The following is a 72,089-nucleotide window of genomic DNA, read 5'->3' on the forward strand; positions in this document are numbered from 1 at the left end:
ACTCAAGGCTGCCTCTCCAGTGCTTACCATGGCACCTGGCACGGAGCTGATCCAATAAATATTTGATGGTATTTATTGCCATCAATAGTGTAGCTGGTATTTATCGCAAAAAGCAAACTGAGAATACCTGGCTCCTCCCCTTTTTTACAAATGAGCAGACTGGTATTAGAGGCTGTATTTACATGGGCTATAGATGAATGGACATATAGATGAATGTGAATTCCAAACACTCAGCACCTGCTTTCTGCCTTTTACCCACCGCATACGTGCAGACACTCTTCAGTCACGTACTACACTTTGTGCGCCTCACATGACAACTTAAAAGACAAAAACGTGGTGTGTAACATAAAGTTCCACCTCTGGAACTAGAAAACAGTTATTCGGATGTTTAAAGTAACTGTTTTCTAGGTGAGTAACCTTGAACACATCATTCAAATTTTCCATCTTCTCGTGTATAAACTGAGATCAGATTACCTTGAATCTACTTTTTTCTAGCGCCAAGAACCTACGATTGGGGGAATAAGCAAGATGACGCTAACCACAGCTTTCTTTTCCAACATTTTTTATGTCCAGCGGCTAGGATTCTATGGCGATCAAATACGTAGATGGAAGAAGCCATGCTAAGATCAAGAAGAGTTTGTGGGGTTTTTTTTCTAATAAACAACAAACTCTGCAAATATAAAAGAATGTCAGTAAGTTGATTACTCAGGCTGTCTTTTGCATGAGGAGACTAGAATTTGGCACACGGTTCTCCGTCCTCCACAGATACTGTAGGGTGGACTGCCTTGTACACAGTGCGCTCGTCCCAAATCTGCCTTGATGCTGAGGAAATGTATATTAACTGACAGACATGTCTTTAGTGAGGTCCAGGAAGAAAGCTTGCCTCTAGGACCGATTTTGTATTAGAAAAAATAGGAAGTGAAGCACCAAATATGACACTCAGATTTTAAGCAAGGGTGACGGAGGAAATGATGGTGACATGAGCAAATAAAGGAGCACTTTTGGTTTCAGTTATTTTAGAGTCACTGGCCAGAAGATCATCCTGGAGGGATCTTAAGCAGCTGAAGGTCAAGATCAAGTACTGAGGGTCCATCCGTGTATGTATAAAGATGTAAAAACTCTGTTACAACTCACTGTCTTTAGTTCACAGTCGCAAGCCAATAAAAGTAGGTTTTGAACAAATGAAGTGGGTTCCAGAATGGAAGCCAAGCTGTGTCCTCTATAAACCCAGGTATATCAAAGCATAGGTATATATTTGTCCTCACTCTGATTGACTCATTCTCCTCCCTCAACTCCTAATCCCTAGATCGAGAAAGGGAGAAGTCAAGCTGCACAAGGCTTATAGTTTTCCGGGTTTACTCAAATCAAGTGACTGTTCAGCTTATTATTATTTTCAGATGATCTCCCAGCCTGGTGACTTTTAGGCAAACAGCATTAACCTGGAACAAGAGAAGCAGCAGGTAAAAGACTGCACCACCAGATTTTCAGAACAAAACTAAGGGTACAAAGCAATGTGAGGGTCTGGCCAGATTACATCACCCTTGCAGGCATAGGGTATTTCTTTTTTTTTTTTTTACTTAATTTTTAGTGGAGTATAGTTGATTTACAATGTTGTGTTAGTTTTTGCAGTACAGCAAAGTGAATCGGTTATATGTATACATATATCCACTCTCTTTTTTAGGCATAGGGTATTTCTACCCACCTACCTCAGCACAGAGACTGTAGAAGTGAAAAGGCAAAATGACCTCATCGAAAAACAAATGCCGGATGCTAACGCACATATATGGAATCTAAAAAAACAGTATTGATAAACCTAGCGTCAGGGCAGGAATAAAGACGCAGACATAGAGAACAGACTTGAGGACACACTGGGGGAAGGGAAAGCTGGGATGAAGTGAGAGAATAGCATTGACATATATACTCTACCAAACGTAAAATAGATAGCTAGTGGGAAGCAGCCGCATAGCACAGGGAGATCAGCTAGGTGCTTTGTGACCACCTAGAGGGGTGGGATAGGGAGGGTGGGAGGGAGGCTCAAGAGGGAGAGGATATGGGGATATATGTGTACATATAGCTGATTCACTTTGTTGTACAGCAGAAACTAACACAACATTGTAAACAATTATACTCCAATAAAGATATAAAAATTTAATTAATTTTTTAAAAACCTACACTCCAAACGATAAAAATTTGCCACCTCTCCACAATGTAACTCATCTCAACTAACAAAATTGGTTTGCCTTAGTAAAATTTGACATTTCAATGAAAAAAAAAATGACCTCATCAGAAGAGGAAAGGACATTCTCCAATATATGAACAACTGAAGGTAGCAGTTCACAAACCAGGTAGAATCCCCACACACTTCTTCCCAGCCCACCCCACATCCACTCCCCCAAACACGTACTCCCACATTTGATAACATCATTTGATTCAGATAGAAGGACTTAGAAAGAGGCTGCGGCTCCAGCCACATAAGAACGCACCTGGAAAATACCACCTTTATTTTATTTCTGCCGTACTAATTCTATGGCACTACCCAGATTGGTGTGACCTGAGGAATCAGTATGAAAAACCATGTTTTCTGGAAAGAACATATTTTTCAATTCCAGCTCTTTGGTTTACTAGCTGGAACACGCTTTTTGGAACCTCATTTTTTTAATCTATAAAATGAGAACGGGGTAGGGAGGTGGGATGAATTGGGAGATTGGGATTAACATAGATACACTATTGATACAATGTATAAAATAGATAACTAATGAAAACCTACTGTATAGCACAGGGAACTCTACTCAGCGCTCTGTGGTGACCTAAATGGGAAGGAAATCCAAAAAAGAGGGGATATATGTATACATATGGCTGACTCACTTTGCTGTACAGTAGAAACTAACACAACACTGTAAAGCAAATATACGCCAACAAAAATTTTAAAGTTAAAAAAGTAAAATGAGAACAATGCTGAGCTTACAGTGTCATTTGGGGGATTGAAACTAATGTACATAATAGAATTGACCTTCCTGTATGATTGCTCCCAGCTGCAGAATCTTCCACGTGCCATTATTTTAATGTCTGTCTCCAATGTGGTTTCTCCAGACACAAGCCTGGTCTTGTTTGTTTCTGATTTTCCAAGGAAGACCACAGAGTCTGGCACATTGTAAGTGGAAATGGGATAACAGTTGCTTTGAACTGTAGCAGGCTCTGTACCTAGTCACTTTTACACTCTGAGGCCTGTGGAGAAAGCTCACAGCTCTTAGCCCAGCATTTTAATCATTGTAGAACCCTAAGAAAGATAACGAGCTAGTTGAATGAATGAATGAATGGATGGATGGGTGAAGACATCTCTGTGAGGCAGTTTATGAAAATGAAATTGATAAAATCATCTAAGAAATTGTATAAGCAGTAATGTGGCTCAACTTACCAATAATCAAAGATTGGTGATGTGATTCTTCTTTATTTTAGGACCTAATCAGTACCAGGCAAAGAAAGAGTCTAGGGCACTGGAAGAATTGAGGAAATTTTTAACTGTGAGAACTACAGGTTATCCCAGATTATGGTAAACAATTACCAAAGCGGAACCGGAAGAACAGTACACTAAAGAAAATATTTATCTTATAAGAGAATTATTATTATAAGCTGTGTGGGAAATAGTGGGATAAATAACAAACAACTCATAATATTTCTGGACCTTTCATTCGATTCTGGAAAGAAAGGTATCAGTATTTCTGGGCATGACTTTTCTACATTGTGATTTTTAATGAGGTATGTAGCGTCACCCCAAGAGATACTCCTGCATTTTTAGTAGCTTTTTATTCATCCACTTAAGGAAATACTTCATTTTAACTCAATGTGGATTCTCCCCTTGGTAGGGCTTTTTAGAGCAAGCTAATTTCCATCTACTTAAAATCATTTTGTCGCACTTATGCCTAGATTCAATTAATCTCTCAAAGAACTTTTCAAGTTCAGACTTTACCATTTAGTTCCATCAGTGAGATGGACCACTACAAATCAGGGGCTAACAAAAAGTAGGGTCTTAAAAAAATTTTTTTTTAATTAAAAAAAAAATGAAGCGTCTAGGAATGGATTCCAATTCCTTATTCACTAACACTTTAAAATACTGTTTAAAAATTCCCTGTCTCACTTTCCCAAAGTAGAGTTAAAATACTTTCACAAATACGGCTCATAAAAGCATTGTTGCTGACAAGGAATTTGAGTGCTTCCAAATCACTTTGGAAATATAAAATGTGACATAAATGCTTACTTGAAAAGTGACATGTGACACAGTTGCTATTTTTACTACCTGTCTAACAAGAACCCACGCAGACTTTTCTAAAATAGCTGAGTTAGAAGCCAAGAAGGAATTCAAGCCAAGATATCGAATGCTGCACTTTGATTTCAGAGGCAATGCATATTCGGACCCATTGCAATTGTTCTTGCCATCCAAGAATGGAGCAGATTCCTTGGGGGAAAAAAAAAAAAAAGCTCACTAATCTGGAAGACCTCTCCCCTTAGACCTCCTTCGAAAATAGAGGTTCCAACTCCAGACAGCTATCTCCAACAAGCATCATCACCAAAGGGCCTTTCTTCCCTTTTCTCCCCTGCTATGCAAATTCACTTAAAGTAGATATAATGCATGACTAACAAGTTCAGCAGCAAGCAAAAATCAAAAGGGCAATTGATGACATTAATGAGCACCTGTAGTGCCCTGCATGTGGTATAGACATCACCTCAGAGTAAGGATTTTTCCTTTGGGATCCCAAACAGTTCCAACAGTTTCTACATATTGATTAGAAGAGATCAACGGGAAAAAATTCTCTCACTTTTTCTCCCCTCACTTTTCCCCAAGTTTACCATCTGATCACCAAACATCAATTGGCCATTGACTCTGGATATAAAATGCTGGCACACATAATCATCCCTGTCACTATTCCCAATTAAAATTTACTTTATACAGTTGTAGCTGTATACTGTCTTCATAAATATGGGAGATAAGCGGAAGTGTGGAGAGAAGCCAGGAGTTCCACTGCTGCCGGTTGTCATTAGTGCAATCCAGACACCTGAGATGACCATGATTCCTGGTTGTTGGTTTTGACTTTGCTTGACCTACACTCTGGACCTGAGGAAGACACTCCCAAGTGAATGTCACAGAAGGATTCTCCCCAGAAGATCAGGGGGCTAAAACCTAAACTAAAGAAACCTAACCAAGTTGCCAATCAAAAGGCAAGGAAAAGACAAGGGTCAAAACCCTGTTTCCTCTGAGTTTAGGAAATCATAACTCTGATGCTTTCTTTGATTTCGTTTAAATCAATGTGTCTACTTATAAAGCACATACTGTTACTTGCTATTGTTCTACACACTGAGTGGCTGGAAATGGGGGAAGATAAAGTGGCATTAAGAAGTAGTCTTTGACTTTAGAAGCTGAAAGTTTCCCTGCAGGAACAAGATTTATCCACGTGTTTGATATAAAACGATAGGAGCCAGGATAATCACTAAATCCCGCCATACCAACTGTAGTGCTGGAGGAACTTAGAGAAGAGGGGAGGAATCAAAGTCTTCACAAGGAGGTAGAGACTGCACTGTGGTCCAGCAGATAGAACTTGGATAGGAGCTGAGTCATGGATGAAACATTCAGGAAGAACAGAATGCCATCCCAGGAGAATTCTAAGCATGGTGCCCTCTGGTTCCACCCTCACCCCCAGCACCAGTTCATTAAAATCTCACTTTTGGAACCATGATGTGGTAGAGAGCACCTTGCTTTGGCATCAGATAGGTGTATTTCCAACCCCAGCTCTGCCACTATGAGCCCTTTGAACTCTGCTAAATTGTGAAACATCTATGAAGCTCTATTTTCTTATGTGCGATAATGGTATCTATCTTGCAGAGCTATTGAGATCATAAAACAAAGTGGGTACCAAGCTAGCTCTTAGACGTTCAAATAGCACTAGTTTACTTTCACCGTCGGAGCACACGAACAGTCATATCTGTGGTAGAGAGTGTTATTTATCCACCAAAGTCTCTCCTTCTTCCATAGTAACAGAGTGGTGGCTGAGCCTGTGCATACCCAGCCAGAGACTGCACTTGCCAGCAACCCTGGCAGCTACCTGATCTGTGTGACTTTGTTCCTGCCAGTGGCACAGAGGCAGAAGGGATGTGCATCTCTTCCAGGCCTGGGCTTGAAAAGAGCCTGTCACTTTGTCCTCTTCCTGTGAGTTAGAAGATGGATTTGCCTTGAAACCCAATTCTGACCATGCAGATGAGTAGTACCTTATCATGCAGCAAAGAAACAAGTTGCAAGGAACCTAGAACCATTCTCCCACTCCCCACAAAGTGACTATGCAGAGAACAGTCCACCTACCCTCCAGGATCAGTACAGAAAAGAGAAATAAACTTCTTCGCTCTTTTAGTCACTCTCCTCTTGGGTCTCCTGATATCTCCACTTAGACTTTTCACCTAACTAGTACAAGATCTCATTTATCCTTTAAAAAGTAGTCTCTTTTTAGGTAAGTCAGATATTATCCCCCATTTGACAGATGAACAACCTAAAGACAAGGGAAGTCTAAGTCTATCTGCCATGTCAATGCTATCCTGTCACTGATTCCCAGAGCCCCAGTTTTCGCACGTGACAACTTTGTCCCTTCTTATGCCTGAGACTGCGAACAGAAGAAGCATTTAGATTTAGGTGTTGATGAAAGTTTGACAGGGTTGAATATTACATTTCAAATATAGAATCAGGAGACTAGATTTTAAATTAAGTAGCACATTGCAAATGGTTTCGTAATTATTGCTATTATACATGTGTTGCTACTGCAAAATTTTAAGAAGCACCGGAAGATGTAATTGCAACACAGAGTTCTGGAAGCCAGGGCAGAAATGTTTGGCATTGGGGGTAATTTACACCCGTAATGTAATTAAATAGGAGACAATTTGCATTCAGATTTGCATGTTACAGTATTTTTTTCTGATTACAAATTTTTTTTAAAAAAAAAAGCTTTGGCAAGCTAGGAGGTTTCTGAGTGTTCTGACAATTAGTATTTTAGACAAATGACATTGGGAAAAAGGACTTTCTAATCCTTTTCTGGAGTCTTAGAGTTTGCCAAGGAAATAAGCTGTCTGTCAGATATTTTAATATGAAACATGCTGTGATAAATAACTGTTTTCACTCCCACATTATTTTTCTTCAAATGTATTTATAAAGATTTCTCGAGGCTTCCGGGAAGATGGCAGAAGAGTAAGACACGGAGATCACCTTCCTCCCCACAGATACATCAGAAATACATCTACACGTGGAACAACTCCTACAGAACACCTACTGAACGCTGGCAGAAGACCTCAGACCTCCCAAAACGCAAGAAACCCCCCACGTACCTAAGTAGGGCAAAAGAAAAAAGAATAAACACAGACAAAAGGATAGGGACGGCACCTGCACCAGTGGGAGGGAGCTGTGAAGGAGGAAAGGTTTCTACACACTAGAAGCCCCTTCGCGGGCGGAGACTACGGGTGGCGGAGGGGGAAAGCTTCGGAGCCGCGGAGGAGAGCACAGCAACAGGGGTGCGGGGGGCAAAGCGGAGAGAGTCCCGCACAGAGGATCAGGGCCTACCAGCACTCACCAGCTCGAGAGGCTTGTCGGCTCACCCGCCGGGGCGGGCGGGGCCTGGAGTTGAAGCTCGGGCTTCAGTCGGAGCGCAGGGAGAGGACTGGGGTTGGCGGCGTGAACACAGCCTGAAGGGGCTAGTGCGCCACGGCTGGCCGGGAGGGAGTCCGGGGAAAAGTCTGGACCTGCCGAAGAGGCAAGAGACTTTTTCTTCCCTCTTTGTTTCCTGGTGCGCGAGGAGAGGGGATTAAGAACGCTGCTTAAAGGAGCTCCAGAGACGGGCGCGAGCCACGGCTAAAAGCGCGGACCCCAGAGTCGGGCATAGCTAAGGCTGTTGCTGCTGACACCAAAAAGCCTGTGTGCGAGCACAGGTCACTCTCCACACACCCCTTCCGGGGACCTTGTGCAGCCCGCCACTGCCAGAGTCCCGGGATCCAGGGACAACTTCCCCGGAAGAACGCGCGGCGCACCTCAGGCTAGTGCAACGTCACGCCGGCCTCTGCCGTCGCAGGCTCGCCCCGCCCTCCGTGCCCCGCCCTCCACCCCCCCTCCGCCAGAGTGAGCCAGAGCCCACGAATCAGCGGCTCCTTTAACCCCGTCCTGTCTGAGCGAAGAACAGACGCCCTCCGGCGACCTACATGCAGAGGCGGGGCCCAATCCAAAGCTGAGCCCCTGGGAGTTGTGAGAACAAAGAAGAGAAAGGGAAATCTCTCCCAGCAGCCTCAGGAGCAGCGGATTAAAGCTCCACAATCAACTTGCTGTACCCTGCGTCTGTGGAACACCTGAATAGTCAACGAATCATCCCAAATTGAGGAGGTGGACTTTCAGAGAAAGATTTATTATTTTTTTCCTGTTTTTGTGAGTGTGTATGTGTATGCCTCTGTTGTGAGATTTTGTCTGTATTGCTTTGCTTCCACCATTTGTCCTAGGGTTCTAGCCTTCCTTTTTTTTTTTTTAATTTTTTTCTTAATAATTATTTTTTATTTTGATAAATTTATTTTATTTTACTTTATATTCTTTCTTTCTTTCCTTCTTTCCTTCCTCCCTCCCTTCTTTCTTTCTTTCTTTTTTTCTTTCTTTCTTTCTTCTACTAATTCTTTCTTTCTACTTTTTCTCCCTTTTATTCTGAGCCGTGTGGATGAAAGGCTCTTGGTGCTGCAGCCAGGAGTCAGTGCTGTGCCTCTGAGGTGGGAGAGCCAACTTCAGGACAATGGTCCACAAGAAACCTCTCAGCTCCACGTAATATCAAACGGCGAAAATCTCCCAGAGATCTCCATCTCAACACCGGCAACCAGCTTCACTCAACGACCAGCAAGCTACAGTGCTGGACATCCTATGCCAAACAACTAGTAAGACAGGAACACAACCCCACACATTAGCAGAGAGGCTGCCTAAAATCATAATAAGTCCACAGACACCCCAAAACACACCACCAGACGTGGACCTGCCCACCAGAAAGACAAGATCCAGCCTCATCCACCAGAACACAGGCACTAGTCCCCTCCACCAGGAAGCTTACACAACCCACTGAACCAAACTTAGCCACTGGAGACAGACACCAAAAACAATGGGAACTACAAACCTGCAGCCTGCAAAAAGGAGACCCCAAACACAGTAAGATAAGCAAAATGAGAAGACAGAAAAACACACAGCAAATGAAGGAGCAAAATAAAAACTCACCAGACCTAATGAATGAAGAGGAAATAGGCAGTCTACCTGAAAAAAAATTCAGAATAATGATACTAAAGATGATCCAAAATCTTGGAAATAGAATGGACAAAATGCAAGAAACATTTAACAAGACCTAGAATAACTAAAGGTGAAACAAACAATGATGAACAATACAATAAATGAAATTAAAAATACTCTAGATGGGATCAATAGCAGAATAACTGAGGTAGAAGAACAGATAAGTGACCTGGAAGATAAAATAGTGGAAATAACTACTGCAGAGCAGAATAAAGAAAAAAGAGTGAAAAGAACTGAGGACAGTCTCAGAGACCTCTGGGACAACATTAAATGCACCAACATTCGAATTATAGGGGTTCCAGAAGAAGAAGAGAAAAAGAAAGGGACTGAGAAAATATTTGAAGAGATTATAGTTGAAAACTTCCCTAATATGGGAAAGGAAATAGTTAACCAAATCCAGGAAGCACAGAAAGTCCCATACAGGATAAATCCAAGGAGAAATACGCCAAGACACATATTAATCAAACTGTCAAAAATTAAATACAAAGAAAACATATTAAAAGCAGCAAGTGAAAAACAACAAATAACACACAAGGGAATCCCCATAAGGTTAACAGCTGATCTTTCAGCAGAAACTCTGCAAGCCAGAAGGGACTGGCAGGACATATTTAAAGTGATGAAGGAGAAAAACCTGCCACCAAGATTACTCTACCCAGCAAGGATCTCATTCAGATTTGATGGAGAAATTAAAACCTTTACAGACAAGCAAAAGCTGAGAGAGTTCAGCACCACCAAACCAGCTTTACAACAAATGCTAAACGAACTTCTCTAGGCAAGAAACACAAGAGAAGGAAAAGACCTACAACAACAAACCCAAAACAATTAAGAAAATGGGAATAGGAAGATACATATTGATAATTACCTTAAATGTAAATGGACTAAATGCTCCCACCAAAAGACACAGATTGGCTGAATGGGTACAAAAACAAGACCCATATATTTGCTGTCTACAAGAGACCCACTTCAGACCTAGGGACACATACAGCCTGAAAGTAAGGGGATGGAAAAAATATTCCGTGCAAATGCAAACCAAAAGAAAGCTGGACTAGCAATTCTCATATCAGACAAAATAGACTTAAAAATAAAGACTATTAGAAGAGACAAAGAAGGACACTACATAATGATCAAGGGATCGATCCAAGAAGATATAACAATTGTAAATATTTATGCACCCAACATGGGAGCACCTCAATACATAAGGCAAATACTAACAGCCATAAAAGGGGAAATCGACAGTAACACATCCATAGTAGGGGACTTTAACACGCCACTTTCACCAATGGACAGATCATCCAAAATGAAAATAAATCAGGAAACACAAGCTTTAAATGACACATTAAACAAGATGGACTTAATTGATATTTATACGACATTCCATCCAAAAACAACAGAATACACATTTTTCTCAAGTGCTCATGGAACATTCTCCAGGACAGATCATATCTTGGGTCACAAGTCAAGCCTTGGTAAATTTAAGAAAATTGAAATTGTTTCAAGTATCTTTTCCAACCACAAAGCTATGAGATGAGATATCAATTACAGGAAAAGATCTGTAAAAATACAAACACATGGAGGATAAACAATACACAATAACAAAGCGATCACTAAAGAAATCAAAGAGGAAATTAAAAAAATACCTAGAAACAAATGACAATGGAGACATGACGACCCAAAATCTATGGGATGCAGCAAAAGCAGTTCTAAGAGGGAAGTTTATAGCAATACAATCCTACCTTAAGAAACAGGAAACATCTCGAATAAAGAACCTAACCTTGCACCTAAAGCAATTAGAGAAAGAAGAACAAAAAACCCCAAAGTTAGCAGAAGGAAAGAAATCATAAAAATCAGATCAGAAATAAATGAAAAAGAAATGAAGGAAATGATAGCAAAGATCAATAAAACTAAAAGCTGGTTCTTTGAGAAGATAAACAAAATTTGATAAACCATTATCAAGAAAAAAAGGGAGAAGACTCAAAAAAAGGGAGAAGACTCAAATCAATAGAATTAGAAATGAAAAAGGAGAAGTAAAAACTGACACTGCAGAAATACGAAAGATCATGAGAGATTACTACAAGCAACTCTATGCCAATAAAATGGACAACCTGGAAGAAATGGACAAATTCTTAGACATGCACAACCTGCCAAGACTGAATCAGGAAGAAATAGAAAATATGAGCAGACCAATCACAAGCACTGAAATTGAAACTGTGATAAAAATTTTCCAACAAACAAAAGCCCAGGACCAGATGGCTTCACAGGCGAATTCTACCAAACATTTAGAGAAGAGCTAACACCTATCCTTCTCAAAGTCTTCCAAAATATAGCAGAGGGAGGAACACTCCGAAACTCATTCTATGAGGCCATCATCACCCTGATACCAAAACCAGACAAGGATGTCACAAAGAAAGAAAACTACAGGCCAATATCACTGATGAACATAGATGCAAAAATCCTCAACAAAATACTAGCAAACAGAATCCAAAAGCACATTAAAAGGATCATACACCATGATCAAGTGGGGTTTATTCCAGGAATGCAAGGATTCTTCAATATATGCAAAACCATCAATGTGATAAACCATATTAACAAATTGAAGGAGAAAAATCATATGATCATCTCAACAGATGCAGAGAAAGCTTTCGACAAAATTCAACACCCATTTATGATAAAAACCCTGCAGAAAGTAGGCATAGAGGGAACTTTCCTCAACATAATAAAGGCCATATATGACAAACCCACAGCCAACATCATCCTCAATGGTGAAAAACTGAAAGCATTTCCACTAAGATCAGGAACAAGACAAGGTTGCCCACTCTCACCACTCTTATTCCACATGGTTTTGGAAGTTTTAGCCACAGCAATCAGAGAAGAAAAGGAAATAAAAGGAATCCAAATTGGAAAAGAAGAAGTAAAGCTGTCACTGTTTGCAGATGACATGATACTATACATAGAGAATCCTAAAGATGCTACCAGAAAAATACTAGAGCTAATCAATGAATTTGGTAAAGTAGCAGGATACAAAATTAATGCACAGAAATCTCTGACATTCCTATACACTAATGATGAAAAATCTGAAAGTGAAATCAAGAAAACATTCCCATTTACCATTGCGACAAAAAGAATAAAATATCTAGGAATAAACCTACCTAAGGAGACAAAAGACCTGTATGCAGAAAATTATAAGACACTGATGAAAGAAATTAAAGATGATACAAATAGATGGAGAGATATACCCTGTTCTTGGATTGGAAGAATCAGCATTGTGAAAATGACTCTACTACCCAAAGCAATCTACAGATTCAATGCAATCCCTATCAAACTACCACTGGTATTTTTCACAGAACTAGAACAAAAAATTTCACAATTTGTATGGAAACACAAAAGACCCCGAATAGCCAAAGTAATCTTGAGAATGAAAAACGGAGCTGGAGGAATCTGGCTCCCTGACTTCAGACTATACTACAAACCTACAGTAATCAAGACAGAATGGTACTGGCACAAAAACAGAAAGCTAGATCAATGGAACAGGATAGAAATCCCAGAGATAAACCCATGCACATATGGTCACCTTATGTTTGATAAAGGAGGCAGGAATATACAGTAGAGAAAGGACAGCCTCTTCAATAAGTGGTGCTGGGAAAACTGGACTGGTACATGTAAAATTATGAGATTAGATCACTCCCTAACACCACACACAAAAATAAGCTCAAAATGGATTAAAGGCCTAAATGTAAGGCCAGAAACTATTAAACTCTTAGAGGAAAACATAGGCAGAACACTCTATGACATAAATCACAGCAAGATCCTTTTTGACCCACCTCCTAGAGAAATGGAAATAAAAACAAAAAGAAACAAATGGGACCTAATGAAACTTCAAAGCTTTTGCACAGCAAAGGAAACCATAAACAAGACCTAAAGACAACCCTCAGAATGGGAGAAAATATTCGAAAATGAAGCAACTGACAAAGGATTAATCTCCAAAATTTATAAGCAGCTCATGCAGCTCAATAACAAAAAAACAAACAACCCAATCCAAAAATGGGTAGAAGACCTAAGTAGACATTTCTCCAAAGAAGATATACAGACTGCCAACAAACACATGAAAGAATGCTCAACATCATTAATCATTAGAGAAATGCAAATCAAAACTACAATGAGATATCATCTCACACCAGTCAGAATGGCCATCATCAAAAAATCTAGAAACAGTAAATTCTGGAGAGAGTGTGGAGAAAAGGGAACCCTCTTGCACTGTTGGTTGGAATGTAAATTGATACAGCCACTGTGGAGAACAGTATGGAGTTTCCTTTAAAAACTACAAATAGAACTACCATATGACCCAGCAATCCCACTACTGAGTATATACCCTGAGAAAACCATAATTCAAAAAGGGTCATGTGCCAAAATGTTCATTGCAGCTCTATTTACAATAGCCCAGAGATGGAAACAACCTAACTGTCCATCATGGGATGAATGGATAAAGAAGATGTGGCACATATATACAGTGGAATATTACTCAGCCATAAAAAGAAACGAAATTGAGCTATTTGTAATGAGGTGGATAGACCTAGAGTCTGTCATACAGAGTAAAGTAAATCAGAAAGAGAAAGACAAATACCGTATCGTAACACATATATATGGAATTTAAGAAAAAAAAATGTCATGAAGAACCTAGGGGTAAGACAGGAATAAAGACACAGACCTACTAGAGAATGGACTTGAGGACACGGGGAGGAGGAAGGGTAAGCTGTGACAAAGTGAGAGAGTGGCATGAACATTTATACACTACCAAATGTAAAATAGATAGCTAGTTGGAAGCAGCCACGTAGCACAGGGAGATCAGCTCGGTGCTTTGTGACCGCCTGGAGGGGTGGGATAAGGAGGGTGGGAGGGAGGGAGATGCAAGAGGGAAGAGATATGGGAACATATGTATATGTATAACTGATTCACTTTGTTATAAAGCAGAAACTAACACACCATTTTAAAGCAGTTATACTGCAGTAAAGATGTAAAAAAAAAAAAAAAGAAAAAGAAAATAAGCAATAAAAATAAAGTAACAAAAATGTTTGATTTTAATATTAGAAAAGCTAAGAAATATATTTTGTCTCCAGATTGTCAAAGATTAAAATGAATTGTATTATTTAGTGTCATTTTTGGCTCATTCTAATATAGAATTATCTGAACACCCTGTAGAATTGTATATAAAAAATAAAAACCATAGATTATAAAGATTTCTCTGATCCCCACCTATTGATAGTATCTGCCTATAAGTAAAAGATTTGAACGGCATAAGCCTAAACACTCAGAGCGATAAGAATCCAAGCGTTATGCTGGCAAAGAAATTAGGATTTAGGGTGATTTTTAAAATATATATTGATTATATCAAAAACCTGTATTGTATTTGAAAAGGGCTCTAGACATGGGATGATGCCCTTTTCACTGCAAAAAAGAAATACCTCAAATACCTCAGTCAGGTATTCCAGTTCTGTGTGTCTTAGTCTCCTGTTAAAAAAAAAAAAAAAGAAGGAAGAAAGAAAGTAGAAAGAAAAGTGTAGTATCGTCTCACTTGGTTGATGTGAATATGAAGTAAGATATTTACAGAAGTGTGCCGAGCATACAATAGGAGCTCGATAAATACTTGCTAAGTCGTTAAAGCCTAAGTATAGGGAAAGGGTTAGTTTAATAGTAACTAACATTTATTGAGCACAGCTTGAAGTCAACTCCATGAGAGGGTACTAATATTGTCACCACAGTATTACAGATGAAGACACTGATGAATGGAAGGAATTGGTGGCTCTGTCTGAATTCACAGTGCTGGGAAGTACTGAAGGTCAGATTTGAACTCGGGGATCCAGACTTTCTAGGTTTTGTACGTAACTATCAGGCTGTATTACATCATCCCATAAAGAGGCTTCCTCTCCTGAACGGAAGTGGATGGAACTTCTGATTTGTGCTTTGCCAGATATATCATTGGTGCCCATGAGACAAAAGATTTGGTCTCTAGTAAGGTTGAATGTTTATACACAAAGTTACATGTTCTGTTCATTTGATTTGTCAACATGTAGCTCCTCAAACTGGTAACAAGAGAAGGAATGGAGATCAAAAAGAAAACAAAATGGAAGTAATACGATCCTGCAATCCCACTCCTAGGCATATATCCAGAGAAAAACCTGGTCCGAAAGGATATATGCACCCCAATACTCATTGCAGTACTGTTTACAATAGCCAAGACATGGAAGCAACCTAAATGTCCATCAACAGAGGAATGGATAAAGAAATTGTGGTACATAAATACAATGAAATATTAGCCATTAATAAGAATGAAATAATGCCATTTGCAGCAACACGGAAGGACCTAGAGATTGTCATACCGAGTGAAGTAAGTCAGAGAGAGAAAGAGAAATATCGTATATCACTTATATGCAGAATCTTAAAAAAATGATAAAAATGAACTTATTTACAAAACAGAAACAGACTCAGAGAACAAACTTACGGTTACAGGGGGGGAAGGGTGCGGGGGAGGGATAGTTAGGGAGTTTGGGATTGACCAAAAAAAAAAGTATATCACTATATTGTACACCTGTAACTTATATAATATTGTACATCAACTATACATCAATAAAAAAATAGATTGAGTATAAAAAAATTCTTAATAAAATTAATAAATAAAAATTTTAAAGTGGAAGTAATCTGCCCTGTATGATCCATTATATGTGTTACCCTCAAACAGGAAACTTTCTATGTCTGCTATATCTGTATGCAAGAAATTTAGGGGGAAAGGGAAGGGTGTCCTGTTAAATACATCCACATACTCGGTCATTTGAGAAAATAAATGTTTCTGTTATCTTGACATTGAACTATATGCCTGAGATCAAGCACCCAACAGCATTCTGATTGAATCGGTTTATAATCATCTTAGCCCTTTTTACTGCCAAAGCTGGTGAGCTAAAGCACATCAATTTACTTCTCTTCTACCCAGGGAAAATTCTTGTCTCTCTGACAAGTCTTTAAACTCCTACTGGAAGGGTTATGTGACACACTTGTCTTTAACCTTTCCTAGTACATGGGGAACCCCTACCCCATGCCCAGCACTGTGCCAAGCACTACGGAGGTGAGGTTAGTCATCATCATCATAGTAGTAGGAATAACCATCACTGACTGAGCGCTGCCAAAGGCACTAAGCATTTCACATACGCTATTTCACTTAATCCTCGAAACCACGTTATGAAATAGGTACCATTATTATTGCTGTTTTACAAATAAAGAAAGTGAGACGTAGCTCGGACTACTTGTCCTATAGAGAGTGGGGCTTTCCTTCCTAGACAAGGAAGTTCAAACACCTGGAAGGTTCTTCACGTGGTTGCCTCACAGACACTCCACATTCAGCATGTACAGCAGGAGGGTCAGTGTGAGGGGAAGAAATTGTGAGGTGGAACAGAGATCAGAGAGGAGAAAGATGTGCCAATGCTGGCTCTGAAAATAGAGGAAGGGGCCGTGAACCCAGGAACGTAGCATCCTCTAGACGCTGGAAAAGGCAAGGAAATAGATTCTCCCTAGAGCTTCCAGAAGGAACACTGTCCCATCAACCCGTTGATTTTAATCCACTGAGACTGATTTTAGACTTTTGACCTCCAGAACTCTAAGATAATAAATTTGTGTTCTTTTCGGCCGCCAAATTTGTGGCAGTTTGTGACATCAGCCATCGGAGATGAATACAGGGGATGACGCCACCATTCACCTGTTCCTCCAAATCCTGTCCTCGTTATCATAATCCCTGCCTCTTCTCACCCACCCTTCTGAATTGACACCTTCCTCCAATCTCATCTGGATGATTGCAATAGCTTGCAAACATATTTCCCTGCTTCCAGTCCCCTTTCACCATCCAAAATATTCTGCCCCCTTTTGCCAATGTGATTTTTCTAAAATTCGTCTTACATATATACACTATTATATGTAAAATAGATAACTAATAAGGACCTACTGTATAGCACAGGGAACTCTACTCAGTACTCTGTAATGACCTATATGGGAAAAGAATCTAAAAAAGAGTGGATAGGGACTTCCCTGGTGTTCTAGCAGTTAAGGTTCACACTTCCACTGCAGGGGATGTGGGTTCAATCCCTGGTGGGGGAACTAGGATCCCACATGCAGCCCAGTGCAGCCAAAAAAAAAAATTAATAAAATAAAATAAAGTAAAATGAGTGGATCTATGTATATGTATAACGGATTCACTTTGCTATACAGCAAAAACTAACAAACACAACATTGTAAATCAACTATACTCCAATACAAATTTTTAATAATAAATAAATAAAATAAAATTTGTCTTAAATGCTTCACTAATTCTAATTAGCTTTAAGATAAATGCAAAAGTCTTGTCACGACATAGGAAGCCTTCCATGGTCTCTTCCCTGCTTCCGCCTGCAGCCTGGGCTGCATGTCCCTTATCCTGCCCACCTCACCTAATATCCTTTTTCTATCCTGGACTATGTGTTCCCCCTCTCTCCAGCCTGGAATGTGTTTGCCTTTCTCCAGGCTGTGCTACATGACCCCATCTCTGTATCCCCGGCTACATACTCTCCGCTCCAGCCAAAGCTGCATTCTCCCCCTTATTCTGTTCACTTACAGTCCTTTGGGTGCACTGTGTCTACCCTCGCCTCAGTGCCTGTGGTTGCCTGTCTCCCCTCCTACATCTTGGCACTTCCTACTTATAACTCAAAAGTCACATCAGGTGTCACCTCCTCCAGAAGACTCTCCCTGAGGCTCTTCCACCTTTATCACCAATTGGTTTAGTTGCTCATCCTCCGTGCTCCCGTGAAGCACTTTGTTTATCTCTAGCTTAGGTAAAGGTCCACAGTTCCCCCGTGGTAACTAGGTTTTTACGTGCCTGAATCCTCCATTAGAATGTGTTCAAACTGGAATTCCCTGCCGGGGAGTCGTTAGGACTCTGCGCTTCCATTGCAGGGGGCACAAGTTCCATCCCTAGTCAGGGAAATAAGATCCTGCATGTGAAGTGGCCAAAACAAAAAAAAGGAAAAAACAAAACAAAACAAAAGAATGTGTTCATCCAAGCTACGATTGTGTCTTTCATATCACTTCCCAATGTCCAGCACAGTGCGTGGTATTGAACAGACTGGTGTTTTTTGAAAGAAAGAAAAAAGGTAGAACTTCATTTACTCATTAATACAACAAACATTGATCGGGCACCTACTATCGGTAAAATGTTGTAGGATGCGCAAATACCTACAAGACTTGGTATCTGCTACTTGGAATTTTAAGTTTAGTGAGAGAGTTGAGATATTATTTAAATGTCCAGCAGGTGGTAGTACCTAACTAGACCACAAACACTGAGCTTTAGGGACGGAGAGGAAGAATTCCTCCCTGGAAAAATTGGAAAAGATTTGGAAAAGTAGAAGTTTCTGAGAGCCAAGTCATAGGAGTACAAACGAAACCAGAAACCCAGAAGCAGAAGGCAATCATTGATGTGGGATCTTCCATAAAGACCTAAAGGCTTGATCACGACATGCACATGTCCCTTGTTCAAGAAGGCGCACGTGTCACTCTTAGAAGTTTCCGAGAAGGCAACAGATTGCTAAGGTATATTGACCTGACAGGAGGGAAGGACCACATAGACTAACAGGAAGCATAGCAAATTGTATTAAATGAGTCACAGTGGCTAAGGAAGAATTTCATCACTAGGCATTCAGTTCCTAATAATTTTATGTAATCCAGATCCAGAAGCTCATTGCTATCATAACTAATACAAGATACATGTTGTTTCTTTTCAAGGTCAACTTTTGTTCAGGAAAAATGGGAACGAGTTCTCTTCCTTGACCGTATCTGATAAAGCAGAAGCCAAAGCAGATTTATACAAATGAAAATAAGGGTGAGTCAGAGCACTTTATCCCATAAATAACAAAAATGGATTAAGGCTGACTTGTCTCTAGGCAACCTATATAAACACAGTCACATAACCCTGATTTTAATATATAAGATAGATGATCAAGAGATTCACTTAAAATTATTCATGGCTGTCTCTTCACTGTTCTAATAGATTTATAAAGCTGCTTCCTTGCCAGCCATTCCATTGTAAGCCTTCCCTGATGAAGACTGGGGGACCAAGCTATTTCTTCTGCCGAGATTCAAATGTGTATTATTAGATCTCTCAAAGTAGATTTAGTTTCAAGAGTTTCACATCTACAAAAAATTGTGAACACATATGATTAAAAGATTTTCTTTTTAATTTGAGTGTAAATATATAGATATATTAGCAAATGAATGATATAATAAATCAATGTATATTACAAATTAAAGCCTCCTAAAAACTAAACCAAAAGTGCATGTAAACATAATGATAGATACCAGTTAAATTAATAGATAAATGATTAAGGATACTATCTATATTAAGGAACTAGAATGAATGAGTTAGATGTCCTTCAAATTACACAGAAAATTAATTTAGGATAAGGAAAAAAAACAAAGACAAGTAATTCAAAGTTTTCATTTTTAATAGTTTTAATATCACAAACCAAGAAATAATGTTATCTGAAAAAATATTCAAATGTTTCATATTTATATAAATGCAGAAAAAAGGCAGCAAAAGAATTCACAGCATATGTCCTGGATTTTTTAAAATATGATCTAACAGTTAAACAATTAGCTTTTAAATGAAATTTTTAAGACCGACTGCATGGCCTTTGAAGCAGTGTTACACCGCAGTGAGGGTCACCTTCCCTCTAACGTTAGACATTCAGAGATTCACATCTCATCCCCACCATGTCCTAGCTGTGTGTGATACTTAGCCTCTCTGTGCCTGCATGTTCAATTGCATTTTCCTACAAAATGGGGACAATAATCGTGTCACCTCAAAGGGTTTTTGTGTTGGTTAAGTAATTCAGTAAAATCTTGGCACAGTGCTGGGCACCTAGTAAGCACTTAATTAATACCAGTTATTGTTACTAATATTACTAATATCTGCCTACCTTTATTTTTTTCATGCTGGTAGAGACAGGATTTGATCCCCAACTAAAGGAATTTTTTTTTTTTTTATGTTAGCTGTACTATCAGAAGATCTGAGTTCTGGTATTGGCTCCACCACTTACCAGATAGGTGGCCTTGGACAAATCTCTTCAACAACTTTACCAAATGTAAAATGGAAATAATAATTTGTGTTCTACCCTGTCTACCCCTGGTACTCAGGCCAGATGAGATAAGAGAGTTATGTTTTGCTTCTTTGACGTAACGTGTTATTCACATGTAAAACCTCATGGTGGTGATGATGATGGCTTTGGGATGCAGGGTACCATTAAGTGTAAAGGAATACAGTATTCAGGCCTGACGAGGCCAGATTACAGTTCACCACTTCTGACTGTCACATCACCGCCTTCCACTTCACAATGACACTCCTCTCAGCAAACAAGAGAGAGAGAGGCAGTCAGAGAGAGAAAGAAATTAATACTCAGACCCAATTAGACTTTCCTGATCTATTATTATTACTGTTATATTATTAATTGTTATTATTATGTTATCATTCTTGATCTAAAGGGCCCTTAAAAATCCTTTCTTAAAGAGGACAATGAAAGTCAGTCTTTGGCTAGAACCCAGGTCTCATGGTGTACAGAACCACATTCCTTCCTCTAAAATAGCAAATTACATATTCAGATACATTTATTTTACAAAACGGGGTATGGAATTACATAAACAGAAAGATTCCCCTCTATATTTAAAGTACAGAGGAAAAGCTAGAAGAAAATACTTCGATTATTGTTTCTCTGAATTTTGTAAATTTCTACAAGTATATGTGAATTGTAACCCAAAAAAAGTGAGTAAAAATATTCTAAAATATATGATGTTCTTGGCAATCTGAGCGAAAAGAGATGGCTATGACAGGGAGCCCATTTTCTGAGGATAATGAAAGAATACTACTTTTCAGGATCGCTGAGATTGTGGAGAAAGAATCCAGTCCTGGGACAATAAGACTTGTTAGGTAGGGCTTCCTTTTTCCTTTGTTTTATGTCCTGGGTTTAGCTCGTCTCAGAAATTTGTTCCAAAGATAACAGATCATTGATCTGCTCTAGTTTTACAAGGTTCATTTTAATTAAGAGTTTCTAATAAAAGAATTACGTCTCTTGCTAAGTCAAGCCTTGGTAAGCTAGGGATGAAAATATGCCATAAATATGACACGGCTGCACTGGTGCAAAGTGATGTGCAATGGAGGGTTTTAAAAATTCAAGTGCATATTATCAAGATCTGCCGCTTTATAGGTAAAGCTAACATGTCCAATTAAAAACATGCTAAAAATCAATACGACGGTGCTGTTTTATTAGGCATCTACTTAACTTTATTTTTAGACTCACTTTTAGCAAGGCTATCTCAAATACTTTTTAAGAATTCTAAGTCCTTCTCCTCTGGCTTTCGCAGAACTGATTCCCGGCAGTGAGGTGAAGGCATTACACAGCAAAAAAAAAAAAAAAAAATCAGCAAGCTATGTTAAAGCTGAAAAATAAGACTTTCCCCCCATAAAACATGACATTTTCTGGTATAGAATTTCAAAACTGATTAAGCTTGTATTTGGAACAATATAAAGCCATAAAATGTTCTTAATTTCATAAATACTTCAATTAACTTTTCATAAAAATCAGTCACTCACAGAGCTATAAGGCAATGTTCAACAACAACAAAAAATATTTGGCAAGGGAAACAAAGACCATTTCAGTGCTTAATATTAGAAAAAGGATCCTGTGTTTCAGACGGACTTGTTTTAATTGAAGACAATAGGGATATATACATCCCGATTTCCTGGCAAGAAACAGCCTCTTCCTGCAAGGATACTTTTATTTTGCTTTCAACATCTCAAATCAAAAAAGACCAAAAGCCAAGGCTGCTTTTAAACTTTGACATCCCGAAGCTCAAGTAGAAATAAGTATTACAGTGTTCATTTTCTCATGTTCCCATTCCGGGAGACTCAGTCCCGAGCTTCCTACATCGACAATCCCTTAAAAAAAATCAGCAAGGGACAATTTATTTAAAAATTACTTATTATGAGTTCTAGAATATCTGATCCCAGGCAAAAGGGTCAGGTTCAAGACCTCACAGCAGATTGGGACAATGTACAGATCATCAAATCTGGGAGAGATTCAGCCCACCAATTTGACAGTGGTGTCTTCCATATGGAGCAGTTGCTTGCTGCCCGGTTCTCACATCCTCCTTGCATTATTGTGTATCAAAAAAGTATTCTTTAAAATGGAAGGAAATATGGAAAGGAGGAAGGAAATGCCCAGCTCCTTATTTTTCTAAACTTACTTTGATGCAAAGAATAAACCCCTTATGCAAAGAATACTTTCCCATTATCATTAGATAAGACCTCACAATAGCTATCTCTTAACTACAAAGTTAATGTTTGCACTTCACCTACTGAAGGAACACACAGCAGGCTGTGTATTTCCCTATGGAAATAAATCGATTCAAAACACACTGTAGCTTATGGTACAACACCCAGAGACAATTTCATTTAAAATGTCTTTCATTTAAATCATGTGTAACTTCCTTATTTAGAATAAATTATAAAAGTATCATAGTCAGACTCAACCGTGTTGTAAATTCAGATAATTCCTCATGCTTATTTTCTCTCTTGGTAATATTTTCAGAAGATTCTGTAGCCTTAGTGTCATTAAGGTAAAAAATGCAAAAGCTTACATTTCTTTCTATGTAAAACATTAGGGTAGTAAATGTTCTTCAAGACTATGAGACAAAGAAGGACAAAAGAATGTTATAACTTTTTTAAAAAGTTTGTATACTAAATTCACTGACCAGCATAACCTTCAAGTCACCTTCAGAAAGAGTGATTAAAGTGAAAAGTCTAACGTAAAATAAAATATTTTACTAAATGTGGAACTGGATCAGTCTTTTTAAATTTTTAATTAATTTTTTTTATTGAAGTATGGTTGATTTACAATGTTGTGTTAGTTTCAGGTGTACAGCAAAGTGATTCAGTTATACATACATATACATCTATTTTTTTTCAGATTCTTTTCCCTTACAGGTTATTACAAAATATTGAGTATAGTTTCCTGTGCTACACAGTAGGTCCTTGGAGCAATCATTTTTTACGCCATGAGAACTTTTCTCCTTCATAAGGTGACAGTTATAATTCTCTGCATTATCTTGTTGTGGCCAGAATGAACAATACTTCATGCGACATTGAAGTTATAATTTTAAGCTGTAGGCACTAACTGGATTTAGCCTCAGTATTTAGCCATTATTTCATTTGTCCGCAATGCTTTCTTCCTTCCGTGACCAGTTAAAAGCTGAACAATTTCTAAACCAGCTTAGGTACAAGGCAAAACTAATTGTGAAGTTGGACATGTGATTCCTTGTAAATGTCTCTCTGCAGAGTCATCTCATTTTCAAAGCCCTGAAAAAAACTCACAGCAAATGGCAAGCACTGTATAACAACTCCTGTTTTTAGGCGGAGTTTTACACTAAAAAAATGCAAAACATTTTTTATTTGCAACAAACAGCTCCCAGGAAAATCTAAACTTGCTTTATGGTATTTCCTTTGTATAGTGTTAAGCATGAAATAATTTTAGATCAAGAATTTCTTTGAGTTGAGTAAAACAAAAGAAAACAATGTTGTATGTGTTCAAGGAAAACATGCACACAAATACATATGTGGGTGTGTCCCTCCTCTTCCAATGTGTTTTCTAAATCTTGGCTTATATAACCTGTACATATTTGTGTGTGGGGCAGTGGGAGTTGTGTGTTGATTTCCAATTAGCCTGGTTGTAGACTCCTCAGAGGTGTAGCATATCGAGTTTTCTGTCATTGTGCTGTTTTTGTTGAAGACCAATTTGTTGCAGTATTTTGGTATGCATTCTGATAAATGGTGATCTTCTATTAAAATATGGCATTTTTTCTAAAAAAATAAAAAAATAAATAACTCACAGCAGCAGCCTGCTCCTTAACCGTTTGCTCTCAGGGGCAGAAAGTGCTTTCAGTGCACGTGCAACCAGAAACTGACAAGGGTTTGTATATTTTTTAATAAAAGCAGAAAGTACTAAGTAACTAAGGCATAATTACTGCATAATTAGCACTTGGCCTTATCTGATGATATCTTTCACAGTCCAACCTGGAGACTGGCAGTACTTAACAGAAGAACAGGCGATTTTCTTTTTTTTCTTTTTTTTAAATGTATCCCTCCGAAACCAGAAAATCCTGTTTTTGCAATATGCACAAGTTAATCCCCTCACTCTGTCACCTGTCTCTCCCAACAGCTTGAGACATGGACTCTCCATGCCTGAAAGATAACCTGTCTCTTAGCAAACTAGAACTTCCTTTCCCCACAGAGCCTGCAATGCTGCAGTTTCACATTAATAAGCCAAAAGGAACTCCCTAAATTAACCCGTTTTGTTTTAAAATACAAAAGGGCCAAGAGATTTTATAAAAATAAATATCTCTAGAAACCAAGCCTTTTCTGATTACGTACTGATTGATAGGGCCTCGTCATTTAATAAAACAAGGAGAAAGCTGTGAAGAAAAAAAGTCTGGGGTCTCTACTTTTCACAAGCAATCGTTTGTTCTCAGCCATAACAAGCATTTTGCATGCAATCACTTGTGCCTGTGGTCCTAGCAAACGTGGTCATTAGTTAGGCATTCTACTCTTCACTTTGTCTTGCAGTATTCTGAACTTTTTTACCCTGAATTGTCCCCAAAGCACAATGCAAAATAAAGGGACATTTTAAAAGTTAGCAGTGCACCAGACAGCAAGAAGTCTGTGTAGGTTCCTTATTTAAATAAACATGTTTAAAGATATAGAAAATCTATTCTAACTCAGTCATTAAAATCTCAGTGGAAGAAAAAAAATATCTGGTTTTATTCAAAGTTATGGTGAGTAACTTGGCAACTTTTAAATTAATTTGAAATTAATTCAGGTGCTTTTCAGTCATCGCAGTCACAAACAGGGAGTACTGAACAGAAAGATGACAAGGCAATTGTTTTTGTTCAGACTTGTCACAAACTATATTTCCCTGGACTTTTCATCTCTGCAGATTTCGAATTCCCCTTTCCAAGGAATATTTGACCTTCAGATTTCAGTCCCTGTATCTCTTGATTTCCTACATCCATCATATGTTAGAAAACTGAAACTGGGCTACAAGTATATTATCTCTGTTACCTGACTTTAATTAATTTTATTTGTTTTCAAAACCTGCATTGTGCCCACCCTGCATTGCAGAGGAATCTTAGCATGAGATCCCACCTTGGCTCCTTCAGAGTCACTGCAAACTGGCTTTAATTGTATTTACTCGGGTAGAAGGGGGGAAGGAAACCCCCGCCAACCTAACCACACAAGCAATGCTGGGCGACAAGCCCCCAGGGCGGCTGAATCTTCCAGCAAACCAGCCTGGGCGCTGTCCTTGGTGCTGCCGGCGCCATAGCGAGCACAAGCGCCTTACCTTCTGCCCCTGCGGAAACTGCGGACGTCCCCCAAACGTTAAGCAGAAAGCAGCGACATATCCCACTTTTAATACAAATAAATACCCCGGCCCAGCCTCTCTGTCCCCTTCTCGAAGACTTCAGGCTGACCGTTCTTCAAAGTCTTTTTGTTTTTTTCTTCTAGGCCCAACTCGGGGCCTGCGCTCGTCTCGCGCTGCTTTAAGACCGGGAGTGGGGGGAGGGGAGGAAGGCAAGGAGAGATGAGGATGGGGGAGGGGCGGGAGGAAGGGGGAGGGGAGGAAGGAGAAAGAGAAAAGACAAGACTGAGAAGAAAAAGGTCCAGGAGGAAGGGGCTCAGAGTGAAGGGAGGAGTGGGACTAAAGAAGTTTTAAAGTGGGAAGGCGAAGAGATGCCAAACAGAGGGGGAAGTGATTAAGCACAGAAGATGGGTAAAGGAAAAAGTAATGGAGAAAGGGCAAAAGAAGAGAAAAACGTGAAGATAAGAGTGTAGAGGGCTTACAAACACACACACACACACACACACACAAAACACAAAACAAAACAAAAGAACAAGAACAAAGTGGCTAGGGGGTCGCTAGAAAAGCGGCCCGAACGGTGGGAGAGTGATTGAACAAAGAAAGGGCGTTGGGTGAATGCTCCCACTGGAGGTGTAAAATGCAATCCGAAGGTGAAGAGAAATGGAGAGAGGGGGCTTGGGAGGGGACAGGTGGTCTGGCACCGAAAGAAGAGCTGGGGGGCAGGGGTCGGGGCCAAGGTAGCAAAGTCCGGGGTCCGATGCGGCGCGGGCCCACGTGGAGCGGGCGCTGAATCACTGCTGGGCTGTCTTCACCACCACCCCCCATCCCCACGGCCCGGTACCCGCAGTCCCCGCCTCCTCGGCCGCCGCCTCCACTGGGCGGGGCCCTGGCCCAGGACCAGCCGCCGCGGCTATAAAGGGGCTGCGGCGAGGGCAGCAGAACGCTGTGCCAGCCACACGCCCCGAAGCCTACAAGATGAGCTACACGCTGGACTCGCTGGGCAACCCGTCCGCCTACCGGCGGGTAACCGACACCCGCTCGAGCTTCAGCCGCGTCGGCGGCTCCCCGTCCAGCGGCTTCCGCTCGCAGTCATGGTCCCGCGGCTCTCCCAGCACCGTGTCCTCCTCCTACAAGCGCAGCGCGCTGGCGCCGCGCCTCACCTACAGCTCGGCCATGCTCAGCTCCGCCGAGAGCAGCCTCGACTTCAGCCAGTCCTCGTCACTGCTTAACGGCGGCTCTGGGCCGGGCGGCGACTACAAGCTGTCCCGCTCCAATGAGAAGGAGCAGCTGCAGGGGCTGAACGACCGCTTCGCGGGCTACATCGAGAAAGTGCACTACCTGGAGCAGCAGAACAAGGAGATCGAGGCGGAGATCCAGGCGCTACGGCAGAAGCAGGCCTCGCACGCCCAGCTGGGCGACGCGTACGACCAGGAGATCCGCGAGCTGCGCGCCACCCTGGAGCTGGTGAACCACGAGAAGGCTCAAGTACAGCTGGACTCGGACCACCTGGAAGAGGACATCCACCGGCTCAAGGAGCGCTTCGAGGAGGAGGCACGGCTGCGCGACGACACCGAGGCGGCCATCCGCGCGCTGCGCAAAGACATCGAAGAGTCGTCGCTGGTCAAGGTGGAGCTGGACAAGAAGGTGCAGTCGCTGCAGGATGAGGTGGCCTTCCTGCGGAGCAATCACGAGGAGGAGGTGGCCGACCTGCTGGCCCAGATCCAGGCGTCACACATCACCGTGGAGCGCAAAGACTACCTGAAGACAGACATCTCGTCGGCGCTGAAGGAGATCCGCTCCCAGCTCGAATGCCACTCGGACCAGAACATGCACCAGGCCGAAGAATGGTTTAAGTGCCGCTACGCCAAGCTCACCGAGGCAGCCGAGCAGAACAAGGAGGCCATCCGTTCCGCCAAGGAAGAGATCGCCGAGTACCGGCGCCAGCTGCAGTCCAAGAGCATCGAGCTCGAGTCGGTGCGCGGCACCAAGGAATCCCTGGAGCGGCAGCTCAGCGACATCGAGGAGCGGCACAACCACGACCTTAGCAGCTACCAGGTAGGAACAGCGGCTGCGCAGCCAGCCTGCGCCAGCGCCAGCGCCGCGCGCCCCCGACACTCAGGCCCGCGCCCCGCCGCGTTCTCAGCCGCGCTCCCTAGCGGCCGCTGGCCGGCGCGCGCGCGCGCGACGCAGACCCAAATTGGAGGCTCAAAGCGTCCTCGCCCTCCCCATCCCCTCCACACGCCTCCCCCACGCACCATCCCCCGCTCGAAGACCCCTGACCGTTTTCAAAATGTGCTTCTTTTCCTTAGGAGTTCTAGTTTTGCAAGCTTGCGCGTTTAAAGTAGGAGGTATACATTCGGGTAGTTGGTAAAGCAGCAACTTTAGGATAGCTGTGCAGAAACTCATGTATTCTCAACTTTTCCAGACGTGATCGGAAGAACTCCCAAAACTGGCTTCAGCCCAAAGGGCTCAGATGGGAAGGGCCAGGTCAGCCGTGGGGTTTCCCCATGCATGTGTGTTTCCTGCTGAGACCTGTTCTAGATCCGCTGGTCCCAGTGCGTGGTGTGCCCAGGAAATGTCTACTTGTGTTATTGATTCTGTTTGTTCGTTTGTTTGTGAACTCCTTAGATTTTTATTTTAAGGGGGGACGGGGTCTGGGAGCGGTACCCGAGGTTTGCAAAGCTGGAGGGAGTCGAGGGAGGGGAGGAAGAAGGAGGAGGTAGCAAGTGGTTCGCGAAAGAAGTGACTGTTTGGAAGGATAAGTCTGTGGCTGTGTCTCTTTCAGGACACCATCCAGCAGTTGGAAAATGAGCTTCGGGGCACAAAGTGGGAAATGGCTCGCCATTTGAGAGAATACCAGGATCTCCTCAACGTCAAGATGGCTCTAGATATCGAGATCGCTGCATACAGGTACCGTGCTCGCGGCGGACGTGGCCGAAATGGTAGCCGCACTGTAGAGGCCGTTTAGGCAGGAACCTTCACCACTTAAGTTAAAGCAAGCAGGTTGCAGGAGTCTTAAATCAGTGCCTGGTTTTCTTCTTAATTAAAAAGTAATTAAAGAATTGCAACTTTTTATGCAGCTTTAAAAGAGTAAATAGTAGTTAAAATGTTTGAATGAAGTGTTTAGAGGAAGAGCGCCGATTAATTTCAGTGCTTACTTTTTTATTTTAGTGAAACAGTTGTTTTCAAATATTTGAAACAAAAAAGAATTTTAGTTTTTAATATTTCATCTAGTGCTTTCAGCTTTTCAACTGTGTAATGTCAAGGACGTCCCAGGACGTCCCATTTCTCGCTCAGTTACAGCTTACTATTGCCATCATCTGGCTGAGAATAAATATGATTGGTACAATATATATTTTTTTAATTTAGATTTATGTTTATAGATCTAGATATACATCCAGAGAAAGAGAAGCGATTATAAATATATTAACTGATGTCACCTTGCTGTTGACTAAGTTCATAGGTGAAAATCCTTGACGAAATAGTTTTTTTCGGGGGGGGAGGGGTTGTTTTTATTTTTGTTTTTTTACCAGTAAGATCATTCATATTACAAGAATAAATTGCACTCAGCTCAGAGCCATCTGTCTTTTCCGGAAAGCTGAATAGTTATATAAAATAGACACTTTATGATTAAAATCGCAGACCAGTTTCTAACTCGATATGCACCTATTAGTACCTAGCTGTGATAGATTAGCTTGAATTCTAATATATTCTAAATAGCTTTGTAAAATTTTTGAATGTTCGCTAAAAGACATTTAGTATACATCTTGAAAGTCCAAATGCTCAAGAACGTCACTTAAGGCCTTTTTGGCCTCCAGGGAGCTTTGCAGCATATTCATGTTGCACCGAATGGATTGCGGCAGAGCTGAGATTTGGTAGCTGGGTGTAGTGAGTGGACTGTTGGGCGTGGTTCGTTACTGCATTGGGTGACTGGTGGATTGTCCCTGAGCATCTGTTTCTGTCATTGAATACGACACAATATACTAGTGAAAGGATAGCCAAGGGTTACTTCAAGTGATTCTATTTATCCAAAGGTACCTACCACGTTACACGTACTGAAATGAAGTTCAGAAGACCCGATGAGATTTTAATGACGTCTTGCCTTCTTTGATTCTCTCCTTAGGAAACTCCTGGAGGGTGAAGAGACCAGATTTAGCACATTTGCAGGAAGCATCACTGGGCCGCTGTATACACACCGACAGCCCTCCATCACAATATCCAGTAAGATTCAGAAAACCAAGGTAGAGGCTCCCAAGCTAAAGGTCCAACACAAATTTGTCGAGGAGATCATAGAGGAAACCAAGGTGGAAGATGAGAAATCAGAAATGGAAGAAGCCCTGACGGCCATTGCAGAGGAATTGACAGTTTCCATGAAAGAAGAGGTCAAGGAAGAAGAGGCGGAAGAAAAGAAAGAGGAAAAAGAAGCCGAAGAAGAAGTTGTAGCCGCCAAAAAGTCTCCAGTGAAAGCTACTGCACCTGAACTTAAAGGAGAGGAGGAAGAGGCCAAAGAGGAAGAGGAGGAAGAGGAAGGAGCTAAATCAGACCAAGCTGAGGAAGGAGGATCTGAGAAGGAAGTTTCTAGTGAAAAAGAGGAAGGTGAGCAGGAAGAGGAAGGAGAAACAGAGGCTGAAGGTGAAGGAGAGGAAGCCGCCGAAGCTAAGGAGGAAAAGAAAATGGAGGCCAAGGGTGAAGAAGTGGCTCCCAAGGAGGAGCTCGTGGCAGAAGCCAAGGTGGAGAAGCCGGAGCAAGCCAAGTCCCCGGTGCCAAAGTCACCAGTGGAAGAGGTGAAGCCCAAAGCAGAAGCTGCAGCCGAGAAAGGAGAACCAAAGGAGGAGGAAGGGAAAGTGGAGGAAGCAAAGAAGGAAGAAGCAAAGGAAGCTCCCAAGGAAGAGAAGGCAGAGAAAAAGGAGGAGAAGCCCAAGGATGTGCCAGAGAAGAAGAAGGCTGAATCCCCAGTGAAGGAGGAAGTCGTGGAGGAGGTGGTCGCCAAATCAGCAAAGGTGAGCTTGGAGAAGGATGCCAAAGAGGAGGAAAAGCCACAGCAGCAGGAGAAGGAGAAAGAGAAGGAGAAGGAGAAGGAGAAAGCGGAAGAGGTGGGGAAGAAGGAGGAGGGAGCTTTGAAGGATTCCAGGAAGGAAGACATAGCCGTCAATGGGGAGGTGGAAGGAAAAGACGAGGTAGAGCCGGAAGCTAAGGAGAAGGGCAGTGGGGGAGAAGAGAAGAAAGGGGTTGTCACCAATGGGCTAGACGTGAGCCCAGCAGATGAAAAGAAGGGTGGTGATAGAGGTGAGGAGAAAGCGGCGGTGACCAAAATGGTAGAAAAAACCACCAGTGAGGGGGGAGATGGTGCTACCAAGTATATCACCAAATCTGTAACCGTCACTCAAAAGGTCGAACAGCACGAAGAGACCTTTGAGGAGAAATCAGTGTCTACTAAAAAGGTAGAGAAGGTCACTTCACACGCCGTAGTAAAGGAAGTCACCCAGAGTGACTAATAGACGAGCCCATCGCAAAAGGTTAAGCCATATGACAATTTCAAAATGCATGTGATTGGCAGCTTCAAAGCAGAACGGGTTCTCCCATGGGGGCTCCAGACATTGTATTTTACTTTGTGCAATATGAGGGACCTGCATGCAAGCTCAGGGGGCTCCCTCCCCAGTGTTTGGGCGATTCGAATGCATGATACTGTATGTACCTGGGGAAGTGGCCAATTTCCTAAGCTGTTGGAAGGGGGGCGCTTGGGGGGATGTCTTGAGGTATATTATGCAAAGAACCAACTGAGCCAAAAATAATAAATGAAACACAGAACTCTCTTAGCCTTAAGAAAGCTATATATGAATAATTATGTTTACCTCACTGGTGCATTTAAAAAGGACTTTTGTTCATGGGAGAACCTCGTTGACATGCAGTTTGCAACTTTTCATTGATTGATGTTAAGCGTCACAGCAGTAGTTGCTCAATAAAGGTCATATTGGAAACATAGTCAGTTGCTTGGTGTCCTGTCATTTCAAAGTGAATTCTCCACCGCTTGACCCTTTCTTTCCCCAGAGCAGATTATTTGGGGGATTATAAGCAACTTGCATTTCTTAGCACTGTTTCCCTGAGAGTGGTTACTGGGAAAACATAATTGACAAAAACATTTTCAGGTGTCAAAATCTTTACTTAGCCCAACCTTCATCCCAAAATTTTTTAATTATATTTTTGAAATAAAAATAAAAGCATCTGGGCTTCCCTGGTGGCACAGTGCTTGAGAGTCCGCCTGCCGATGCAGGGGACGCGGGTTCGTGCCCCGGTCCGGGAAGATCGCACATGCCGCGGAGCAACTAGGCCCGTGAGCCACGGCCGCTGAGCCTGCGCGTCCGGAGCCTGTGCTCCGCAACGGGAGAGGCCACAACAGTGAGAGGCCCACGTACGGCAAAAAAAAAAAAAAAAAAAAGGGCATCTGATAAAAAGGTAACATTGGGGGGGGCATGGAAGTCTTCAGCCTCCAGGTGTTTAGATCCCAAACTGGAACTCAGAGAACCTCAAGGTGAGACGGGGCAATAAAGGAGCCTTAACTTGCTCCTATGGGGTTGGGACACAAAGGACCTCATGGCATTTATATCAATGTGTCCAGAAGAAGCAGGACTGGAACCTCTAACAGTCTTAACAAGAAACCTCCAGCCTCAGATGCATGGTTCTGGTACACACACACACACACACACACACACACACACACACACCCCACACCACACACGCACACAGGCTTATCTGCCGCCCTGAGTCTTGATTTGGTCGATGGAGGTTTAGACTTTCAGTGTTTTACTAATTGGGGGAAATAATGTTAAAAATAAACAAAATATTCTACTTACAAAAAGAAAAACAGGACTCCGTGATATAAGCAGTAAGTGTTTTTAGATTTTTTTTTTAAAGGCCTGGGAAAAAATTTTTTAATATTTTAAAGTTTTTAAATCTTTTTTTAATTTAAAATTAAAAAAACATTTTTAAAGGCCTGATCTTGACCAAGGAAATAATACAATGCCCTTTTCAAAATGTATCTGTTCTAAACCTTTAAAACCACTAAGAGTATATTTGTTCCAAGTCTGTATTTCTTTTATCAATAAGGATCATCCCAATAATACAATCTTGGATGCTCTTTTTAATGAATTTTCAAGATATTCCAATTTTAATCCCTAAACATGCCCAGGAAGTTTGTTGCTAACGTCAATAATTGTAATGATGTTTCCCTATCATTAGCCCTTTGGCAATCCTCACAGTTTTTGCTAGATCTGCATATCATTTGTACAAACTCTTGGTTACATTTTTTTCTTTAAAACAACCATGTTTTATGTTAATACCATGATTTTTCTAAAGCAATAATATCCATAACATCCAAAGTGAAACAAAAATTTTAAATATAATCAGCAAAAACTTACTCTAGTTATGTAGGATTTAAAAATCTGAAAAGAGCATATTGGAAAGATACAGCCTAAATTCTAGGATGGAGGGGTCAGCCAAAGAGACACTGGTGGGAGAGACAGTCCCAGGAACAAAGAAAACAGAAATCCTCGTGCAGTCACAGGGCTGACTGAATTTGAAACTTGGTATCACTTCATTGACCGTTCAGAAAAAGAGCATACGTTTGCCTCACTCTCTAGCCCTCAGAGGAAGAAGCACTTTGATTGACAGTCCCACCAAGACTGATACCACTGATACAGCAGCATTTCCCCAAAGAAAAGTCTGGGAGCTATTGCCTGAAGTAGGAATAGAGGCTGGATTTATAGGATAGGCTACTTGACTTTTAAAATGCCTACTAAATATATAGCCATTACTATAAGAATACTCACCTGTCTACACCTAAAACTCATTGTCAGTGCTGGCTCCTGAGTGTAGAAACCCCTTTTTGTAACATACAGTGTCTAAACATGACAGGATCAATCAGCAACCACCCCGACCCCCAAAGGCCAACACTAGAGACTTATCCCTTCAGCTCCTAATTTTATTTTCAATCATCTCATTTTCTTTCCTGGGAAGGAAAGAATTTAGTAATATTTCTAAATACTCCAAAAGACAGACCATTGTTTTGCCCTCTGTAAAATAGAGCAGCGTGCCTTTGATAAGCCAAGCAGACATTTCTAAATATCAAATTGCTTGATCGGTTCATAAACTTAAGAACTATTTACTGTGAACTATGGCTTGGGTATACAAGGATGTTCTCTTCCAGAATTCACTGATTCTATTGTCAATGCCAATCATTGCACTACTATTTAAAGAGAGAGCAATTTGCAGTTCATGTTTCCAAATATGTTGACAGGGAGAGACTAGGCACAAACCTCCAAGTGTTTAGGAAATTAGAATATCTTTTCTCTGCCTACAGTCAGCCCCTGGCTGCTGTGCCGTTAAGCCATTGAAAAATAGTATTTCTACTTTTCCAGTAAATTGTCTTAAAGATACTATTTTGTTTCAAATCTTGTAAGAAGTACTAAAGCTAATTAGTTCTCACTCTTCAAACATAAGGAAACTGAGTCATAGAATTTTTTTTTAACTTTCTCTAGGTCACACAGCTAGTAGATAAAACCCACATAGTCCAGATCCAGAGCATATATTCTTAACCCCCTGCACTACATTGCCCCTCAAATCCATCCATCATTGGCCACCTCAATTTATAAAGAGGTTCTGCTGCATTCACTTTTTTTCTTTCCAGATTGAAAGAAAGAAAATAGATCTATGCCATGCATCTTTCATTTAATATGCTTACAAATCTCCTCGCACACACACACACAAAATGATGCAATGGCAGTTTGTATCATGAGAAGAATAAAACATCCAGATATAACATAAGTGGTGGTTCCTTCTACCACGACAGCTTGCAGTGTACAAAAATGTGGCAACCACTTTCCCGTGGTAACTTTAATATTCAATGGAAAAGGAAAGTGTTATTTCTAGCACCGCCTTCTATTGCCAGTCAGTGCAGAGACAGTATTCAAACATTGGGATATTCATTTCCACAACAAATAGGTTGGTCGTTCCAGTTTGGAGCAAGTTACTTTTTCTTGGTGGTTTATGTAATTTGTCCAAAGGAAAAGAGGAGCTATTTTTAAGTGAATTATTTTACCGAGTCTACACAACATTCATCTACCTCCAGGGCTCCTCTGCCCTTAGAAGTGTAAAGCTTTGGCAACAGCACTGAATCTGAGTTCAAATCCCAGGTCTATAGACAGTAACATTGTGTGGTTGGTTCATTATATGTAGCTTCTGCTACAGACTGAAGTTTGTGTCCCTTAACTTTGTATGTTAAATCTTAATGCCCAATGTGATGTTATTTGGATGTGGGGCCTTTATGAGATGATTAGATCATGAGAGTGGGGACCTCATGAATGAGATTAGTGCCCTTGTAAAAGAGACCCCAGAGAGCTCCCTTGCCCCTTCCACCACATGGGAATATTGAGAAGGTAGCCATCTATGAACCAGGATGTGGGCTTTCACCAGACACAGAATCATGGTACATTGATCTTGGACTTCCCAGCCTCCAGAGCTGTGAGAAATAAATTTCTGTTGTTTGTAAGCCACCCAGTCTATGACATTTTGTTACAGCAGCCCAAATTGACTAAGACAGCTTCCACTTCCTTATCTATAAAATACGGGTGCTAACATATTCTTCAAAAGGCTGCTAAGGTCATTAAATGAGATAACATCTGTGGAAAGTGCCTAGCACTGTAACATGTATGTAGTAGCTGATCAAAATCATTTGTTGAATGAATTGAAAAGGGTACAGAATTTACTTAATTTGAAGATATTAGTTAGAACATTAGTTTCCTTATACATTATTTCAATACAGAATGCATTGCAATGAGTTTACAAAAATAAGTATACAATATAAATAGATATGTATACATATCTATAATATGTGTATACATTGTACCATACTCTGTAATATATTCATTGTTCATATAGAGAACTTGGGTGGAAAATAATTGCATTTTGCCCTGCAATAAGCTATTGAAATTACTTAGACATCCAATAATCCACCTACATAATCATGGGGCTTAAAATTTTCTTAATGCAAATTATTTAAAACAATATTGAGAATAAGAGAGAGAAGCAGTTTTGCACTAGGCCTAGGAAGACAACTTCCTTTTCTTTCTTCTTTTTTTTTTTCTTGGCTGCACATCATGTGGGATCTTAGTTCCCCAACCAGGGATCGAACCCACACCCCCTGCACTGGAATTGTGGAGACTTAACCACTGGACCACAAGGGAAGTCCCTAGGAAGACAACTTTAAATCCCCAAATCCATATTGATTGTGCTCAACACCATCATGCAAGGCTCTCAGAGTTGTCTTCAATTTCTTATCTAAGGTAGTTTGAACACCATCACATCATACCTTCAATAAGTTATTGAGGACTTCCCTGGTGGCACAGTGGTTAAGAATCCGCCTGCCAATGCAGGGGACACAGGTTTGAGCCCTGGTCCAGGAAGATCCCACATGCCGCGGAGCAACTAAGCCCGTGTGCCACAAGTACTGAGCCCTCATGCCACAACTACTGAAGCCCGCGCCCCTAGAGCCCATGCTCTGCAACAAGAGAAGCCACCGCAGTGAGAAGCCCGCGTACCGCAACAAAGAGTAGCCCCCGCTCGCCGCAACTAGAGAAAGCCTGCGTGCAGCAACGAAGACCCAACACAGCCAAAAATAAATAAATAAATTTATTTTTTAAAAAAAAGTTACTGAGTCATTTCTGTATGTCTAGTTAGCTTTCTTGTCTTAGGAGAAAGCACATTTTTCAAAAATTAACAGGTGACTTGATCAAAAGCCGTTTCTGGGGGGCTTAAGGGTAGGGTAATTGTTCTAAAGACCTGAATAGGAAGTTAGACAACTTACACAGGTCTCCATGCCTATAGCCTGGTTTGGGGGTGTGTTGTGGGGAGATCAGGGCGGGGGGGTGAGTGGACGAGAGCACAGAATCAGGGTCCAAGAACTTGAGCGACAATATCATCTCCAGAAGGCAGACACAGGAGATTCCTGATTCTAAATTAAAATCATAGGATCACAAGTCAAAGGCCAAATGCAAATATCTTAGGTGCTATCTTTTGGCATTCTCACATTCATAAGACAGCAGGCCATGACAGCTAAAAGAAATGAAATTAGCCTCTTAGTCTAGTTGTTTCTCATCTCGTAAAGGAATTTTGGTGAGAAGAGTGAAATACCAGTTCACATTAGGGCGTCTAAATGTTCGTTGTTTTTTATTTTTTGGCCACGCAACTTGTGGGATCTTAGTTCCCCCGACCAGGACTGAACCCAGGCCACAGCAGTGAAAGTTCCAGAGTCCTCACCAATGGACCACCAGGAACTCCCTGAATATTCCTAACTTTAATTATTTATAATCACGGCCAGGAAACCACAGATAGGTTGGAAACAGAGTAGTATACCAGGAAGAGGTTTCTTTGCCCTTAGACTTGGGAAGCTCGGACCTCAGTGTAAGTCACAATACCCCATACACCTCCCATTTTAACATGGAAAACTCGAGAATGGTTTGAATCCTAAGACAATGCTTTTAAATATTTCTCAATTTAGACATCCAAAATTTACCTGTAACCAGAAAGAATATTTCAGCTAAATGAAACTTTGCACTTGAAATATCATGTGCTAATAATTAGAAGAATAAAAACTTACAAGTTAGTAAGTTACATCCGCGTAAATATGTGAATATTCAAAAGAAAAAGAGGCAGCAGCCCTCCCTTTTCTCCAGATTTCATTCTGATCAAGGCTGCCTAGTTGTTTCCGGACTGGCTTTCTGAATGGCCTAAATAAAATTACAAATGTAAGATGGTATAACAACGTCTGGCAAATATTAGGTGCCTGGTGAATGATTAGTTCTCCTTGCCATTATTATTATTATTAAATAATAATTATAAATAAATATCTTAAAATGTATTAATTTAAATGCAGTGTATATCAAATGATCGTGTCTATAAGAGATACACACAAAATTCAATCTATAGCAAAACTTCAAGAGGTACAAGTGTTAGATACACTTAAACTTTACTTGACATTTGTTACTTAGAATCATAGACTCTTGAAGGTTGCATGAGCTTCTGAGATTGAACTCCCCTTTTTCATGCCTGAAAAGTAGTTGCCTCTCCTAGAACTGAACACCTACAGTGACAGGAAAGTTACTTTGTTTTGACGCATCTATCAGGAAACTTTGACTGTTGGCAAAGCCTTCTTTTCACTGTTTCAATATCTGACCCCCTACAATTTTACCCACTGGTGCAAATTCTGAGAAGTTTTAGGAATCACTATTCCTTTTTCCCCAGCACAGACAATTAGAGAGGTGAAGGCCCGGGTCCGAATCCAAATAGTTCATCACAGTAATAACAATTGTTGAGTTTATTACATATCAGGCCCTTTGCCAATAATAAATCATTGAATCCTTATAACAAACATATATGCAGGAATTATTTTTATTGCCATTTCTTGCAGAGGTTTGGGCATAAAGATGAGAACTCAGGCCTTTCTCTTATCAGACCCACATTGTTTCCACTTCATACTTTTATAGAAAAGATAGCAAATACTATATATTCTGTATTTGCTTATCCCTGGAATAAGCCTTCTACCTATGAGGACTCGCCTGCCCAAAGCAGTCCCTGTTATCGGTTTAGCTTATGGGGAAATTAACTAACCTCTGGGAGTGTTACCTGAAAACTCACTGGTAAGTGGTAGGAACATCACATTCGTCATCACTTCCCTTGGGTTATAATCTGGGTTCCATTAGTCTGTGCCTGATTACATAACTTTATTTTGTGGAATCATATTCACTACATAAAATATGTTAATATTTTATTGATGCGTGAGGCACTTCATCTATTTTTCCATTTCTCAGACTTTTAAGGAGGCAATGAACAAACAAAATGAATGTTTCTTCTATGAGTTAGTCACCTACAGCATAGAACTGGCTCTGCAGGGTACAGCAACCTGTATCTGCCTATCATCTTTGACCAACAATTTGTTCCTCAGGGATAGCAACAAGGAAAATATTTCAACTGGATTAAAGTGATTAAATACCAAGTGAAATTATTCCCATGCATCATCAGTTAGTTTTGTACATTTTAAATAAAGCATGCCTTGAACATAACATGTCAGAAATTTGGACACATTTGGACATATCACTTCCACATCCCAGTCAGTATAATGTTACCATCATAGCTTGAGATGAACTTTCCTTTGCTGGGCATTATTGCCCAGCTTAATAATCACCATGCCCCTGTGAAAGCAGTTAACCATGTCCACCCGCTGAGTTCGTTCCCTTGGCCTGTTAGAATGAACATGATCGCTAGAAGCAAATCCTGTGTCCATGACATTTGGAGAGCTGATGCCCATCTTTATTCTTTATCCGCCGCCCATGAAAGAGCCACCAGTGTTTCTAAAGTTATCACTTTCTCATTAGCAGTTAGCAAGCTGCTTCGGCTCATGTTCTTAGTGAGAGATTTGTCTACAGTTCTCAGGAAGAAACGTGGCTCTTCATATCCTCATTAAGAGAGGCAACATACAAGGCCCATGGAGGAAAAGCGAAAGAGCTTCCAAAGTATCTATCTTCTCCTCCAATGTAGTAGAAAAAAGTAAACTCTTAATAGGAAAAGGAGGAAGACTTGTCAAAAATGAGAATAGTGGATAACATTAAAAACTTGTACCTTGCCCACATTAACGTTCAAAATACCATGTGTTATCAGGAAAGGAAAAAGATACATAATTCAATGCCAAGGTAACACGCCATCCCGTGCCGGGCTTGGCACGCCGTTGTGCGGTACATTTCACGAGTCGGAGAGGAATACATCCACTGGCACAGTATCCCTGCCCCTTTTGCTGCCACTTTAGAGCAGGACCAGTAACTGGAGGCCTCCTCCTCCAAACACCCCGCCCCCCAACCTCCACTTGTAATTATAAAGGCAGTGTCTGAAAAGTCACATTTAGGCTCCAAAAACTTGAAGCTTTTTCCCATTTCCATTGTTTTTGGAGACGCTGGCTCACAGAACCTCGGCTTCATGTTATTTATTTGGTTTTCCCTCCAGATCTCTGCAGACAACCAAAACAATACGTGAAGTACAACACAACTTTTGAGAGCACAGTTTTTGGTGTCTGTTCGGACCTTAGCTGGAATCTCAGTTCTGAACTTGTAGCTGAGTGAGTCAGGGGCCGGTCAGGAGAGCAAAAGCACAAAAATATACTAAGGGTTTCAAACAGAATGGAATTTAATGCAGGAAATGGTACCACAAAGCGAAAGAAAAGTTGACGAGACAAAATGTGATACATTAGTCGGCTTGTTTATTACATATAACAAAATAGCATAGACTGGCAGCTTCAGAAACAAATTTATTTCCTCACAGTTCTAGAGGCTAGAAATCCAAGATCAGGGTGCCAGCGTGCTCAGGTTCTGGTACGAGCTCCCTTGCTGGCTTCCTTACAGACAGACACTTTCTCACTGTGTCCTTACATGGCAGGGAGAGAGAGCTAGCTCTTCCCAGTCTCTTCTTTTTTTTTTTTTTCTAACATCTTTATTGGGGTATAATTGCTTTACAGTGGTGTGTTAGTTTCTCCTTTATAACAAAGTGAATCAGCTATACATATACATATGTTCCCATATCTCCTCCCTCTTGTGTCTCCCTCCCTCTCACGCTCCCTATAGCACCCCTCTAGGTGGTCACAAAGCACCGAGCTGATCTCCCTGTGCTATGCGGCTGCTTCCCACTAGCTGTCTATTTTACGTTTGGTAGTGTATATATGTCCATGCCACTCTCTCACTTCGTCCCAGCTTACCCTTTCCCCTCCCCGTGTCCTCAAGTCCATTCTCTACGTCTGTGTCTTTATTCCTGTCCTGCCCCTAGGTTCTTCAAAACCATTTTTTTTTATTCCATATATATGTGTTATAAGGACTCTAATTCTACCAGATCAGGGCCCCACTGTTACAGCCTTAATTACTTACATAAACCCCTCTCTCCAAATGCAATCACATTGAGGGGTTAGGCCTTCAACATAAGAATTTGGAGGTGACACAATTTGGTCCACAGTGGAGACGCCAAGGCAACCCAGAAATTAGCAACAGAAAGAAGGCATTATCACGTCTGGGATTGGAGGGACACCAGAAGCAAACATTGTTACAGGAGCCCAGAAAACATGGCCATCCAGTAGGAGCTAGAACCATGGCAGCAGAGGCAGCCTGGTAAGAACTGAGACCCTGGAGGGAGGAGCAGTCCAAGGAAGATAGATTCAAGAAGGAGATGCAGCCACCTGCAGGGCCAGGATGGCAGGGAGAACTTCTCTGATTCTCCCCTCCCCTCATGCTCCACTCTTTCACTAGTACCTCCTACTGGCCAATGCTACCTGGAATCTAGTCAAGGGAGCCTGGGACATGTACTTTCTTGCCATACAGAATAGAGGGGACATATATGGAGCTGAGAACAAACTGACGTAGGAATGGCACACTCACTGTGTGACCTTGGACAACTCACTTTTCTGAACATCAGTTTTCTCATCTGTAAAATGGGGCCAATAATAAGACAGTTATTTTGAGGATTGAGGAATATCATTCTTGTGAAGTATTTAGGACAGTATAAATTCTCCATGATAAGAGTTCAATAAATGCTGCTTATCATTAGTCAGGGGACATTTATTTTAGCTCTTGTGTTAACAATGACTCCGACCAATCAGGAAGCTATGGTCAGTAGAACAGGATCAATAAACCAGAAAGATCCAAAAGTTGGTTTGAACCAAGCCATTTGTAAAGCAAAACTTCTAGGAAGGTGAAAACATCTGCAAAGTGTCTGTCCCAGCTTCCCTTCTGCATTCTACTTCTTTTCTCCTTCTTATACACGTCCATTTGATGCCCCTGTCTTCCTCTTCCCTTCTTGTCCAAAGGCTGCATGATTGTGAACACGTGTGCCTGTGTGTGACTGTAAAGATCGTTCATTGCTGGATCAATGGATCATTCATCTATTCAGATTTTTCCCCACTTCCAGTCTCAGACGAAGAGAATGCATAGGCTCTCCATGTAGATAATCTTCTTTATGAAATGGCTCAGCTAACTCAGGAATGAGGGATTAGCAGGTGTCCTTTGCTGATGAAGGACAAATAATGGACATTGGAACTACTCAGCCTATGCCCCGTCAGCAGGCACTGCTGGTCAAGGGGAAGGTCATGTCATTCTGCCAAGGTCACATCCCTCCCTACAAGGAAGAGACAGTGCAGCAAAGAGGGCAAATGTAACGCACCTCAAGTAGTTTGTGTCTCACTCTCTGGACAATTCTCAGACCAAAAGAGGCCCAAGGCAGAATGCCACCAGCCAAGCAGAGGCTCCCAGGGTAGGCACAGGCTATTCCCCACATGAATCAAGGTGAGGGCATCTGATCAGCTTTGGAACTAGAACAATGGTAGGAACTGGAGGCAAAGGCAGTAAGTAATCAGGACACAGCAGGATCGTCGGCACAGAAGGTCCCTAGTTAACAGATTTAAAATGCAGTTTTTTACCTACTTGAAAGTGACGCTCGAGCAGGAATCCTTTCAGGACTTCCACTCCAGGAAAACCAGAATCTTGTTGAAACCAATAGTGTTTTCTTACTCCAGGCCTTCCTTCTTCACGTGAGCACATGTAGTGTGGTCACCCAAGAGGCAAATGAGGCCTGAGCATTTCTGCCCCCAGAAAAACACAGAAGGTCAGAAGGTATTCTGGGGAAGAGCCACACCAAAGATAGCTGTCCACGTGCATCCCTACAGCAAGGCCAATGATTAAATCACCTAAAACGCATACATTTCTCTACAGTTTAGAAAGCAGTTTCAGATACATCACCCTGCTTAAGCCTCACAAAATGTAGAACAGATGTTATGATTTCTCTGCAATTTGCAGAAAACAGAAGCTCGGAGAAGTGATTTATCTCCATGAGAGAGAAGCCATGCAGGACATTTTTTAATGAAAAGATATTTTAATTTTTAAATTCTAAGTGTAACAAATAGTCCTTGTAGAATAGTCACCCGTCTTCCTGCCCTCTAACTGTTTTATTTCAATGTATTTCTAACTTTTTCTATGCGCAAATTTGATATGGCTGTGATCGTTCTGAAAATACCATTCAGAAACCCACATCTTCAGTAACAATATGTTATAAATGTTTGCCCATTTTAAGTTCATCATCATGACAAGGTATTTCATGGACCCCTGGTATTCATCATATCCCCTCACCCTTCTGCAAACACCTCCCCCCGTCTATGGCCACTGTAACCCACTTATTCCAGTTAATTCAATAGTCTCAAAACCATAACACTACAGCCCCAAAATATTCAGATTACGAAAATAAACATGTTCGGTTGACAATAGTAATCTTTACTATGATACTTATTGTTACACTTGACCCTTTCTTGAAGACCAAGCCACCAGTGTACAATCAACAGATGTTTACTGAGCGTCCAGTTTATGCAGGAGACGTATCAGCTCTAGGAGTGAATGAGTTGATATTCGATTCATCCCACTTAACTATGAGTCAGTGTAAAGCAATCTGGGGTGAGATTGTTTTCCGTTTACAAATTGGCATTAGGCAAAATAAATATAAGCAGCAAAGGTCGTCATGTAGGCAAGATGGGTTTGAGAAAAAAAATTCAGGGGCTTCCCTGGTGGCGCAGTGGTTGAGAGCCCACCTGCCGATGTAGGAGACACGGGTTCGTGCCCCGGTCCGGGAAGATCCCACATGCCGCGGAGCGGCTGGGCCCGTGAGCCATGGCCGCCGAGCCTGCGCGTCCGGAGCCTGTGCTCCGCAACGGGAGAGGCCACAACAGTGAGAGGCCCGCGTACCGCAAAAATAAGAAATAAAATAAATAATCTGGGCAAGAGATTTTGGTACCTAGAATCCAAAAGTAGCATGGTGATGGTGAGAAGTGTCAGGCCACTGACCATATTTTGAAGGTAAATTCCATGTGATTCGCTGATGGAGAATTAGAGAGAGTAGGAGAAAAGAGAAATCAAAGATGCCAGGGTGTTTGGCCTGGGAAATGCGAAGGCTGGAGGTTCCATCTATTGATGTGGGAATGACTGGGGAAGACTTTAGAAAAGCGCAGGGGGGTTAAGGAAGAGGATGGGAAATGGGACATTGTTTGTGTCATGGGAAGTTGGCTGCTGTGAGGCATTAAAATGCAGATGGCAGCTCATGGGAAACCAATTGCTATAAACCCTGCGCTCTTACTTTACCTGTAAAATGTGTGGAATACACGTCGTCCCAGCTCTCAGTGTTAGGAGAAAAGGTGTGAGTGCTTTCGAAAGTAAAACACATGATCAAACCAAAACTTGATACTGATGCTAATTTTTTATAATCATTGAAATGAAAATCTCAACAGTGAAGAATGAAAGGAATGCACAGAAGGGGAATTTGTCCCCATATGGGTAGTAGGATGAGAACAGAGGAGAAAACAAGACTGACTGCGGGTAGATGTAAAAGGAATGTGTTGGCTTTAACGGTGTGATGTGGCCTTGGAGACGATGACATGCTTGGGCTGCGTGCAATCTTTCAAAGCCATTTTGTTATTCTGATGCTTCATGATCAAGTAATTCCTGGCAAAACAAGATCTGCTTTTATTCCTCAGGAATAGTGATCATCTATTTGACTGCTCTAAAAGGAAATGGCTGGCTTTATTTCATGGTCCTTTCATGGACCTTATTTCATCGTCCAGGGAGCCTCATGCTCCAACTCCATGTCCCACATGTCTTGAGAGAAAGGGACTCTCACAGCAGACAGAGCTCCAGACTCCATGTTGCTAGAGGGGCAGCTACGTCCTTCCAAGATGACAGCATTGCATGGGTATCACCACCTCGCTCTCCAGGCTGGAATGCCGGCTCCCCCTCTCTAGGGGAAAGAGCACAAAGTGAATTCTCAGTGTGTAAGTTCTGATTTACTCAACTTAGTTAAGTGAATTGAAAACTAGGCAGTTAAATTCAGCTTGTTTATTTCAAAGGCAAGTATCAGTTAAAAAGAAGAAAAATTCAAGTGGTTTCTCAAACTGTGCTTTTTTTTTTTTTTTTGCGCTACACGGGCCTCTCACTCTTGTGGCCTCTCCCATTGCGGAACGCAGGCTCAGTGGCCACGGCTCACGGGCCTAGTTGCTCCGCAGCATGTGGGATCTTCCCAGACCAGGGCTCGAACCCGTGTCCCCTGCATTGGCAGGCAGATTCTCAACCACTGCGCCACCAGGGAAGCCCTGTTGTCTTGTTTTTAACAAGAGAAATTTCCTGTGCATTTTCTAACCACCACTGTCCCCCATCCCCCAATTCTGGAGAGAGGGCAAGAGAACACTCTACTGGTAACTTTTATTTGGGTTCCCCTCTGAGTTCGCATCTCTCCTCCACAGGGGCCTGGGCAGCCTCTACCAGTCAGGGTAGGAAGACCTTGACTCAGCAGGCCTTCAGATGGTAGTGCGTGCTGGCCCTCAATATTCCGCACTGGCTCGTCTGCCTAAAGTCTGTCTGGGGTAGTGAGTGGATGTCTAGAAGACAAGGACAGGACGTGAGATGAATCTCTTGCCCTCGCCCAGTACTTCGCTTGTTATAAGCAAAGGAAGAACACTGAGCCTCTTCTTGCTTTTGTTATGCAGCAGTGACCTACTGCCTCCTCCACCTCCCCTCTCCACACCCACGTGCAGGTAGCTGCGGGGAGGGGGTGGGGGTGAGCTGCAGACCTAAACTGTTTTCCTTACTAGAGCTTCTCACCACCCGCTCCTGAATCACTTGAGTATCTGGTTAAAATGTAGATTCTAGTTCAGCAGGCCTGGCGCGGGGCTAAGACGGCCTTTCTCACAAGCGCCCAAGCGCTGCAAACGCAGCTGGTCCACGCTCTACTAAGGAGTCTGGACCACGCGGCTCCAGGCGCGCCTGTGCTGCGGTACCTTCCGCGTGGTACCCTCTCCCCAGCTTCCACACCTACTGCAGCATGGCCACCGCCTCAGCGTCCGGCTTCTTTATCTTAAAATCGGATTTCAGAACGCTTTGAGCTCCAGGCCAGGCCTCAGTGGGGAGGGGCCCCTGCTTAGAAGGACCGCGAGTGCCCCCTTCCTTGTTCGCGCCTGGGCTTCCGGAGACCCCCACCTCCCACGATCTCTCCGCTAGCAGAGAAGAACCGGCGATAGAAGCTTCCCGAAAGAACTGCCCCCCCTCCACCCAGCCCCGCGCCCCTCCTTGCCGGGGCCGGAGCCCGGAGGCGCGCGCTGAGTTTCTGGCGATGCTCCGGGTGGCTCCCGCCCGGGGACGCAGTGGGCGCGGTTGCCGCAGCGGACCTTTCTGCCGCGTCCTCCGGGCGGGGCGACCTGGGGAAAGATCTAGCAAAAAAGAGGATTCCGGGCGCCTCTCCCCTTCTTTTCCCTGCTCCATCCCCAAAAGACTAAGCTTCCTGATTGAAAAAAAAAAAAAAAAAATGTGTCACCCAGTCTGCTGTAAAGTATTTTAAGTCTCCGAACCTTGCTATTTACAGGGGTGGCGTGGAGGTGAGGGTCTTAATTGCGAAAGACTTGGCCGCCCCGGCTTTTTGCACTTTTGCAGAGATCGCGTTCAGCAGGGTGATGCAGGCTGCCCGCAGAGCAAAGTTTCACGCAGAAAGAGCAGCCTTGGGCTCCGCCTAGTCACAAGGCGGTAGAAGCAGCTTTTCAGGCCTTTGCCCTACAACTCCCCCGCCTCTAGCCCAGCCGGGAAAAAACTGGACCAGCGGCGTCAGGAGGCTGCGGTGGCTCCAAGGCAGGACTGAAGGTGCAGAAACCCGAGGAAAATCAATGCCTTAAAAACAAAAAAGAAAGAAAAAAGTGATAGCAGAACGTTTTGATTTTTCAAAGCCCTTCAACTCAGCTCATTAGATTCTCACAGGCTAGGGAGGTTTGTTGTTGTTATAAAAATGTTTTAATGTTACATATTTCCAGCGTAATCCTAAAACACCATCAGATGCTCTCAGTCCTGTCTGGAAACACCCCCAGCTCTCCACAGAGGGGGCCCCAGCTTGGGCTGGCAGGAGTCCCTGGGGAGGAAGAAATGGGGGCCGATCCTGGAGGCCTTTCTTCTTCCCACCACACCGCGGGCAGGGGTGGGAGTGTCAGCGCATCTTGCTGCCAAGGGGGTCGGTCCTGGGACGACGAGAAAGATACCTTAATCTACAAACAGACCTCCATCTCCTCAGGAAATTGTTTTGCCAGTGGGTTAAAGGAAACACTCTTCTACTCATTTTGTTTAAATTATCCCTGAGTTTGAGCAGTGTTGTTTTACAGGTGGGCAGGGGAGGGGTGCAGGGCTGCAAGGCTTCTGAGTGCAACAGCAAGATGTCTGTCTTGCCCCTCTCAGAATAACAAGCTGAGGATACCGGGTCCAAATAATATCCCGCCCCCCCAATAAAAACGGCTTTGCCTGAGGAGGGGCCATTTGTTGAAGGGCCATGCCCCCCAGCTGTGCCCCCACCCCCAGAAGTGCCCCATGGATGCTGTGGAAGCTGAAATCAGCTGACTCCCCATCCTCTGGAGACTTCGGAGAGTTCTCAGTGGTTAAAACACTTTCAGAAGTCACACTTCCTGGTTTCAGCTATTCAGGTGGGGTTGGGAGGAATTGAGGGCAGGACAGAAGGGAAACAGAACAAGGTCCTTACCAGGTGCTCTAAGTCACCAATGAGGCCCTGGTTCACTTTCCAGGTCCCTCCCGTGGGCATAGGACATCAAGTGCAGTGTTGCCAGGGCTCTTGGTCTTCAGAACCCGGCCAACCCTGGAGGCCAGCTGACAAACACTGAGCGTCTGTGTCCTGAGAAGGTGGTGCATTTTACTCTCATCTCAGAATCGCCCTCTGATTTCACACTTCTGACACCAATTTTTCTGTCTTAAACTGAGAATGATTTGTGACTTACAGTTGAGATTCTCTCTCACACATATTCTCTTGTGTGTGTGTTTCTAGGTGGGGAGGAGAAAAAAAGGAGGGGGGGCAATCTCTCTCCTGTGTTTTTTAACCTCTGAAGTAAAAAGATGAGATTCTCCAGTGAATAAATGACTTGAAACAAACCAACAAGTCAGAATGAACAGATTATTCCTTCTTCTCAAGCCATGATTAGGTAAGATGCAGTTAGAGTTTTTAATGTAGGGTTTCTGTCTTTACTAGTGCACTAGATATAGAGCAAAAAGGGAATATTCATTGTGCTGCATCAAAGCATCCTGCTAGTTTTTGTTTTTAACAGTCATATCAGGAAATGGTCTATACTCCACATGAAATTAATACGGTTGTGGGGCGGTTATAGACTGAAAGAATGACACTTAGCTAAAAGCAAAGGGATTAATGGCCATCAATACACAAATAAAAATGTCTTTAACAGCTACCAGAAACCTGAGCCTCATGTACAGCATTTCAGTTTTTTTATAAAGGCATTTCGTGTTTAAGACTACTTGTAATCCCTATAACTTTTGTTTATTAGACGTGTCCCGTTTAAACTCATGTGTGTATTAGAAGCTAAGGTATTCCAAAAAATCTAAGGTGCCAACTTGGATGGGTTTGACTATCTTACAAAACAGAAAACACTTTTATTTTTCTATTGTAACTTACCTTAAGTCATGTATTAGCTGCCATTATATTTATCCCAGTTGACTAGAATAATATAATACATATTTCAAATGAATTAATGCGGGAAAGCTGAGGCCTTGAAGTACACTATGAAGCTTTACAGAAAAAAAATGCGGGGATACATATCAGGAACTATTAAAATGTACATAATACCCTTTGAACATATAATTCCACTCGGGAAATTACTAAAGAAATCCTTCATTAGAAGGACAAACCGAAGGTATCCATTAACTAAGATATTCATTGCCAGGCTGTCTATAATTTTCACAAACATATTTTTAAACTTAAACTGGGACACATGATCAAGTAAGAATGAGTACACAGATGAGAACAACGGGGAAGAATATTTGAAGCTGAAATGGTTTCAGAATCTTTTGAGTGGATTCTTGCTGTTCATAAAAGAAATAATCAGATGCCCATGATCTTATGGTAGCCTCCAGTGATCTTCATACTTGATGCTCCTGTCCCTGTGTAGTTCCCTCCCACGAAGAATCAGACAGACTGGTCTCTATGACAAGTAGAATACAGTGGTACTGATGGTGTGGGTCTTTCTAGATTAGGTCATCAGAGACATTGCAACGTCTGCCTTGCTTTCTTGGATGCCTTGCTCCAGGGTAGGCCAGCTGCCATGTTGTAAGTATCCTCAAGCAGCTCCACATGGAGAAGAAATTACCAGTCCAATGGGTGAGCCACCTTGAAGTAGTTTCTGCAGGCCTAACCAAGCCTTCAGATAACAGTAGTCTCACACAGCATCTGACTGCAACCCCTTTAGAGACCCAGAGCCAGAACATCCCAACCAAGCCACCCCCAAATTCCTGATCTGTGGAAACTAAGAAATAAGTGATTGAGATTGTTTTAAGCCACTAAGCTTTGGAGTTATTTGTTATGCAGCACTAGGTAACTAATACATACTGCATGTTAATTTCATGAAGTTACATAGTTATCAAAAAAAAAATACTGTTTACACCTTCCCCCCTCCATGCATTCATTCTGTCAGTAAAAAAAAATACCTCAAAAATTTTCTAAATCACCCCACATCATGCCATCTCTACTGCTACTGCTCTAAGTCATCACACCATCTTCTCTTATTGGGACTAAAACAGCCTTTAAGTTAGTCTCTCTGATTCTTGCTTCTCTAAAGTCCATTCTCTGCACAGGAGCCAGAGTGGTCTTTATAAAATAGAAATCAGATCATGTCACCATCTGCTGCTTAACCCTTTCGAATTGCACAAGGAATAGAACCTAAACTCCTTGATCTATAAACCCCTGCATAATATGTCCTTTGCCTGCCTTTCTCAGTTCTATCTCCTACTCTCTCATTCTTAATGCTCACTAATGAGCTTAAGGCATTTTCCTGGGTTCAAACAAGCCAAGCTTCCACACTTGCTGTTCTGTCTACCTGGAGTGCTCTTTCCCCAGATCATTGCATGTCTGGTTCAGAGCTAATGTCACTTATTTATTTGTTCATTGCCTGTGCACACACACACACACACGCACACGCACACACACACCACTTTAGTCCCTGAAAGCTGGGATATTGTCTGCCTTATTCTTTGTGCCTAGAACAGTGCCTGGCACATAGTACATGATTAACACATGTGGAACGAATGGACAAGCTATGTCAAATATACATAAATAGAAATAAAGTCTAAAGAAGAACATATAAATGAAAATAATGATGACTGAATGGAGAAAATATGATTTTTTTCCTTTTAAAGTTTGTTTTTAATGTTGATGTTTTATTATTTTTTTAAAAACTCTCCATATACAAATAATTATCTATGTTGAAGTAGAATTAAAAGGCTACCAATAGTCACTTTCTGGGGCTGCTGAAAATTTTTTACTGCTCATGATGCTCTTTACCTTTTATCTTTTTAGCTCTCATATAAGATTCTTCACTGGGAATTTTCTAGGGGAACTTAAACTGAAAATGCCAGTTCTGATGAACATTTTCCCAAGAGGAAAACATCCTGAATTCTGCACTGGAAGACCTTTCAAATATGAATCATGGCTGGAGCAATCCTGATCATTTACACCCAAGGGACAAAGAATAAGTTGTTCATCCTGGCCATGTGCATGGCAAGTTCTCACAAATAATAAACCTTTTCCATTCTTGAAATATTTATTAAGATTCCCACTAAATGCAAGGCACTTTGCTAGGTATGGTGGGAGGAAACAAAGACACTTATTTGTTTAGTCACTGTTTACTCCCTTCCCAAAATGACTTGAAATATCTTACAACAAGAAGATATGCAAGAAGGAGTAAGAGGAGAAGGAAGGAGGAGGAAGAAAAGGAAAAGGAGAAGAAGAAGCCATTGAGGACCAGTTAAATGTGAACACAACTAGAAAATTGTAACCACGTGGAAGAATAACACCATGAGAACTGTTACCAAACCAAACTTGGGTCTGCTCTCCCAAGTTTTGCAGCAAAGCCAATCTACTCACACCAGGTTGTGGTGAAGGAAAGTGTAGCGTTTATTGCAGGGCCAAGAAAGGAGAATGGGCAGCTAATGTTCAAAAGACCTGAACTCCCCAATGGCTTTCAGGAAATGGTTTTTAAAGACAGTGTGAGGGAGATGGTTATAGGATGCATGATCCACTCGTGGACCTTCTTTTGATTGGGTGCTGGTGAGGTAACAGGTTTTGGGAACCTCAATCATCAACCTTCTGGTTCCAACTGATCTGGGATCTACATGCTGGTGGTCAGCAGTTAACTTCTTCCACGTGGCGGGGGTTTTAGTGTCTTCAAAACAACTTAAGGATATGGCTCAGGATATTATCTGTTTTCCTTGAGGAGGTACTTAAGGTCTTTGACTTTGTTTTATGGCTAAACTATTATTATTTTGTCCTGTTTGACTGCTTTCCTTTGTTTCTGCATTTTCTCACTTCTCTGATTAAATTTGTTCTTTGGAGCTCAGGGGAGACCAAGGAGGCTAAAGCTTTTCTACAAACAAGAGGTGGGGGGCAAGAAGCTGTGTCCCCCAGGAAGGCCCCGCAGGGTCCTGCACAGTTTGAGAAGCGCATCCTGAAAGTTGGTGATCCCTGAAGATAAATTTCAAATACATCTCTGTTTAAAATTTTTGCAGAGGAATTTATAGGGACATAAATAATCCAAGGAACTAAAGAAAAATTTAAGCATTCTAAGTAACTTCAATGGAACACTGTGAATGTAGAAGTGCCCTTGAATTGTACAAAGACTGTAAGAATTCCAATAATTGTGTGAAAACCCCCAGGCTGCTGTCACAACACAAGCCTGTGAAAATATGCTCTGATTCCATGAGGATGCCTCCCAAGCTAGACTGCAAAGGAGAGTCAATGCAATATTTGGTTAAGAGCATGGACTTTAGAGCCATCCGTCCTGGGAGGTTTGAATCTCAGCCTACCACAAACTAGCTATGTGACCTTGGTCAACTCACCTAAAAATTCCTCATCCATAAAATGGGGATGATAATCATACTGGACTGATAACATTGTCATAAGAAAGAAATTGATGAGATAATACGTATAATGCACTTAGATTAGTGCCTGGGACACAGCAACTATTCTGACAGCACTAGCATCTCCATGTAGGGAAAAAAGCAATCAAATTAATTGCTTATCCATTTAATGCCAGGAATGAAACTTTACATGAAGTTTAGCAATTCCCTTCAAGTGATGGACTTTAGTGTGGACATAATAGTGATATGCATGTTTCCTATTCAGCCATTTAGCCTGATCTTCGAAAAGTTTTTCAGGAAATTTTGAATCATGAATCTAGAGTGGATTTGAGAAATCAAGTGCTAAAGCCTTATGTAGCTAAGAAGATTGAAGCCAGAATGGGGATGGGGGTGGGGATGGCCAGCCCTCCATAACAAACAACACTAGGATCGGAATAGACACTTGATTTTTGGTTCTCTGCCCTTTCCACAAAGTGTTGACTAGACCAGGACTGATTATGAACACTCTTGGCTTTCTAGTCATCCCGAAGGCATTTTAGTCTATCCAGAAGTTATTCATTCAATCGACATTTATTGTGCTCTACCATGGTAGGAACAATGCTGGATGCCGGGAAGTAGGAGGTCTGATCGCCATGCTTCTGAGGATCACGCTACAGCAGGGGACGCAGACGCTAAATGATCATGGAAATAGATGCCGATTACGACTGTGTAAAGCACTACATGTTCTTATAAACACACTGAATAAAGGAATTTGGCTCAGTCAGGGAAGGCTTCCCCAAGGGAATGACAACTGAGCTGAAATCTGAGCAAGTTTGAGGGCAAGATAGAAAAAAATGAGTGGTCCAGACAGAGAAATCAGCCGAAACCTTGAGGCAGGTGGGAGAACAGAGGGCCAGGGTGGCTGAAACACCAGTAGTAAGGGAGGGGTAAGGGGATATGCATAGGATGAGGTTCGAGATGTAGTTTGGGGTCAGGTCGCTCCGGGCCTTGAAGATCCCCTTAAAGATTTTGGTTTTTATATTAAAAGAAATGGGAAACTATTGGAGGGGCATGATCAAAATGCACTTTTCTAAAGATTAGCTTACTCTAGTGTGCTGACTGAAGGAGGACAAGACGTTGGGAGGTTCCTTAGAGTGGTGGCAGTGTAAACAGGAAAATGTGGATGGATCCAAGATACGTAGGCAGTAAAATCAATAGGACTTGGTGATAGGTTAAACCAGAGGGATTGGGGAGAGGAAATGGGAGATATGACGTCATGCCCAGTCTCTGGTCTGCAGAATTGGATGGCTGAGGAGTGGGTCATTAGCTAGGGGAGAGAATACAGAACGAGAACTAGAGTTTGGGGAGAGCAGGAGAGGGAGACTGACCCAGGTACCACATCTGAGGAAATTGTTTTTAAAGACTTCAAATCCATTTAGTTTAGATTTTTCAGTATTTTATTATGGCACACAGGATAGAGTATGGTACAGTGTTCTTACTTCAAGAAATTCTCAAACCAACCAGCTCTTTCCATTTGGCTACCTTTTTTTACATGTAATTTGCATATATCTGAGCTTTACCATGTGCAGCATCCCATGTTTAATGAACATAAATGTGAAAAGCTTGGCTTCTGAGGCAACTCCTAGCGTTTACAGAAGTAAAGGTACTGAGAATCTTCGTAATTCAAATCCATAGCATCATGGTAGCTAAAGAAATACTTTACCTACTTGCTTTGGCGAGATATACTTAACTAGAAATACATAGTGTGATGTCATCAGGTAACTTTAAATGGAAACCACTCTGCTTTCAGATTAAATTCATGACCTTGAAGAGTTGTCTAAACAAGAAATATTGAAAAGAATTAGCTGACAAAGCAATTGTGTAAGAACAGAAGCAGAACAGCGGATAATCAGTAATTTCGTCCACATTCCACATCAAATGCAAGTGCGAGAGCTTTCATAACTTTACAGTGAACAGGGAGGACGGACGGGGTGTGTATTTGATGCAATGTCCAACCAGTTAGAGCTATCATTGAAATCCGAATATTTCCCAGTAAAGACATGCAGAGCGATGGCAATGCAACATACAAGCATATAATCCCCCCTTTAGCGACTGATCACAATTTCATTATCTGTATCTGTAGTGCTTAAAAAGTTTAAAATAGGTGGCATACAGGCTATTTACTTGAGGCAACACAATTAAGCTAACAACACAATCATAAGCTCAGGATTGCAGGCAACATGTTTGCAATGGCAAATAAACTTTGATATTCTTACTCCATCCAAAATTATACAGAGATAATAAATTATTCCTTCTGATTGTATCCTTTGCTTGGGTTTCAACTGCTGCTCATGACAATATATTTTAAATGTGGTTATAGTGCTAGGTGGGTTAGGGTTACGGGATTCATATTCTATCCATACTGCATTTATTATCACATACTAGTGTTAAAGTTACCTGTTTACCATAGAGCGTATATTTATCACATAATTTCAGAATGGCCTCCAAGAAAGCCACTCCCAACATTATATAGGACACTTATGGGGCATAGTATATAGCTATTTATCAAAGAAAACCCCAGAGATTCTCATTTACTCGAGCTTATTATCAGTAAAATTTTTGAGGGGAGAGATTTCATGAATGCTCATGACCTAATTGCATCCTCAGAATTACCAATTAAGGGGGGGAAATGCATTGTAATTGTTAAAATTTTGACTTAAAAAAATTTGGAGGTCAATAGCCCACTTCTGTGTGTCTTATATTGGTGCCTTCTTTAAGATATTCGAATTAAGTCAACAACCACAGCAAGGAATGTCATTCAGTGTAACTTTATTTACTATTTATAGCACATAATTCAAGGCCTTTAATTTCTAACCACCAAAGGTTCGAAGGACTATTTTTTTTCCATGACGTTTAACATTAACATTAGTGAATTCATTTATTCAGGGTTTTTTCTTTTTTATTGTAAACATCTGAATTATTCACATTGCCATAGATCCTGAACTCATAAGCGTGGACCATGCACAGGCTGGCAGCAAGCCAGGAAGCCACTCTGCAAGCAAACAGATACTCTGCGGAAGGAGAAAAGTCATAGCACAACATTTAATGCCCAACCTAAGTCATCTCAGAATTATACATATATTGACTTCTTAATTCATATAGTATCTGCAACTCAACTGGTTGGTTGGTGATGGGATTGACCTGATTTCAGGAGAATTATTCCTGGAATAGTTAAGGAAAGGGGGTTCAATCTTTCTTCTTAGTGGCTTGTTCCTCCCCAGCACCTTCATCTTTTTTTTCCTCCTCCTCAGCTTCTTTGGTTTCTTCTGCTTCTTTGCCTTCACCTCCTTCTTCTTCCTCCTTTGCCTTCTCAGATTCTTCCTTGGCAGCTTTAACATAAAAAGCAAATGTACAAACTCCAAATGCAGCGTGAGTCCAATCAAAACATTTCTGCTAAGGTTTTGTGGAGAAACACAAATGTCAAAATACTTCCCCCAAACCTCTCAGCTCCTTTCTCCCAAAATACATGCAACTGACAATGCCTGCCGGGAATAATTTGCCACTGAACACATATTTAAATAGAATGAGATTATGTCTAGGTACTGGGTGCTCTGCTCTCCTCCAGGACCTTGGTTTTCTTTTATTGTGTGTTTGGTGTTCATTTTTGTTCTTTAGGACACCAAATGACTGAGTTAAATGAATGGATTTTAAAATGTTTAATTAGGAATAAAAAGACAGCAGGAGGAGGATTTTTTTTTTTTTTTAAGTTCTTTTCAAAAAAGTACCAAGCTAATTAGAGATGTGTGGCTCTGGGAGGCCAGCCAATCTGAGAAATGACGTGCTTATTACTAAAGGTCTGTTGAAGCAATAGATCAATGTATTATTTAAGATTCTAAACTCATGTATGAATAAAACTTCCTTGGCATAAGCAAGGCTTCATTTATCTTATCAATGTCCTAACAGATATTCATGCCCCGGCTGAACCTGGAGTTGCAGGGTGGGTTTGGTTTGGTTTGGTTTGAATCCTACCTTCTTCCTCTTGGGCTCCCTCCTCTTCAGCCTCGGCTTCAGCCTCCGCCTCAGCCTCCGCCTCCGCCTCCGCCTCAGCCTCTTCCTTCTTCTCCTCCGCCTCAGCTTCTCCTTCAGAGGGGGGCTGCTCCTTGGCTTCCTCAGCTTTCGCAGGCTCGATGGTCTCCTCCACCTCGATCTGCTCCTCCTGGACGTGGCTGGTGTAGTAAGATGGGAAGGAGCGGGCGGACATCAAGTAGGAGCTGGTCTGTAAACCACCATAGGCAGATCGGCCAAAGACCTGGGAGCTCTGGGAGTAGCCGCTCGTTATGCTGCCCACGCTGGTGAAACTGAGCCGGGTCTCCTCACCTTCCAAGAGTTTCCTGGCGGAGGCAGAGAGAGGGTGGGGTTAACAATCATGAACACAGGAAGTGTGCTGAGCCCAACACCCAACACCTTCCCCAGTGCCACCCTGAGAGCCAAAGGCAGGGTTGGAAATTATCAGAATAACTGGGGATGTTGTGACTGAGACCAGGAAAAAACCCCCAAAACACCTTAAAATAACCCTGTCTGTTGGACTTTAAATGTAATGGGAAGCTAAGAACAGGTCTCATTATTACAGGATAAATTCTTCTTGGAAAAGGCCAAAAGGTGAACACAATCATTTCAAAGGACTATTTTTGAAGATTTCTGATTCAACAGAAAGGAAGTCTGGTTTCCTTCCTAAGGTTGAAGGGCTGCTACCTTTGCCCCTCCATTTTTACCTGTAAGCTGCAATCTCGATGTCCAAAGCCATCTTCACATTGAGCAGGTCTTGGTATTCCTTGAGGTATCTTGCCATTTCACCCTTTGTGGTTCTCAATTCATTTTCCAATTTGTTGATCGTGTCCTGTTGGAAGACAAAAAAAAAATACAAGCGTAAATCCTTACTGCTATTACTTTACTATAGCTGCAAGGGCATAGGTTTAATTAAAATCAAAGTGCACACCTTAGATAAAACCTCCCCTGAAACAACGGCCTTTTCTCTTTTTAAACCTTTCTTTGCTTGCCTAAAAAAATCCAGCTTCATAAAGCATGAGATGAAAGCAAAAAATTATTTAAAAAAACTAACAGAAGAATTTTGTTTTTGTTTTTGTTAATTACTACAGTCTAATGATTATCATAAAATGCCTGCAAGGAACTAAACAGATTTGTTTTTTTGAAAACTTTGTTTCTCATTCACTGACTAACTCTATCCAGGTTACATACAAGAAACCCACTTCTTTATAGGAGAAGGAAGTAGATAAATTTAATTTTTTTAATTTTCTCTAAAATATTTTCTATGTATCTATATTATTTTCTCTTCTCTCCAGAAGATGGAGAAAAAGAAACGTTTTACTATGGCCATCATTACCTACTACAATTTTAACTGTATTCCTGTCTACCTGCTACGCGAAGGGAGCGGTTGGTAAAATTAGTCTGAAATCATGCTGGTCACAGAACTAATGGGAGTTCGTCGCTGTGTCTATTAATCAGATGGTCCAATCTGTGCAGCAAAGCAACTTGTGGTGAATTCAGGACAGCAGAGAGGCAGGCCAGAGGCAACGCCCTGCTCGCATCCCTTCTCCCACCCCACCCAACCCCCTGCAGGGCTGGGCCGCTTTAATGCGCAACAGAGATTCAACTGCACCCTGCACATCTTCGCAGACTGCAGTGGCGCCCGCACCCCGCCCTCCAACTGCCCCACCCGCTCCCACACAGCCTCCAAGGAGCCAAGTTCTACCCCCTAACAGCTGCATGCAGATGCCTCATTTCTAATCTCCACTTTCTAGGCGCGCCCTCCACTCTCCCCCCCACCCCCCGCCCATCCTAACTCGATTCTGCAGCCCCCTCCCCGCCTCCACAGTGTTTTGCCCAGTGCCATACCTGCATAGCACTAATGTCGGCGTTCTGCTTGTCCTCCAGCTCCTGCAGCTGCTTCTCCAGCGCTTCGTTCATGCCCCGGCATGCTTCGATCTCCAGGGTCTTGGCCTTTAGCAGGCGGCGGCTCTCGGACACCTCGTCCTTGGCGGCGCGCACCGCATCGGTGTTCTTGGCGGCGCTCTCGGTCAGCACGGTGAAGCGGCTCTTGAACCACTCTTCCGCATTCTGCATGTTCTTGGCGGCCAGCTTCTCATACTGGGCGCGGATGTCCTTGAGCGCGGCGGAGAGGTCGGGCTTGGAGGACACATCCATCTCCACGGAGATCTGCGCGTACTGGATCTGCGCCTGCAGCTCGGCGATCTCCTCTTCGTGCACTTTCTTCAGAAAAGCGATTTCGTCCATCAGGCTGTCGATGCGCTTTTCGAGCTCGGCGCGGGCGAGAGCCGCTTCGTCGGCCCCTTTGCGCGCTTCCATCAGCCGGCCCTCTGCGTCCTCACGGCTCAGCACCTCCTCTTCGTAGCGCGCCTGCAGGTTGCGCAGAGTCTCCTCCAGCCCTTCGCGCTCGCCCTGCAGCGCCTGCTTCTCGTTGGTGGCGTCTTCCGCCGCCAGGCGCAGGTCGCGGATCTCCTGCTCGTACAGCACCCGGAAGCGGGACGGCTCGGAGTGCTTCTGGCGCAGCACCAGCAGCTCGGCTTCCAGGACCTTGTTCTGCTGCTCCAGCTCGTGCACGCGCTCGATGAAGCTAGCGAAGCGGTCGTTGAGGTCCTGCAGCTGCGCCTTCTCCTGGGTGCGGATCGACTTGAGGTCGTTGCTGATGGCGGCTACCTGGCTCAGGTCGAGGTTCTCGAGACTGGGCAACAAGGAGCCGGAGCTGGAGGAGTAGCTGCGGCGCACGGACAGCGAGGAGGAGACGGGCGCCGAGTAGCTGGAGTAAGCGGAGCGCGCGGTGCTGTAGCCGCTGCGCACGCTGGAGATGTGCACCCGGGGCGTCTCCACATAGCGCCGTTTGTAGGAAGTCGAGTAGTACGGCTCAAAGCTGAAGGAACTCATGTTGGCGGTCGGTGCCCCTCTGGCCGGCGGCGGAGATGGGGGCCTAGAGAGAAGAAGAACGGGGAAGAGAGGGAGAGGGGAGGATGGATGGCTGTGTGCAGCTCGGCTCTGTCCTGCCACCCCTATTTATACTCGGAGAGGATTCTGACGCAGCCTTAGATCGATCACTGCGCGCCGGGCCAGAGGGGGCAGAGCGCTGCTGCAGCCGAGGGGAGGATTCTGCGCAAAAGGAAGGCGGGGGCGAGCCACAGGCCGCGAGGATGCTGCGGCTTCGTCCTCTGCACTTTTCTCTGAAGGCTTCTGTTTTCTGTGAGACCCCGTACTCCCTCACTCATTTCCTTTCCCTACCCCCACCCCATCCTACTTATTCCTTGATCCCTGTATCACTCGGATTCGGTCGTGACCCCAATAACAAGTTCTCATTCCCTACTGACACCTTAGTTTTCCATATGCCTGGAACCTCGGAAACACCCTCCCCCTCCCCGTCGCTCCTTCCCCACCAGGGGTCATCATCCCCCTGGTGTTTACGGTGACATTGCAGTGCCTCCAGGGCATTGGAGATACAAAAGATTGTCCCAGGTTGCATGTATGAGGCATATATGGAGGAAAGTTTTCTATTTCTTTGTAGCTGTTTCTGGCACTTTCTTTAATTTGTGTTCCTTTCTCCTGGTTATTTTTATTTTTCTTTAGTGCGCTCCTTCTACACACACACACACACGCACACACACACGTGGAACTGGGGCACTGCAGGTGTTGATTTTAGCATTTCTAAACCCTTAGAGCAGTTCCTATCAGCCTTGCAGTGTTGCTAGATTTTCTCATTTCTTTCCGAGGAACGAAGCCTCGCATACTTTGGGCGTGTTGAAGCGTGTAGGTGGAGGAGTTTGAACTAGCTGCGGAGAAAACCGATTTGCAAAAACACAGCAGCCAGCACTGCAGCGGGGAACTTCAGACTGTCACACGTTGCCTGTATCTCCTTCATCAAGATAAATTCCTGCTCGACACCGACAACTCCATCACATTAGAAGCCCCTTTGCCTCTTTTTACACCCGTGTAGCGCCCAACCTGATGATTTCAACAAGCCACGCAGGTGGCTGATTTTCAGAGGGAAGCTGCTGCTGCCTCCCGGAGCGCGGAGCGCGGAGCGCGTCTCCAGGGAGCAGAACTCGGACCAGAGACGTCTCGTTCTGGGGCGGGCAGAAAATTGCCGTGTGGTTCTTCCCCCCGAGTCACTCTGATAAACACATAACAGGCACAGTCCGAAATCCATGGATTTCTTTTAGGGAACACCCAGGGAGCTGAAACAGTGTGCACGCCGTAATGCACATTGATACAGCCCTGCGGTTTACAGAGCGTTTTCACGCACATGATGTTAGGGAGTCCTCCGGTTGCAGGGAGGGATTGCAGAGATATACACCTAAGATTTTTCTAAGCAAGCACTTAATTTTTGTTTTCTTTGGGTAAGAGTAGCATTTGAGGTGCAGCATACTGATATTTTTTTAAAAGAGGCAAACGAAGGGGAGACATGAGAGATTTTAAACAGAGAAGCCGTCATCGCTTTCCCTGTGATGCTGAGAGGGCGAAGGACTTGGAGCGGATACCACAGATGCTCCCGGAGCAACTGCAATCCCCTCCCCGCGACAGGAGGGTGGGAGTGGGATAAGGCTTAACTCCTGAGGTCCTTTGTACCTAAAAAACCTTTCCTTCTTCGTGGTAGAGGAAAAGACTGCAGCAGAGAACTTGCATGGGGTTTCTAAAGAATCTTTAAGGTCTCAAATAATGAGACTTTAGAAACATTACCATTGGTAGTTTAAAACTATCAAGAGGTCCATCCACACTCAGTCATTCTAGGATTTCAAGCTGAGGCTGTCCTGCATTTTGCTTGGCCCTGGCAGCACTCATTCTGATGACTTTTTACAGTCTATACATCTTTGGTCTTCGCATTGATCAGGGATTCAGCAGAGGGAAAGGCTTCTCGGGGTGGTGGGAAGAACCTAAGTAAGCCATATTTTTGTCTGCTCCCGGTTACCCATATGTGGATGACAAGTGGCAGAATGGATTTTTTTTTTTTAACCTGCCCCATTAAAACCACATTGTTTCACACTCGCTCTGGGTGAGTCCACCTACACCACACTCTTAGGTATTCACGAGTTCATGTCTTTTGTGCCAGCTCCCTTCCCTCAGTTTCAGGTCACCCTCAGAGATCTTAAGCTCGTCAGTGTTTTGGCCAAGACTCCTGGCTGAAGACTGACTGCAGAGGAAGCTGCTCAGAAAGAGGGAGGTGGCTGATAGATGCTGCAGGGGCCGTGAGATGCTGCAGGAAGAAGAAACCTGTGGGCCTCTGCTGCTGTCCTTTGGGCAGCTGAAAAGAAAGGCACCCTGGAGTGTGAAGGGTAGGAATGGGAGCGCAGGGACCCTTGCCTTTGTTGAATCTGGTGAACAGGGGGTGGGGAAAGGGGCAGATCTTCTGTATTTATGAATATAGACCTCTGGTCTTTTTCAATAGCTCCACTACAGCTTTGCTTTAGAGGAGCTCCCGGGCGCAGCCCAGGTCTGAGTGTTGGTGGCCCTACCTTAAGCCTTCCTCTGCTAGGTACCTGCTGCTTTTTAAAATATTCTGCCCAGTCACCCTCCTTTTTAACTCTTTGCTCTGAATACCCATGTGGCATTGGCCCTACGTGTCAAAGCAAAGGTAAGATGAACAACTTTAGAAAATCTGCTTAAAAAAAGAATCTTGACTTTCCTTCCCTTACCACAAACGTTTCTGCATTCATGTTTTTCACAGGGGTGTCGTTATTTCTTTAGAAGGCTTTGGGGTCTTGTTACACACCTGTGCATTTGTCCCACTTTAAACACATTCTCCAACAACATGAAATTGGTTGAGGGCTGCCAACAAAACACACTCCTAGGAAATAAAAATTACTTTAAAAATAAACAGGCAAGTATGTTGATGAAACTCATTCATAGAATTTCTACTACTCTGGTTATCCTTAATAGCTCTGTAATTCCCCTAAATGACTGTTTGAAGCAGTTCAGTTCAAAAGTAAAATGTATTAACATTACCACAGAGCTCGTAAAATATAACTCTTAGAACCACCGAAAAAATCTTCCTCCTCTAGTGCCAGGAGAGTCAGAAGCTTCAGATGGATAGGACCTGGTGACTTTCATTTCATTATTCTAAAACACTTTGTTTGGCACACGGGAAATTCTGTATCGGCATTTGTTTTGAAAAGCTGAGCTCTAGGCTGAAATTCTTATGAGGCAGGTCTCGTGAGAACATCAGTCCTTGGGTCAAGAGAGCAAAGTTCTCCTGCCACCAGTGAGCTGCAGGAATAGCCCTCATCCGTAACAGCAGATGGGTCTCTATACTCTTCCCTATCGGGTAGATACATCATTGTCAGCAAAGTCGGCATCAGTTTGTCCGTGCAAGGAGGGATGAAGAAAACAAATACGTGCAGGATGCCTGCCCTGTGACAGGCATTTGATATCTATTATTTAATAACCCCCAGATCCCCATGAAAGGGGTTATTGTTTATTCTGAGCAAATAGCTGAGGCCCAGAGAGGTTAAGTAATGTGCCAACTCACACAGCTACTCCACACCTAAGCTCAATTCGCTTCCAGCCTGAGTAGGGCTCTACTCATTACACGTGCTGCAGCCAATGGCATGTGCTGCTTCCATATGTTTCTGTGGAATTTGATAATTGTATGCTGCAGTCTCTGTGCGTGTGGTAAACCACCCATGTTGGGGAGAGACAAATGTGAACTGATTTATACCACGAAGAAATTGTTAATGAGCGTGTTTTATTTGGACAGCTAGTGGTGGCAATAAACTAAAATTATTGTAGGTTTCTTAAGAGTGCCAATGTAAAATAAAATGGAAGCTACCAGTAGAACGTGGCACATAACTGGTGATGTGACTTTTTAGACACGCCTCTAAACATCAGTTTACAAAACACCCTTTCTGGAATGAATGCCCTAAATGCAACCTTAACTGATTTAAACTCTTTAGAATAACTATATTATGACATCCACCTTTTTACTAATTAAAATACCGTCATATTCCACTCCTGTAAATAGGTTCTCTTTAGCAAAATGACCTTAAAAATTTCTCTAAAGAATAAAAGAACAAATGCTGGCACCCAACATCTCATCATTGAAGTTTATCATGCTTTCTCCAAATCTTTACCATTTTAGAAAGGAATACGAGTAAAATGAACACAAAATGTATAGTGTGTGGAAACCACAAACATATTTCCTCTCTGTTTTTTATAACCAGTTTATTTCTTTACATATTATGCTCACCATAGGAGTCATAATACATGAATCTCCCCATCTCTTGGGAAATATATTTGAAAGAAAACTTTCCCCTTGTAATATAAAATATGACTAATTTTACAGCATCACATTTTGAAGTAATGCATCGTAAAGTGTGCTATGCAGCTATATAAAATGTAGAAGGCAACGGGAACGAGAATGTCATTTGAATAAATTAAAAATGAAAAGCACAATTATATTTAGAACACATGCAATATTAGAAATGACAGGAAGTTGCTGCTGTCCAAGGAGAAATGATGGTGATAGGTTTAAACTCCTAAATGCTTGCTGCATGGAACTGGCCAAGGTAATGTATGTTCTCCCCAGAGGCCTGTTCCACAGTGCCTTGCCCTTAATCACAGTCACCAGCCACAGATGTTAGAGGGTATGGTGGAGACCTTAAGGGGCTTCATTTGCGGTCATTTCAGGCAGGTCACAGCCCTATCGGTCCCAACCAATAGTACTAACCCTGTTTGTTGAGTTGTGCTTTCCTGACTGCGAGGAAATACATGCTGCTTCTGCAATTTGAGTACCAACTAGCCACAAAAACATGCCATGTGGCACCTGGATTTCTTTGCTGACCTTTACAGTGGTTTAATAAATCAGTCGGAGGAATGTGAGGTTTACTGTTTGCAAAGACAGTGTATAAGCATTTCCGTCTGCAAGAGACAAAGGCCCGAGGTTGGCTCTTTCACAGCCAGGCTAGAGCCCAGCCAGAGCAGCGGTTCACTTCACTGCTGCAGGAATGCAGCAAATGCTGCTGCAGAGCTGATCCTGGGCGGATCCCTGGGTTCCTCCAGTACAGCAGACAGGCTGCTGGCACCAGGATATATAACGTTTGGTGTCTGGTAAGTTGAACATATAAGAGACTGTCTGGATTAGAAAAGCAAAACTGGATTGTGTCTAAATGACTTATTGATTGATTAAATAACTCTTTGTGTTCATCCATCGAGTCACCAAATGCCGTTGGAACACTTGTAATGTGCACAAGTCTGTCTAAGTGCCAGGGGAGGTGGGGGAGTGTAGGGACTTCTGGCAGAGTCCTGTCTCCAAGGGCTTGAAAAATACCTGAGCACAGTAAAAAGACCAGCTACTGATATACACAATATGGACAAATCTCAAAACCAGTATACTGGGGGCTTCCCTGGTGGCGCAGTGGTTGAGAGTCCGCCTGCCGATGCAAGGGACACGGGTTCATGTCCCGGTCCGGGAAGATCCCACATGCCGCGGAGCGGCTGGGCCCGTGAGCCATGGCTGCTGAACCTGCGCGTCCGGAGCCTGTGCTCTGCAACGGGAGAGGCCACAACAGTGAGACACCCACGTACCGCAAAAAAAAAAAAAAAAAAAAGTACACTGATACTGAGTGAAAGAAGTCTTAGACAAAGGATACATAGTGTATAATTCCATTTATATGAAATTCTAGAACAGAGGAACTAATCTATGATGGAAAAAATTCAAAACAGTGGTTTCTTCAATGAGTGTAAGGTGAGGAATGACAGGGAGAAGGCATGAAGGAACCTTCTAGGGCGATGGAATTGTTTTAGGTCTCAAGAAGTTTGGGTCGTACAGGTGTACGCATTTGTCAAAACTCAGAATATAGTAGGATTTGTGCATTTCATTGAATGTAAGTTTTACGTCAAGAGAGAAAAATGTAAACGATATATCTGCATATACATATATAATTGTAAAAATAAACAATATAACATAAATTTACAAATAAATATATATAACAAACCACTTTTAAAATAACTAAGCAGACAAAGCCCATGCGTGTGAAATTTCAAAGAACTATGCAAAAGTTATTAAGAAAAGGCAAAATTCTAGGTGATGTCTCAGGGGAAGGAAGGAAGTTACAAGCAATGATTGCCATGATCTTAGAGAAAAGAGAGGTCACATGAATGAAATGAACCAACATTCTGAGGCTGGTTACTATGCCAGATGCTTTGCGCAGGTATCAGATTTAAGCTTCACAGCAGCTCGATGAAGTGGATGTTCTTATCGTGGTTCTAAAGATGCATAGGTATTGTATTTCTATTAGTCCATCCCAATATTGCATTCAAAATTTTTAGCCATCTTACATTGCTGCCTCATATTGAATTTGCATCGCCTTTAAAAAAAAACAAAAGACTTTGAAAGCTAAGGCTATTCATTTATACTGCAGCTTTTATAAAAACCTAAAAATACAACTTTTATTTAAAACCTAATCTTTCATATAAATGCTTTGGATCCATTGTTCAAACCTTCCAACTTTATGTCAAATTCAATAATGAGTGAATTTCCCAATTTTTTAAATTAATACCATTAGAAATGTGGTTTTCTGTGCTGTGCTTCATAGGCTCTTGGGATTGGGAAGTAATTTAAATGTTTTCCACTCAAGTCCTCCACCGGCTTCTTCATCTTCAGCAGCTCTTAACCTTTCCTTTGCTTATTCCTTTTTGCAGAATGAATTATCCTCTCTGACTGCCCCTCCCCACAGTAGCCATTGAACATTACAACTAAACAGAGCAGAAATTTCTAGGGAGGCAGTGGCATTAGTGCCCCAAAATGAGCTTTGGTTTTTCACTTTCTGTTTCTCACTATTCTCAAATTGCTTTTCCACCTGATTCTTAAGGCATCCTCACATAACAGAGATGACAGCAGTGATGTTTACATGGAGAGCGGAGATCTCCCAAGCATTTCTGCATGATATCACTGGATTCCTGCAGCAATCCTGTGAGGCAGAAACAGATCTACAGGTGTTACCGTCCTCACTTTCTAAATAAGGATGCTGCGAGATCTGCAGAGGTAAAGGATTTACCCCCAGATCATATCTCCTGTTAACAATGGAGCCAGGGCTATCACTCAGGTTACCTTTCATCAAATTCACTGGGAATTGTTCCTCTAAATCTTACAGTTTCATATGTACCAGGCCTATCCTTTTCCCGATCCCCTTGTGGTACCCTTCCAGAAAGACAGGGAAGCCCCAGTTGTCTCTTCTTTTCAGATTAGATTCTTGATACATAACTACTCAAATCAAAGCTTCAACTCTTTAGCTTGAACACCTGTTAAAATGCCAATATCAATAGAAGAGGAAAGAGTTAAAGCTGATATTAGTCCTTTATACCTAAGTTTTTTGTTTTGTTTTGGTTTGGTTTTTTTTGCAGTACGCGGGCCTCTCCCGTTGTGGAGCACAGGCTCAGCGGCCATGGCTCACAGGCCCAGCCGCTCCGCGGCATGTGGGATCTTCCCGGACCGGGGCACGAACCCGCGTCCCCTGCATCGGCAGGCGGACTCTCAACCACTGCGCCACCAGGGAAGCCCAAGAATATTGGTCAAGGTCACACAGCTGGGTCAAGGTTTGTCTGAATTCTCACACTTCCTGTTATGACCAAAGTGCAAGAATGTTCTTTAGAGGTGCTAGGCAAATAAAATCTCTCACTCTTTTTTTCCTCTGCAGTTTAAATTTGTAGACTGCTACAAGAAAACGCTTCAATAGAGTTGAGGATGCTCAAACCATGAGCAAGGAAAGTAATCCATATAATGGTCATTTAGACAGAGCACCACAGACACACACCAAATAAGTCAACACTTGGCTTCATTAGCAGGTTCTAAAAATAGCCATCCATCACTACAATCATTTATAAGAACCAAACTCATTGGAGCTTCTCTCTCCAGATACAGGCTCCCTGCCTTATTGCTAACTAGCAATTTCTTTTATTATATTATCTGGAAGAGAAGTAAGCACACTGAAAAAGATTCCCTGCACCTATCAGTATCACTTTATCCTACAAATTTAATAAACTGCACTACCAGATCCCATTACAACAACAGACATGCTTTGGAATAGGCCTGAGATATTTCAATTTGCAAAGTGTTTTCTTTTTCTTATGCCAAAAAGCTTTTTGCCCATTACACTGATTAATACTTACTTTAGAAGTTATCCAGATTAAAATTTTCTTCCAAATGAATTCCCCAATTTAGAAAGATCACTTAAGTAAGACACACAGCTGTGTCTTAACAATTAAATGTATTTAAATGTACAGATGGGTGCAAGGCTCGGTGGAAGAGATTGCTCCCCACACAAAGTAACAGCAGTTCAGAAGGGAAGCACTCCACCTCTGAGCTGGCTTTGACCCTAGATGGCATCTTGGGTCCTCCGACAACCTGAGATTCTCTGATTCAAAAGTATTGAAAAGGCCAAAAGCGTTGGATAAGCTAGGACTGAGGAGAACTCATATTTTAAGTGACCATAAATGAGAGTTCAAAAGCACACAGCGTTACTCCAAAAACGGAGACTTGCTAGTATCTTAGTTCAAATATGAGCCAAAGACAGAATATAAGCAAATGTCGATAGGATGAGATTTTTGAGGGAAGAAAGAAAGCATTATTAATGGAAATTCTCAGGGAATATGTATTTGCTTATTTGCATTAAACTCATCTTTCCTACAGAAGAGCTAATAATAAACAGCTGAACAGCTGTCAATATTTTATCAGTTGAATTGGTTCCCATTCACCTAAGACAATAGAATTCATTTTCTCTCTTCTGATGTTCACCTAACGCAACAGAATTCATTTTCTCTCTTCTGATTTTTTCTTTTCATGGGTTGATTATGAAAGAAAAGAGAGGAAAAATCAGATGCTTCTCTTACTGTTGCTTCAAGATTAAGTGTTGAAACAGAGCATAGATTAAGGCCACTGACATTTCTCTCCTAGGATCCAAACCCCAGAATGAAGAATAGAAATAACTTCTCTCTCACTCTCTCTTCCTTTCTCCTTTTTTACATCTTTGGTTCTTTCTCTCCTCCTAAAATGTGTGTATTGCTGGTTTCCCTTTGAAGAAAGGAACCTAAGAATTTGAACTCAATGCGCAGGGAATAGTAGACTGTGGAGCCTGGGGATAAAGAGAGGACAGGCAAACAATCTCTAGGTATCACTATGGTAACCATCCTAGATGGTGAGTGGAGCCTGCTGTTACTTTAAAAAAAAAAAAAAAAAAAACCTGAATGTATCAAATATTATCTTTTCCAGATACTGTAATGAAATTTTTTGGGTGTGCTGTTGCTCTGTAGATCATACTGAAAGTCCACATGGTTTTGGGAAACAACACTGAAGAGTGGAAAAGCGCTGGATTTGAGAGGCTGAGGTGTCTGATCCTAGATCTAGCTGTGGGGGTAACCAAGCACAAATGCCTTTGAACTGGCCACCTGTTCCCCTGAAGGGATTGGAGGACTTTCTAAGGGGTTCACAGGCATAAATAGTGCTAAGGGAATCTATTTCCAGATCCCCAATTGCCATATGTAGTCTTTTGTAAAATCTATCTGCTTGCGAACTTGTGCTGATTCTGCTTTCCCACCTTCGCTATAAATTGAATGAGCTAAATCTGCATCAACGAGGTTTTGACAAAAATGCATTTAAATCACATAGAAAATAAGATAATCTCATTTCTAAAACTGTATTGATAAAGATGTATTGAAATTAAAATTATACATATTCCAACCCTTTCTAAGTTATGTAAGGTGCCTCTAAGTGAAAAATAAGCAGGTATGATTAATAGTTATTTGATAAGACTTGGTAAAGCCTCTTTTGGTATTCTTCCCAGAAGTAGAGTGAGTAAAATTACTTTAACCATGAAGAGATAAATCTTTATGCAAGCTAGGTGCTTTCCAATTCTTTGCTTTCAACAAAATTAAAGGAATAGTTAATCAATTAATTAGCTGATAGATTAAAATATTTATTTTATTTTTTTATTGAAGCATAATTGATTTACAATGTTGTGTTAGTTTCAGGTGTACAGCAAAGTGATTCAGTTATATATATATTCTTTTTCAGATTCTTTTTCATATAGGTTATTAAAAAATATTGAGTATAGTTCCTTGTGCTATACAGTAGGTCCTTGTTGGTTATCTATTTTATACATGGTAATGTATATATTTTAATCCCAAACTCCTAATTTATCCCTCCACAATATTTTTATAATAGGTCAATATGTGCTTTCTGGCTTCAAATTTGGAAAGCTTTCAAATATTGAGTGATATTGCTAAAGCAATAATTACTTATTAAAATTTATAAGGTAGCCATGTTTTAAGTAATTGTATACTAATAGTACTTGTAATCATAATTCAACCCAGAAAACTTTGTAATACTTAAATGCTTGTCATTACATAAAATAAATATTTCATTTACAATTCTTACACTTATCTTTTATTGCAGAGAAGAACAATAGAATTATAACACAAGATTTATAAGTGTAAGATATATTTTATTAGGGATAAAATAATGTGAGACAGAGTAATGGAAATAAGAGTTCAAGGAGAAAAATGAAATATAAAATCAGTGAAGGGTAAAGAGGAGCTTGTTCATGCATTTTTATATAAATGATGATGGATAACATGTGGGTATTGTATTTAGAGTCCATTTGATATATTTTAAAAGTAACTTCATTTTGTTTTAAAATGTTTATACTTAGAATACTCTGGAAATTACATCTTTTGCAACTAGCAACTACTTAAACTTAAGTTGATAATGTTTAGATATCAATTTAAAATCAAAAGAAGGGTTACATAGATTTCCAAAATTCTTCTAGGGACTGTGTGAGCAGAAAATGTTTGAAGAACTCTCACTTGGGCAAAAAATGTCTTAATAGACATTCCCCCAAAGAAGATACATGAGTAGTTGATGAGCACATGAAAAGATGTTTGACATCATAGCTCATTAGCAAAATGCAAATCAAATCCACAGAGAGACATATGATCCAGCAATCCCACTCCTGGGCATATGTCCAGACAAAACTATAATGCAAAAAGATACATGCACCTCTATGTTCGTAGCAGCACTATTCACAATAACAAGACATGGAAACAACCTAAATGTCCATCAACAGATGAACGGATCAAGAAGATGTGGTACATATATACAATGGAATACTACTCAGCCATAAAAAATAACAAAATAATGCCATTTGCAGCAACATGGATGGACCTAGAGATTATCATACTAAGTGAAGTAAGTCAGAAAGAGAAAGACAAATACTGTATGATATCACTTATATGTGGAATCTAAACTATGACACACAAGAACCCATCTATGAAACAGAAACAGACTCACAGATATAGAGAACAGATTTGAGGTTGCCAAGGGGGAGCTGGTGTGGGGGAGGCATGGACTGGGAGTTTGGGGTTAGTAGATGTAAACTATTACATATGAAATAGATAAACAACAAGATCTTAACTGTATAGCACAGGGAACTATATTCATTATCCTAAGATAAACCATAATGGAAAGGAATATAAAAAAATGTATATATGTGTATAACTGAGTCACTTTGCTGTACAGCAGAAATTAACACAACATTGTAATTCAACTGTACTTCAATAAAAAAATAATTTAAAAAAACCACAGTGAGATATCAACTCACATCCATTAGAATGAACATTATAAAGAAGACAGACAATAACAAGTGTTGGCAAGGATGTGGAGAAATTGGAGCCTCAGACATTGCTGGTGGGAAAGTTAAGTAGTGCAGGTACCTTGGAAAAGTTTGGCAGTTTCTCAAAATATTAAAAACAGTTGCCATATGATCCAGAAATTCTACTCTTAGGAATCTACCCAAAAGAAATGAAAACCTATGTCCACACAAAGATTTGCACATAATATTCATAGCAGCATTATTCATAATGGCCAAAACAACCCAAATGTCCATCAGCTGGATAAATAAAATATGACTTAGTGATGGAATATTATTTGGCACTAAAAAGGAAGTACCAATACATGCTGCAGTGTGCATGAACCTTGAAAACATTATGTGAAAGAAGCCAGTCACAAAAAACACAGTCTATGATCCATTTATATGATTTTTGTTATGAGAGGATGAGATTTGACCTTTGTAAGCAGCCTTGTACCACTACCACCAAATGGTTACATGTGGGAGACTTTATTCTGAGGCACTAATACCTCACTTCCATAGTTCTCCCTACACAATTTGGTCAATTTCTTCAGAAAACTCTGTCCCTTTCCCATAGTACTGTACTTATGTGGTGCTATGGGACTGGGGGAGCAGAAGTGGTCCAAGTGACTGAATGCAGTCCTGCTTGGGGCTGGTTATGGGGAGTTAGGGGAAGAGAGTGGGTGATCTCCATTCCATAAGACCACCCATCAATCTCTGTGCCCTTCTCCACCCTGCTCCTCTGTTGGTCTGCAGGCTCTGCACTGCAGCCTCTCCAGGGCTGTTCCTGAGCAGGTCAGCACCCTGCTTATTGCAGGGCCCTCCATGCAAACTGTGGGCTTTGCCTTCACTTCGCTTCACAGATCAAAACCTTTTTATCTGCAACTGACTTTCAGAGATGGGTTGAACTCTTTTTTTCCCCTGTCCCGTAAGCTGTTGTGAGATTATATCTTTTTCAATTTCTTAATTATCATTTAATGGTGTCTCAGCAGAGAGGATGAATACATTCAGTTCAACATCTTGAATTAGTTTTATTATTCTTTTATTCTATTTATTATTCTATTTATTATTATTCTTTTATTCTATTTATTATTCTATTATTGCATCTCATATATTAAAAAAATTTTTACAAAGTGTTTTTCTGTTGTTTTTGTTTTGGGGGATTTTTTTTGGGTTTTGTTTGTTTTTGTTTTGGGGGGGGTGTTTGGCCATGTTGTGTGGCTTGTGGGATCTTAGTTCCCCAGCCAGGGATTGAACCTGGGCCCTCGGCAGTGAGAGCAGAGTCCTAACCCCTGGACTGCCAGGGAATTCCCTACAAAGTGTTTAAATCAACTCTACCCACATTTTCACCGGCCCAATCCAATGACTAGTGTCAAATAAGCTGATAATCAAAATCAGTAAGAAAGGATAAAGAAGATGTGGCACATATATACAATGGAATATTACTCAGCCATGAAAAGAAACAAAATTGAGTTATTTGTAGTGAGGTGGATGGACCTAGAGTCTGTCATACAGAGTGACGTAAGTTAGAAAGAGAAAAAACAAATACCATATGCTAATACATATATATATGGAATCTAAAAAAGAAAATGGT

The 72,089-nt window shown here is 41.9% G+C and overlaps 2 protein-coding genes across 2 annotated transcripts; one reads left to right on the plus strand and one right to left on the minus strand.

Annotated features, from left to right (window-relative positions):
• The first annotated feature begins 26,751 nt into the window (after positions 1 to 26,751).
• Positions 26,752 to 31,298, plus strand: NEFM (neurofilament medium chain). The gene is made up of 3 exons (XM_027088026.1): positions 26,752 to 27,858; positions 28,589 to 28,713; positions 29,927 to 31,298. The coding sequence occupies exons 1-3, from the start codon at positions 26,779 to 26,781 to the stop codon at positions 31,296 to 31,298; spliced, it is 2,577 nt and encodes an 858-aa protein (XP_026943827.1). The 5' UTR covers positions 26,752 to 26,778.
• A 22,565-nt stretch (positions 31,299 to 53,863) lies between these two features.
• Positions 53,864 to 58,836, minus strand: NEFL (neurofilament light chain). Its single transcript, XM_027087887.1, has 4 exons — positions 57,714 to 58,836; positions 56,573 to 56,697; positions 55,830 to 56,191; positions 53,864 to 55,189 (listed from the first exon to the last, which is right to left on the minus strand). Exons 1-4 carry the CDS (start codon positions 58,758 to 58,760, stop codon positions 55,047 to 55,049), a joined length of 1,677 nt encoding a protein of 558 aa, XP_026943688.1. The 5' UTR covers positions 58,761 to 58,836; the 3' UTR covers positions 53,864 to 55,046.
• Between the last annotated feature and the right edge of the window lie 13,253 nt (positions 58,837 to 72,089).

The sequence above is a fragment of the Aethalodelphis obliquidens genome, unplaced genomic scaffold (assembly GCF_003676395.1).
Source record: "Aethalodelphis obliquidens isolate GAN/ISIS:26980383/991018 unplaced genomic scaffold, ASM367639v1 scaffold61, whole genome shotgun sequence".
Lineage (NCBI taxonomy): Eukaryota > Metazoa > Chordata > Mammalia > Artiodactyla > Delphinidae > Aethalodelphis > Aethalodelphis obliquidens.

Bases quoted from the DNA above. Each gene is read 5' to 3' on its own strand.
- NEFL (XM_027087887.1), bottom strand. From the start codon at position 58,760: ATGAGTTCCTTCAGCTTTGAGCCGTACTACTCGACTTCCTACAAACGG. The intron at 56,698-57,713 runs GTATGGCACTGG...GTCTTCCAACAG, and splicing joins CCGACATTAGTGCTATGCAG to GACACGATCAACAAATTGGA. The intron at 55,190-55,829 runs GTAGGATTCAAA...TTTATGTTAAAG, and splicing joins GGGAGCCCAAGAGGAAGAAG to CTGCCAAGGAAGAATCTGAG.
- NEFM (XM_027088026.1), top strand. From the start codon at position 26,779: ATGAGCTACACGCTGGACTCGCTGGGCAACCCGTCCGCCTACCGGCGG. The intron at 27,859-28,588 runs GTAGGAACAGCG...TGTCTCTTTCAG, and splicing joins ACGACCTTAGCAGCTACCAG to GACACCATCCAGCAGTTGGA. The intron at 28,714-29,926 runs GTACCGTGCTCG...TTCTCTCCTTAG, and splicing joins ATCGAGATCGCTGCATACAG to GAAACTCCTGGAGGGTGAAG.